Source organism: Columba livia, chromosome 2 (assembly GCF_036013475.1).
Source record: "Columba livia isolate bColLiv1 breed racing homer chromosome 2, bColLiv1.pat.W.v2, whole genome shotgun sequence".
NCBI classification, from domain to species: Eukaryota; Metazoa; Chordata; class Aves; order Columbiformes; family Columbidae; genus Columba; species Columba livia.
The window spans coordinates 13,814,036-13,886,124 of record NC_088603.1 but is presented as its reverse complement, the minus strand read 5'-3'; the positions used below and the strand labels follow the sequence as shown (position 1 = coordinate 13,886,124).

General features: G+C 36.2%; 1 long non-coding RNA gene across 1 annotated transcript; it reads left to right on the top strand.

The window, feature by feature from the left end:
* Positions 1-20,336: 20,336 nt before the first annotated feature.
* On the top strand, positions 20,337-47,833 carry LOC135578405 (uncharacterized). Its single transcript, XR_010469938.1, has 3 exons — positions 20,337-21,364; positions 24,533-24,622; positions 43,054-47,833. It is a non-coding gene; the product is annotated as an uncharacterized LOC135578405 (long non-coding RNA).
* The last annotated feature ends 24,256 nt before the right edge of the window (positions 47,834-72,089 follow it).

Genomic DNA, 72,089 nt, shown 5'->3' with positions numbered 1-72,089 from the left:
TTTTGTTAAATGTACATTAAAAATTGTACTTTACTAGATGGATATGATGATTGGATGGGCTCTGAAATTTATTGTCCTTGAGTGCTCATTCATATACTTCAGTAGGATGTATAGCTAATAGGCTTATAAAAAAGCCATATTAAAATAGTATTACTTGGATGACATGATTGCGTTTCAACAAGATCCAGCTCATTTGGTGCACAGATAATTTACTTTGAACCCTGGATATACTATATTAACCACTGCCCAGGCAACTTTATTTTTGCCCTGTGCATGCTTGTCCTCCCTCATGAGTGAAGCACAGGTCTGTTGAAACAAGATAGGTTTACAATGACATTTGCTGAAGCACATTTATTACAACTGTAAGCATCAAGCGGACTAAATCTGAGTGTAGTCTTTCCTACCTAACAACCGTAAAAGCTGGAAACAGTGACAGTCTCTGCTGGTCACATCAAAAGGCTGGAAGCTTATTCTGCTGTGGTCAAAAGGGATTTAGTTCAGTCTTGCCATCCAGGAAGGCCCCCAAAGAAAGCACGTATTACTTAGAAGGCAGAAGTTTCTTTAAAGTAGATTATTTGAGGTACTTAAGGATTGTGATTAGTGCAACTTGTTGGCTTTTTCTTTATATAAAACAAGTATCTTATAAAACAAAGATTTGCCCGTTAGGATGGATAGTGATTGGAGGAGGGAGAAAACGAGTGTTTTCTAAGTTCAAGCTGAGATAGATCAACATCCTGGAAAACTACATGCTCACTGAGAATGTAACACCTGATTTGACATAAAATATTATGATCTGTTGTCATGTGAGAGGTGAGAGGTTGGATTACCTGTCCAACATTTGGTAGGAATGCAGTTTTAATGAGCATCTGGGAGGGCAGAGAGAAGAGTGAAGAGAAGCTGGCTGGGTTGCTACATAATTCTACACATCTTCTGGTCTGCTTGTGCATTAGCATCAACTCTCAAAGACAGTGTTTTTTTGATCTGCCAGGTGGAAGTAAAATGCAGTGGTTGCCAGCAAGGGTACATCGGGAAATTAAAAACTTGGAGAGGTGAGGAAAGACTTAAACAAAAACAAAGGTAGAAAAATCTAAAATGAGAGAACTTCCTATGTTTTCATCTGAGCTTCAGTATGTGTATGTCTGCAGTATCTTCTTTCTGCAATGAGAATGAAAATATTTCATACAACCACGCGTCAAAGCACAGCTATTGCCAGAACATTTCTAATGCAGGACACAAAACACCATTCATGAAGTTTTAGCAGAATTTCTTCTTTGGGCAGAATGAAACTACTCATACCAGAAATCAGCCAAACCAGCTAGAATTATGATCCCTAATCTTCTGTAATAGACACCCATAGTATCATACCCAACCAGAGTTTGACTATTAATTTTCATGTGAAGAACGATTCCTCCAACAAAGTGTCCCCAAACATCTGAGAAAGGGACCACTGCTCAATTCAGGCTAACAGGGACAAGGATCACTAGTAAGTGCAAACACTGTTTTCTGTATACCCTGCATTTTCCTGGGTGGACTTCCAAAGAGTGGCCAAGTCCAACATTTCTAAAACAGTTAGAACTGGTGAAACAAAACATAAAGTAGTTAATTTACCAAGGAGTAATTAAGGACATTCTCTGTATGCATCTATGTGGATGATATATGCCTTAGAAAGTCATATCATAGTCCTGTGAAACATATAAGGAACTAACCTTCTGTGTGATATTTGTAAGGTATTATCTCTTGCATTTGGAAGATATTTCAAAAATAGTGCCTGGGAACTTTAGCATGTGTAATTTGGCTTGGAATCAATGAACTCAGTGGAGACATACTGAATTATGAGCTGAGGATGTGGGCTGAAACCGTGGCTCTGCTGCAGTCACTAGCAAATAGTCTACTCATTTTAATGGGGTAAGAATTTCATCACTGGATCTCACAATAAATCTAATAATAGGTACTACAATTTTCCCATGTGAAAATACAAATTACTATTTTGGTTATCATCCCATGCTTATATCTAAATTCATACAATATCATCCAAAGAACATATGACTAACCATGCTATTCTATTGCTTAAATGGAATCTTTGAAGTATGAAAGTAAAATAACTCTACATTTTAAAGACTGTACCTTCTTTTGGTGTATTCTATTATTGGATTATATTTCATTGTTTTTACTATTGCTATTACTACAGTTAGTTGTGTGATGACTGTTTTATTGAATACTCTTATTAGAATTTCTTAATTTCAATGATATTTTGACTGTCCCTGAATACCTGTATTCATTTCATCTTATTCTTAAAATAACTGTTAAATATTAGGAGAAAACAGAAAAGTTCTTTTTGAGAAAAAAGAAATGTTGCCCTGTTTTTCAGCAAGTTATATCAGCCTTCACATAAGCTAGAAGTTAAATTTGCATATGTAATATTAATTCTATTGTTAGGCAACTGCTGGAATATGTCTTATGTTGTAACATGAACATACAGGTTGACAGAATTGTCTTATGGAAATACTGAAGGTACTTCCTGAGCTAAATTCACATAATCAGACTCCATTGCACTGAAAAGGGAACTAGTATGAAATATATTTCACTATAATCTTTTCCCACAGAACTCTTTTGGACACCAGCTGAAATCCAGGACAAAATTCTGTTGACATCAGCAGTGGATGGGAGTGACTCCTTGGACTTCAGATGAGGTCTTCAAGTTCCAAATCATGCAGGGTAGTTCTTGGTATTAAAATGCACATTTCTGCAGATTATTTTCACTTCTTAAAATTAGGAGGTATCAATTTATGTTAGTGGAGCAGCTCACGAAAAAGTTTTTCTCATCAAAAAATAAGGAGAAAGTTTAAATATTTGAATAAAACATAAAGATGATAGTTTATTTTATGAGGTTTGTTGATGCCATCGGTTTTATTTTCTTTATAGTACAGAAGTTATACATCCTTTTGAACACAAAGTAAACTAAAGTTTTAATCAAGACAACTGGATTTTATGTTTTGGTATTGTATCACAGAACATTAAACAGCATTTTATAAAATAGTCTTTATAGAACAAATTAATGCTCTCACAGACTTCATTGAGATCCTTCTCACTTAAGAAACATATTTTCTTCAGAAAGAGAAAAAAATAGAGAAAAATGAAGATGAAATGGACATCTGTGGGAAAACTGATGGTTCACAATCATAGCATTAAGAGGTAAATCTGCATTTCTCCTCAAAGAACAAACTGAAGTAATGGAGAATATATTGTGCTGATGAAAATCACTCCTGCAATAATTTTTCATGACATAGTTCATTAGCTTATTGGCAAAATGATTTTAAATGTCTCATTAAAAGTATATTTAATTAAAAAATATTATTTTGATTATTCACAAAGTATTTTTAAGTTCTGGGTGAATTCACTGGTAAATCAATTAGAGGCAACACTACTCGGAGAAAATATCCACATAGGTGGTCATCATTCTATTTTTCTCAAGCAAGCAAACATTCTGGCATTGGAAGACTAAGATTCACCTATATCTCTGGCTAAAATAGTGTCAATTCACTTTTCCTTCATGGCAACAGGAAAACTTGTTCTTCCTGTGAGAGTTATTCCACTCTTTATAAAATATTTAAATTTTAATTAAGACAGGGAGTAAATAACTCACTAGAATGCTTAGGACACTCACTGGTGAAGGGGAACATGGCTGCAAATGTCCTTTTACTTCTACAGACAGGAAAACTGAACTGTGTGATCTTTCTTCTCAAGTGAATATTTGAATTATCACTGGTCACTTTTTGATGGGGGTCCCTCTCTTCCTTCTATTGGAACTTTTACAGTTGAAATATTTTTTCCAGTGGATAAAACAAGGGGTTAACTGTGTTGTAGGCTTTTGCATTAGAAAGACAATCTTGGGGGGCTCATGCAAATTGCTCGTGAAAAATGAACAACATGAAACAGACATACTCAGGCCAATACTTTATGCTGTCCTTGATTATTCTCTCTTTTAATAACCTGGACATATTTGCTACAAGTTAAGGGTTGTGTATGCACACACCTTTATCAGGAGGAAGAACTGAGCATTAAACCTTCCCTAAATGACTTCCTTACCTATAAAGCTTTTTCATAGAAGAATTGTTATTTCCCTTTGATGATACTTCTCTATATCAACACTTTTGTTTTCTTTGTGCCTTTCTTTATGACTTCTGAAATTAAAATATTCAACTGGTGTTTAAAAAATTTGTTTTCTAATTCTTACACCATAGGTAGTCTATTAAAGCCTTGACATAGGCTTTCACCCTCAACCCGTTGCATACAGAAAGAGGCATATAAGAAGCCATGAAAAAAATAAGTTGTATTTATAGCAATAGATTTATGAGTATGGTATAGGCAAGCGCGCAAACAGGCAAAGGAATTCACTTATATATGCACTACAATCAGTTTGTACCAGAGAAGTAAGTGTCATTGCCATCAATTATAAGAGATGTGATACAATGATGAAAGACATATATATGTATAGATATATATATATATATATGTATATATATATATATGTCTCGGCAAGACTAATGCATACACAATAGAGAAGGCAAAAAGCAAATATTGTAGTCCTTTCTTCTAAGTGGAGATTTTTCAGCAATTTTCATTAAGATTCAATTTTGCATTTTCTCAATAATTTCTACTGTTTTCACTGGTGCAGAAATAGCCCTTCTCATTTTTTTGTATAAAAGCATGTTGTAAAAGCCTGGTCTCTCACAGTTTCCTCTGCCTCCTTCTTGTCTCCTGTTGGTTACAGCCTGAAGTTCTGGAAGGGAAAAGAGATAGCATCTGCTCAAGGGTGTGAGATTACATGAAATCATAATCCTCTAAAAGAGAAAATGCCGAAAATGTACTTTACTCATCAAACTTTCACAGTTTCCATCCAGCTGAATTGTTTTGGTTTTGTGTTGGTTTTGTTGTTGTTTTTAAGTCACATGCTGTATCTCAACACGGAAAGACCCCCACAACCATTCAGTGCATAAGTAAGTCCATATGCAAATATTGCAATAATAAGAAATAAAACATAATAATAATAAAAAAAAAAAATTGTAAGGGGATATGCTACAGACAGATGCCTGTTTTATTTTGGGAAGCATCTAAATGCTGAGAGTTGAAGTAATTCCAGATTTAATTTCTGCTGGAAGTCCCTCTGAAAGACAGAAAAAAAAGCCCTACCAAAAAAATCCAATCCAGTTTTCAACAAGAACCAGAGATTCCAGCTGCTCTGTCTTTACACCACATTCATATGAGAATGATTGTCCACGAAATTTCGTTATGAGGTGGGTGCTACAAGAGGAATTTGTCAGCCTCCATTCCACAGAAGTAACTATTTTAATACTAAATGATGGGGCATCATTCAGTAGATAAAAAGAAATCGATTATTAATTTCATGCAAATGATTTTGCTTGCCTGCAAACTAAAATGTCATGTATTTCTCTGTCATGCAAAGTATTATTAAATGCATATACAGCTACAGCACATCATTATCTCTTATGGAACACAGTGTTTGGTTTCCTTCCATGTAGTAAACCAGTAAGCTCTGTAGAGGAACCTAGACAGGATAGTTTTTATACATAACATTAGCAACGCTGTTCAACTAACCTTTTCTGTGCTGATAATTATTAGGATGAAATATCCAGTCTACTGGTCAGGTTCATATATACAAAGAAAATTAACTGCATCCTGTTGATACCATTCTTCACGCTTCACCTGTATTTAATCAAAGGTGTGAGACAGGATCCTTTAGAGATCAACAGTCACATCCAGAAGAAAATACCAAAGAAAAGTGGGATTACACTCCATAAATATTGTATTTTGGTTCTCATTGAGAAAGGGTTTTTTCCAGCAATTCCAAAAACAGTCTTAACTCAAATATCTAATTTGTAAATAGATGTAATTGAATGAGATTATTTCTGTTTAAAATTACTAGTTAACAAATTCTAGTTACAAGAATCAAAAGTAGAACACTGTTTTATTTTTGATCTTTATATAATGGCTTTGGGAGGAGGATATGCATGAGCTCTTCAGTACGTACAGCTCAGATACCTGCTTCACATATAGGCACTTCTGTCTGGCCATTTTGTCCTGTGAACTAAATCCTACCTATGACATTAGGAAAAAAAAAAAAATCTCATTTTTACATGTGTTGGTTCTTAAAGAACACTCTTTAACAGGCTTATGCTGTCTCCAATATTCCTTTGGAGAACTGAGTTTAAGATGCTTTGGTCCCCTTCCAGATTTGACCTCTGCAATGGGCTGAAAAGTGCCTTATCACTGTGACGATGCATCAGCTTGTGTTTGGTCCCTCCTGCACTGAAAGACTGCAGCATTGCAGCTGAAGCAGCCTTCCAGGGCTAGCATGAGCAGGTCTCATTCCTGGGTTGCCAGTCTGCTGACCAGGGGAGGATTTTAGGAATTGTTGGGAAGGTTGAACAAGGGGGTGTCCATCTCACCCATATTTCCTTCTCTTACCTCCTGCTGGAAAACATGGGAAAACATGCAGAGAAAAATTGTCCTGCCACATACAAAAAAACCTAAGGGCATGCAACCAGTAAAACTCAGAGGGAAATGGATCCAGATGTACAAGATCTCTCCTTCCTGTACACCCTCATAGGAAGCAAAAGTCATAATCCTTATGGTTTGCAGAGAGCAAAGGATATATGACCACTCAGTCCCAATGAAATTGTACATGGTATAAGTTTACAAAAAAACACTGGTATGTCTCTATCAAATGATGAATAGTCCCCCCAGCAGCTCTCAGCCCTTCAGAGTGCTGTGTTGTGCTGCTTCCATAGCAACCAGCACTGCTCAGGATGCGGCCATGGCGCTGCAGAGGGGCTTGATGCTTGGCAAGCTGGAGATACAGCACTACAAGCTGACTGTCTCATTTCCAGACATGTAAATGTGGCAAACTGGTGGAACATGAATCCTGCCACAACAACTATGGAGCTATTTAGTTGCTTGTAAATCACTAAAGTGATGGGAGGAGGGGAACCCAAAACATCTATTGAGGAGTATTTGCTGTTGCTGTGAGCATGAGAAGAAGTTCTGGATCTGTATTTTGGAAAACTATGACCTTTCCCAAAGGATCACTTAAGTATTTGAAGCGACAGTCATCTCAAATATGCACTGATGTGTATTCTTATCAGAAATTACTGTAGAAATTATGCTTATGCTGCACTCAGTAAAGCACATGTTTACAGTTAATTTCATTTTCCTATTGAAAATGTATAAGCATATCAGTTTCACCTTGAAAAAACACTCACAATAAGGAAAAAAACCAGCATAGTTTATTTATAAAAGGTTTTTTTGTAAGAATATTTTTGTATATCTTTCAACTTTTTTTGGATAATATGACCTTAAAAAAGACAAACTGTCGGAAAAAGAATGGAAAGAAGAGATTTGTGAAATCTTTGATTCACTTTTGATTCTCAAAAACTCTTTCCCTTCTCCTATTTTCTGTATTTTACACAGAACTGGTATTCAAAAAATCTGGCTGATTTTATACCCTAAATGTGCTTAAAAGTACTAGATATCCTTAATAAGCCTTGAAGCATTATCTGTGCAATGTGCACTTTTCTTATTTATTTGAGTAAAAATCTGGTTTTGAGAGAGAGCAGCTTTTGTGTAAGGTCCACTTTATTACATTGCTTATCTACTCATCTTATTGTTCCTGGAACTTTAACTCAGAGGTTTTAGTGATCTTATCTACAGCATCCTCCTCTGCCAAAACTTTTTTTACATCACAGTTGAAGGGTCAGAAAACTGTTAATTGGAAGCAGAAAAGCACTGGCCAGAGCTAGGTCAGAGAAAGATGCAAGAATACCTTAATTTTTCATATAATGATATTACAGCCACAGAAACTAGCAAACACAGAATGTCCTTAGAAAACGTAAAATTAGATATTCAGACCTTAATTCCTGAAAGTATTTTAAATTTCGAAGAAGTTATAATCTAACTTTATTTCTCACCTAAGCATAGCACCCCATTAAATGTGCCTGTAAATAATGAATGAATGAAACACAAATTTTTTTTATTTTTTTTTTTTTTTAAATCTGTGTACAACAGGTTTGTAGTTGACTGACCTGCCATAACAGGCTTACTCAAAAGAATAATCCAGATCTCGTTTCAGCTAAGCATTTCAGCCTTAAATGAACTTTGAGGATGCACAGAAGATGGGTGTACACGTTCTGTGGCTAAGATGAACTGAGCCAGTTGGCAGATATTGGGTTTTACAAAAATAGATTCTTGCTTTGCCACTGCTGGATCGGAATGTGAATTTATGTTAAACACATAAATAATAATAATGATAATATGTAATTAAAAAACAAAACCAAACAACAACAACAACAAAAAACATACCAACATGTATTCTTCATTCTGGCATTGTCAATAAGGTAGCATTCCCTTGCACTCCCTGAGACTCACCTTTCCCACCCTTTCCAACTGAAATTCTCAAAAACCACTTTGGATCATTCAAAAAAAAAAGTATGTGTAGCTGCACACAGCTGTCAGTGAGAAGAAAAAGCTGAAAGGTGTGAAACTATAGAAGTGAGAAAGAACCAATTTCAATAGACATTTTTATCTGGCAGAAACTGTACCAGAATAAAGAAGGCAAGGAACAAGTAGTTGTAAAGTGCAATACACTAACAAGGATGGGTGTATTTGGAAGTACTTGGGGATACGCGTACATGTCTCTGCTTTTTTCCTCCCTTCAGGTCTGTGTGAATAATCCACAGACTAGTATGGCGGTACAGGCTCTGAGATACTTTGCAAAAGAGTAAGAAATCTAAACCACATCTAGGAAAATGCATATAGTGCTGGTTTTATGGTAATTGTCTAGCTCTTGCATTTGCATTTCAAAAAGTCAAGAAATCTGTAAACTGGTGTAGTGCTCAGGAAACAGGAGAAAAAATTGGGAAAAGGGAAAGAAAGAGTTTCATAGTTTTGCATTTTATTTTTCTCTCATTTATACTTATAAGAGTGACAAAGTCTTTCTATAGCCAGGCATATACTCAGGAAACAATATTTACATTGTGGTTTTGAATAAAATGTGGAATATATTCTGAATATAGCTAATCTCTTTCAATTCAACAGCAGCAAGAGACATATGGTCATCTTTACTCTTCAATTAATAACACAATCAGCACATAGTTTTTGTTTGTGATAACTGTCACTCTCTCTCAGTCAGTGCCCAGCCACATTCTGGTGTCCAGCAGATAGTTTGGATCCACTTTGCTATTTCTGGGGAAGAGCATTTGACTAGATGGTAATAAGCCATGCACTTGTTCTTCAGAGCTAGGGAAGGGTCTTGGTTATACCAGTTCACGACATGTCTCCCTCTCTCTCTCTGGCTTGACAAGAATAAGTGCTATCCTGAACCTAAGAAACATTTCCATGTGATAGTTTTCTCAAGTTCGATATGTTCATTCGGAAAGCTTACAGTTGGAAACTTTTTATTGCAGAAAATTTCTGATATATATCCTGAAGTCCTTCTCCTTCAAGGACAACGTTCTCTTCTGATTTACTCTTTGACATAAACACAGGTTGACCATTCCATCCTGGACTGATGTTCCACTTGGGTGGGGGTGTTCTGTTTTGTTTTGTTTTTCTGTTAAAACTGTCTAAGAAATGCTCTAGAAATAAGGCGTTTTAATGAAACTACAGGTTAATCAAAATTTTTATTTATGTTTTCTAAAATATTTATTTACATAACACAATTTCAAAATAAATTGATGAGACAATATGCTGTTGAGTCGGTATTCTCATTGTTCTAGGCTTATTCCAGCAACTGCTCTGGAAAAAGTTCAATTCTATAGGCTACTAAGCAACCTTGAGAAAATTAAGAAGATCCTAAGTTTCCCTTTTGAGTCAGAGAAAAGTTGTCAAAATAATTTAGTACACTGCAGAATTAAATACCGCCATGAATATGGTAATGATTCTGTGGTCTGACAAGTTTTCCCTGTACTTTAACAGTAGACTGCATTAGAGATCCACAGAATATTTATTCTTCTTACAAAAGGAATTTGGAAACCTTGCCGAATTTCAAAGGGTTTCCCCCTGCTGAACTGAGTTGCTCTGCAGGAGACATAAGTATGTACTGACCTAACAGCTAACTGTAATAATAGCACCAGTAAAACGTCACCGAGCATGTAACACATTATGGGCAAATCTAAATTGCCATGTAAGGCAATTTAAATGCACAGAAACTTACTTCCAAAGCCACAGAGAAATGTGAGTCCTACAAGGTATTGAGAATTCAACGTTATCAGCTCCAAATTTGCAAGCAATTCATAAACTTCAATGTTTTTTGGAAAGCTCTTTCATAATTGCTTAAAAAATGTTCTCAATGTCAGTAATAAATGACAGGCAAGGAACTTTGGCAGCAAATGTTTCAGCCGTCCTCACGAAATGGATGAATATTTCCCTCCTTACATTAATTCATGTTACAACACGTACAGAGGAGAATGATAATAGGGCTCTTCCCTCATGCTTGTCATGGATAAAATATTGTACCTCTTCATAACATTAAAAGGGTGAGTAAGGCCAGACATTGCTTAAAACGAAAAGGAAAACCTAAAGTTTGAAAGGTAACGTCTTCAGTGTGAAATGTAGTATTCATGAGCACTGTCAAATACCAGCCTCTTCTTGAGTGCTGCCTCCTGCTAATTCTTGCTGACAGCTGTTCTATGCTTACCTTGAGACATTTGGTTTTAAATGTCAGCCTGGTTGGATCTTACTTCTTCCCTAAACATTCACCAACAAGATGAGGAACATTTTTGCTAAAAAAAAAAAAAAAAAAAAAAAAGAAAAGAAAAAGAGTGAGAGAAAAATCATATAAAAATGTGAAATGTGTTAAATCTTCTAGAAGTACAATTCCCTTCATAGAAATTCGTCCAAAGTGAACAAATTATTTCTGTACCTCCTGAGACTGCAAAACAGAGTGTTTAATATATACAGTAGTATTTACTACATGTGTAAGAATAGTAGTCTGTTAATAAACCTGTTTTTACAGTGCTTGCACTGGCATACTCAACTACAAGGGTGCTTGAGATGAGAACACGTGGGAACGAAAAGACTGATCTCAACCTTTCAATTCTCTGCATGGTCAGTGGCTACTTCAAAGACCAACAACTGATCCAAAGCCTGTGAAAACTGACAAACATCTTCCTCTTAAATTGGATGATCTTTGAATTTTGCACATTTGTAATGGGGTGCAGTGTCTCATTTTGTGAAATGGTCAGATTTCTTATGCTTTGAAGATTTTTTTCATAAAGGGTTTTGCAAAAAATATCTCACATTCAATGCCACTCCTTACTGTCAGAAAAATTAAGAAAAATTAAGAAAAATTCATCATCAGTTTAAACTACAGATCTGATCCTTCCTCCTCCTTCACTCCCCCCTTTAAGTCCTTTAAACAGTGCTGTAAGAGAGCAGAAGTGAGCATAAGGGAAGTAATGGAGCTCATTTTCTTCATATTGAAACTGGTTGACTTCCCATGTAGTGTCTTTTCATAAGGCTCTCAAGGTTTAGATCCTTGTATGGGATGTATATGGAGGCTTTGTCAGCCAGTGTTATCACATTGTTCAAACTAAGTGATCTGAAATATATGAATGCAATAGAAGAGTATTTCTGCCTTTGTCTGCCTTGTCCATTTAAGCTTGTATTTTTGGCAAAGTTTACCCTCTTTGTATGCATCTTAGCAACACTTTATGGAATGAAATATTGTATTAGGGACAACAGGGTCACAATGGAGACACTTAAAAGCACCATTGGAATATTCTTTGATTTTCTAGTTTGAAAGATCTTGGGACTAATATTACCTTGTGTTTGGCCTCCAAGGAAAGTACACTTCAGTAGGCACTAGACTTTTTTTCTGAAAAGATGAGAGTAAAATAATCAGAAAGTCCATCAAGGCACTGTTTGGAAGCGTAACACAAGATGATGGCTGATTTGGGTAAATTCAGGAAACAGTGCTTCCTCCTGTTGAACTTGAAAGCTGGTAGCTGGCAGTTTATTTTTGCCTTTATCCTTCTTAGGTCCCCCTGTGCCTAAGTGACTGTATCTGACCATCTTTCCTCTGTCTGGAATGAAATATGAAAGTCTGGATTTCTGACTGGCATAATACTGGGCACTGACTTCAAAAAATGCTAATGTTAAGCCAGCTGAGGGTGTTCTCTGGGCTGTCACCCTGGAGGCTGCTAATGTCCGCTTTCCCCTGACAGGCGAACAGAGCCCTGAAGCTTGGTCTGTGACTGTGCCTCTGCTATCTATTTTGTCTGAGTCATACATTTTCTCTGTCAACACATTTCCGTCTCTTTTGATATGGAAGTTATCAAAACTCAGCCATGAATTTTCTTAGTACATATGGCAAAGCACAGTGGATTTCTCAGCTATCATTGGTGTAATCCCCTCCAGAAACATGCTGCCATGACCAGTAGACTTTTGGCCAACACCCACAGGCAATCAGAGAGCAGTGTCAGTGCATACCTCAAAATTAGGTGAACACTGCCTGGACAAAAAGCTTCAAAATAAAAGAATGCCTATGAGAGAATTAGCATACAATAGTCAGCCATCAAAGCACTGCAGGTACTTACAAACAACCAATCCTCAAATTATTCTGTGTGAAAATCTAGATGTTTCTTTGCACATTATGACACCTGTTGGGGGTTAATATTTTCCTTAACGGATACCAATCCAGTCTGGAGATGTGTGCAAAAATGCATCATATAGCTTTCTCAAGAGAGTTTGTAACCATCCTCTGACAGACTTGTAGGCATAGACACATTACACATTTTATGCTGCTACATCTTATATAGGCATGAAGGATCTACAGCTGTTGCTGGCTCTCGCACAGATTTGGCTATATGCATTTTCTCAGATACATCTGAGCTGCGCTTTCTCATTGCATTGTCACTGATCAAAATGCAAAGTGTTGTTCCACAGTAATATGCACCATTGAATTTATACTTAATTTGAGTTAAAACTGGAGTTCACTAATGTGACTGGTGTAAACAGGCTTCAATTTGTAGTCTGCGCAGTTTACCAAACTCTTAAATAGACTCCCTGATCTTTTATGAACATGTTACTGATGGGTCACTGTGCCACTGACTTCTGGAGATACACTAAATACAGCTTAGATATGAAGATTTACTTTCCCTTCCTTCAACACTGAATATCAGTTTCACATAGCAAACCCTTAGCTAAATCTTTTCCCCAGCTTTTATTTTACATGTTTTTCCCAACTTCTTTATTTAGCAGTAGTTTTAGTGGAAATGTTGCTTAAATCTAGATGGGAAGGATCTGTAATTAATGTCATAATCCAATTTATTTTCTTTGCTAACATTTATAGAACTAAATATGACCATTAGTTTATGGTCCGTGTACACAGAATCCATGTTATGCACTATTAAACATTTTAAATGGTATCGTAACACAGCCAGGACTAGATTAAATCCTGTTTCAGCTATGTGCCAAAACCTGATCCCCAGTTCATTAGGATTTTTTTGTCCTAAATCTTCTAGGAACCTAAACATCCTAAATCCCTAGCTGCTACTTCTGTTACTAAATATAGAGGTGTCAGCTATGGTCTTCAGCCCTGCAGCTTCTCCAAAAACTCTAGGAATATAAAGATGCCTTCATCAAGAGAGTCATATTCATGATGTTAGTACCTGGCGTTCTTTCTTTCTTTAGTGAAAGTCTTAATATTTTATGCAAACACAGGATATTTAAGAGGAAAAACATAAGTTAGACTACTTTCTAAGTGAGTGGAGAAAGTTGGGAGTTCAGGGCTTAAATTTCTGCTACTTTGCATGACAGAAGATATTTGAATATATGTATTATAGGTCTTAAATAACTGCACTAATTACTAGATTACTGAGGCCAGAGGGCAAGAGGAAGGCATGGTGGGGTCAAAAAACAGTAATTTCAAGGTCTCTCCTAGAAGAACATAGACTCCCTTCACATTTCTGTTCCAGGAATGAGACTAACCCTTTATACTGTGTTTGTTGTTCACTAGCTAATATTTTATATTATGTTGAACTATTCTTTGTTATCCAGTCAGGTTTTTCTTTTTTTACTGTATTAGATTGGTGGCACCTTCTATAAAGTATTTGCTCTTCGTACCTATTTAGTCTGAATTTTTGCAATGTGTCTTTTTCTTTTAAAATTTCTCAATAATTTGCTATAAAATCTAAATTATGGAAAGTTCAAATATTTCATAGTGTATTAATGTATGTTTCACAACTTCAAGATCTCATTTCCCACAATCCTCCCTTTCAGAGTAATTTTCATTAATAGGATGAGTTGAGTTTCTGCAACAAGCCTCGACATTTCTGTTCCCATAAATTAACAAATCACATGAAGAAGAAAACTACTAAATAAGTTGTTTCTCAAGAGGCTGGGTGAGGCTTACTCTTGGAAACGAAGACTGTAAGCCAAGGACAGTATGTATAAATGCACTTCATTGAGTACATTTTTCATTCCATGGAGACCCATCAGCCTTCCAGGCAGATTCCTCCCATGTTTTGTCAGCACACCCATAAATCTTGATATCTCTCCCATCTAAAAAAAAAGAAATAACAATAATAATTTTAAAAAAGCACCACCAAAAACAACAACAAACAAACAAAAACACAAACAAAAAAAACCAAACTAACAACAACAAATGATACTCCAAGGCAAGCACAGCAAATCAGCTGATACAGCCAGGCAGATCTGCTTTTATTAAAGACAGATGAATGTGTGGGTTGATCCTTGAGAAAACATCACAAGCCTCTTGCTGACAGTGATGAAGTCTTTTGACACTTGGGTTTTATTATTGGCAATGTCCAGCCTTTTCATGTTCAAAAAGAAAACACAAGCGTTCTGAAATCAGTGGAGCAAAGAGAAAAAGGATCCTTAAACGGACAGATCCTCAGTACCTACCACAGGCTGAGCAAACAAACCTTCCACAGGAAGTCTTAATTTCCAGAGTTTAAGAAGATCCCTGTAGCAAACAGTGCTGACAAAGTGTATCTACACCATCCATTCATTAATCTGTATTACTTCTTTTAGTGCTTTTGCTGTCAAAGCCAAGCTTGTGATTGCAGTGCATTTGCTCTGGAAGGATTTCTGCTGTATCATGCACTAGGGAGAAATAACTGTTGAGTACAATTTAACTCTCTAAGCTGAAGGGAAAAAAATGAATAGTAATTATTCCCGCTTGCTTGCCTTTCAGGAAATGTGCATTTTAAAGGCTCATGTAACTATAAAAGCAGTTGCATGCTGAGCAGTTTTGAAAGATTTTGAAACCGTTTGAAATTCATTATATTTACTGCCTCACAAGGACCACTGTCAACTAGGATGGGTTTGGATCTACTGTTTACTTTTCATAAATCAGGCATGATTGAAACGGGGAACAGAAGCCTGAATCTCATGTATCATCTGCTTACATGCAGTTTCTCTGTATCAGGATCATAAACATTTGCATTATTGGAAGCTTTCATGCATAAGAGAATTCTTTCATACACATAGCATTATCTGCTAGACAACAAGTCTAAGAGAGACCCAAAGGCAGAAAGTTCTTTCATCCAAATTGGAGTACTAATTATTTGTGGCCCTGAGTTTCATTCCTAGATTGGAGAAGCACATCATCATAGAAGACAAGTCCCTGCCAGCACCACCAGCCAAACAGCCAGATTTTTATCCAGATGATCCACAGCTCCTTTCTGACTGCTTCCGCTTATCCAGCAGGCTTGAGGAGAACACCAACAGTTTCGCTTTGTTCTTCTTTCTAGCCCAAAGGACCGTGTAGTGGCTCTTGATCTACTCAAGCTCTTCATCAGCAGTATCACTGATACTCATATGGAGAAGCAACGATCAGTAGTAGCCTGAGTCCTTGATGAACCATGGTGAAGTTTTCACAGTATTCCAGCACTGGGCCTCAGATGAGAAGCCAGTCTACCAAGAGAGCAAATCTGCTTGGCAGATGGCTTTCACCATCCTTTACAGAAATACCATCATTATCCTTACCCTTTGAGTCACTGGCTCCATCATCTGGGTCAGGCATGATCAGTCCAGGTGCCATCCCAGCAGTGCCCATTCCTCCTCTCCTGCTTCCAGACTCCATCTTTCCAACCAAACACTTCTAAGGGAAACACCCTTTTTTGTGCCAGAAACCACCACCTTCAAGCTCCCACTGTGGCTGGAGTCCCTGCCCTCCTTTTACGTTTGCACAGCCACTGGCTGTCTTTCATTCTGGGTAAAAAGGGGCTGTGATTCTTGCCCCTACAGGGTCTCTGCAAATAAACCATCAGCATCCCAGTCATCCTCCCTGCTGTGACACAACCTGTCCCCCTCCCTTAGCCCACTGACTAGGTTGCCCACTGATATGCAGATCACAGTTACTGTAGATGAGGTTACTGTTGCCCCTGTCCTGACCTCAACACTAAGGCCCACACAGCCCTGTCCTCATCCAGCATATTCACCTGGGTTAATTGCATTGTCTAATCCACCAACAATTTTTGCTTTGTTCTAAAAAAAAGAGTTTCAAAACTTTTTTGGTTATTTTCTTGAAAAGAATATATATACAGATGTATATATACATACACACATATGCACACACACATGCAAACTGATTAAAGACAAAAAATGAAGTCAGTTGTGAAATTACCACTTCCACAGTACTGAAGTAAATTGCCTTTTTCCTCTTTCAATCTTTGAACATTGGTTACAAAGATTGTAAAAATACACTGTGTGTATTTTTACACACAGTGTATTTTTACAATCACCTATTGAGGTTACAAATTTCTATGTGAGAAATAACTTCATGTTCTTTCACGAGGTGTCTCATGAATTCTTACCCTGAACCTATTTCCACATAAGTTTTGAACTTCCCACATTGCTTTTCTGGTAGTTTCTGAAGAACTCTTCTTTGGAACATGAAGCATCCAATCTAGAAAAAAAACTCTGTTCTCTAGTGAATGTTTAATGTCTGTTTAAATGCCCTGTCCTCTTTCAACTTTTCTGTTTCCTGTGTCAAAATTTACATCAAAAGCTGCTTTGCTTAAGTTCCTTCCCTTTCCAAAACTTGCATTCTTCATCAATGCACATTGAAGAGTTCATAAAAATACATCATGGACCCATTTAAAGTATGTGATTGACTGCTAATATGAGACATTAAATTGCAGTGCTTTGATAGAGATGATCATGTACAATTATATTTGATGATGATAATTCATAATAATATTTTTTGCCACCTTTTTAAAATTCAGTATGGCAACTGGTAGTTATTCAAAACTTATATACCAGCTTAAGAAATAAATACTTATGTAAGGCCAAATGTCCTTACATGACCACCATGACTGACTGATCATGTAACTCTCTTTGGTTCTGCCTGTCACAAGAGCACCTCTTGGATTGCTGAAGTATATTGTAGTATGATATATCTGTAATATGTAATAGTTACTCTTTATACAATATTCTGGACAACATTTTCTCAAGAAGCATTCGTGTGGAAATTGTTTTCATAACAAAAAAGATCAGTAGAGAAATATCTTCAGGCCACAGGGACTTTTTGCTCCTATCTTTTCATGTTGTAATTAGAAAAATAATTAACGTCATCAATTCAGTCACTGTGCTGGTTTTACTCAAAAAACACCAAGTTTGCCTAAACAAACTTTGTGTGTAAGGAAAGTCTAAAGCAGAGCTAATGTTCAGATGTAACTACAGAAACCATGTTGGATCTATGGGGGAAACTGGGAAAAATAGGAAAGTTTTGGACCACATTGTACAAATTTCTCTGAAACTTAATGTATGACTCATTATCTTTCTCCATTCTGAAAGAGATATATATAGACCAGAAAATGAGATACAGGCAAACAGGACTTTAATAGCCTTTAAATACTCTCCTTCAGATTTATCACTACATTTTATCTGTATATTACCTCAGGCAGAAATTTATCTCAAAAAAAATTCCCTTATTTAGGTGCAAGAAATACTTAGACCTTAAGATGGGAGAGTAGTACCTCAGGTTTCTTTGGGTTTTCCCAAAAAAAATTGTGTCTGCCTCTGTATCTTCTTGCCCATCACAAATATTTTGTTGCAATTTTTCAAATTCAAATGTTTCAAAATTAAAACTCCAGTGATGGTCCAAAGAGATTGTATTTACGATGGTTAGGATATTACATATTTTTAATTGTTTTAATATTTAGTAAGTAGTTGGGAAGTTTTGTAAAAAAGTCTTTTCTCTTCTTTGAAAAGTCCAGTTTCTTGGAAAAAAAAATATATATAGCATCTATTCTGATTAATTTCTTCAATCATAATGTAGGACAAAAGTTAACTATTTGTCAAAAAATATTCAAAAAAGTCTTTTTCCTGACTATTAATTTTAAAAAAAATGTATTTTATTATTTAGTGGTAAAAAAGTGGGAAATAAAACTATTAATCTCAGTTCAGAATGCTTTGTACTTTCAGGTGAGAAATACATGTTTTTACAGAGAGTATACTACTGGACCTAAATAGTGAACTGGCTTTTAAATGATGGAGAAATCCAGTAGATTTTTTTGTTTTGCTTTTTTAAAAGTCTTTTGTAGTTAGGAAAATAAACATTTTTCCAGAACTAGCTTTGAAAAATTTTTTTAATAAACACTGGAAAGTAAAAAAATGAATATACATATATAAACACATTTCTTGATGTATACTTAAATACCATTATTGAAGTCATTAAGTAAAACACAGAAATGAAAAGAAATAACCAAATTATTTTTAGTGTGCAATCATTATAACCTCCTTTCTGCATTATGGTACAGTATTTTTTTATATCTTCATTTCAGTAATGATCCCTGAACTTCTGTCTCATTCACTGCATATGGGGTCCGCAAAGGCAGATTGATATATCATTTCTGTCAGCCATTCGTGCTGCAGTGTTCTTTCCCTGTATAATTAATTAAAAACTTAAAGTGGAGGAAAAGAAAAACAGACATAAATTCTTAATAGTAATCAGCATGCTCATGAGTGAAGAGGAAGACTCTGGTTGAAATTTTTGCTCTGAATAAGATGGTCATGAGGTCACCATCTGACAACTACTCTTGCAGTCATCCCGCACTCTGCTGTCTTACTACTCTGCCAAGGTTGTGACGAGTTACAGAATCCCCTTTATTGTAGGTCTAAAAATTATATTTCTAAACAGATCCTTAGGTGGCAATTACTATGTAGAAGGTCTCTGAAAGACATATGGTTACTCTGCCTGCACTGATCAGTGATAGATAGACTTATCCAGAACATGGAGAGTGCAAAAGGAGCATCTCATGCATCCTCAGTTGCCAGAAGTGCTGCACATAATTCCCTCTATTGGCTTGCAAGAGGATGTGGCTTAGTTAGAAGCAATATTTCCACAAGGAAAACAAAGAGATAGGTTGACTGTGTTAGTCGTAGGACCAACTGATTTATCTTGTCCCTGCAACCTTCCTTTTTGTAGTGCAAATCAAGAGGCAGACACAATTAAACTCTTAACTGTAAAGTTAGAATTACTTTTTCAATTATTTTTGACAAATTGTTAGTCAATTTATGTGTATATCAGGTTCTTTACACACAGACTGTAGCTGCTGTTAGTTGTGAGAGTAGTAACATTGAGGTAGCTCCTATGGGGTAAAAATGTTAGCGTTCAGTTTTCCAATTATTAACACGATTAATTTTCTCTCTTGCTGTTTTTAGAATTCCAATCAAACTATTTAAAAATTTAGAAACTGTTCCATGGGAAAAAGAAATCTTAATTGGGCAGGATGTGGAGATTTTCTACGCATAATTAAGGGTTCAGGTTAACTACTCCTTGCCAACGCTATTGTGAAGTAGGGGAGTTGCTCCTTCTACTTCCCGTGTAATAGGGCGAGGGACCTGGGTTCAAGCACTCACAAATGTGAAGTGATTGTAATAATTATCCACAGAATCTGTGTGCACAGCAGCAGTATAAAAATGTTGCAAGTTAAATGTGTGATTGAAAACGGAACCATTCAGGACTTAAAGGTCACAAAGGTAGACAGTGTTATGAAAAAGGTCTAAAAGTCAGTTGAGCATATCAGTCATTTACTCATAGTTTGCTTAAATATAACAGGTTGCTGCTTTTTTTTTCTTTTTTTTTTCCTTTTATTTTTCTATGAGGACAGTGCCAAATATTTTAAAATAATAACAATAAAAAGAAAATAAAGAAAAGAAATAAAGAAAAGAAAAAAGAAAGAAGAAAAGAAAATAAAGGAAAAAAGAAAAGAAATAGAGAGGAAATAGAAAAGAAAATAAAGGAAAAAAGAAAAGAAATAGAGAGGAAATAGAGAGGAAATAGAAAAGAAAAGAAAAGAAAAGAAAAGAAAAGAAAAGAAAAGAAAAGAAAAGAAAAGAAAAGAAAAGAAAAGAAAAGAAAAGAAAAGAAAAGGAAAGGAAAGGAAAGGAAAGGAAAGAAAAGAAAAGAAAAGAAAAGAAAAGAAAAGAAAAGAAAAGAAAAGAAAAGAAAAGAAAAGAAAAGAAAAGAGAAAAGAAAAGAGAAAAGAAAAGAAAAGAAAAGAAAAGAAAAGAAAAGAAAAGAAAAGAAAAGAAAAGAAAAGAAAAGAAAAGAAAAGAAAAGAAAAGAAAAGAAAAAAGAAAAGAAGAGTAAGACAAGTCAAGGCAAAAAAATAAAAAGTAAATTAAAATAAACATAGGAAGTTTCCACATGAAACACCTCCTGGATTAGTCCATGAGTGATTATCTTTTTCTGTTCTTCCTTTTCCTCATACAAATCCCTGCCAGGTTCTTCTGCTTTGATGCTCACAGAAAATCATACAACCACTGACGAGAAGACAGAGTTACAACCAGGGAGCTAATTTTATCCATTAAACTGAAGTATGGTGATGGGGAATTTCTTAGAACCATGCACAATACAACCACAGCAATGCTAATGACAAACCCTCACACTGAAAAATTCACCCTCTGCATCCTCTGACAAGAGGGGAAACCCTGTCTCACACACACTTTGCCAGGGAAATTTTACCATTGCTTGCAACGGCAGGATTTCAGCCAGCAATTATGAGATTATTTCAACATCAGCAGCAGTAGGGCTTCATCCTGTATTCAGATCACACAGCGACAACTTTGTACTTGTCTTTATATGTGAAGGCTGTTCTGGGAAAAAAACTGATACTCACAGATGAGATGGGGGAAAATTGTAGCAGTATATTTCTCCTTATAGTAGAATTTCCACAGAGATTAAGTTAAAAGAACTGCTGCACAGGAAAAACTAAATTTGACTTGAAATATTTAAATTTTAATATGACGGCTGCAACCTGAGGAATGCAACAGGCATCTTAGCTCTACAAGCTGCCTTTTTCTGAAGACCATGTAGGTAAGTAGCTACTTAATTCACTTGTAAACTGAATACTTACAACATCTTGCTGAAAATCTGGTTGGATGGAATGAGTAAGCTTTATATCACAGTTGCCAAGATTTTCCATTCACGACTCCACTTCTATTTGCACTTGCAGGCTTGCTTCCAGATTTCCTAGTTTGGGAAATGTTGCTTTTAGATCTCAAATTAAAAGCATATGTTGAGACTTAGCCTGACCTTTAGAAATTGTAAAGCAGTTACAGGACATGATGAGGGGGCGATAGATGGAGGGGCAGGAAGAGCCAATAAGAAACTCTTTTCCTCACCCACAAAAAAATTTTCACTCTTCTAGCTTTTTTTTTCTACTGTGGTTTCTTTCTGAAATGAAGCTTCCAGCGTCTTGCTCTGTGTATGCATTCGTATGTTTCAATTTATAAATTTTCCCATTATACTTAATAACTTTGTACCTGTTAGTCAGTTTGTAACATAAGCAGAGCTCTCATTTCTCCAGATTTCATAAAAACAAAGGCCAACCAAAGGAAAAATGACTTTTTAGTGGTTCCTCCCTGCAGAGTGAGCTCACTCATCACTGGTCACTAGGGAACCCACCATTCTGAGATCTCTTTTGGAGATCCCACCTCCAGAACAGAACTGTTGACTTGTACCTTATTCTTCCTCTAGCACCAAGGAATCCACATGTATGACACAAATCCACAGGGAACTGCTCAGGAAATATGCATTATTAATCAATATTGGACTGGTATCTAGAGGTTAAATTTGACACAAACACCATAGTGCAGGATTGGATGCCAGAAGAGGGAAGTCAAAGGGTTCAGCAAGGTCAGGTAAATTAAGAGAACAGATATTACTGGTCCCATAGTGTTTGCTGGTGCCTGGATTCATGCACTGTGGAGGTTAATGCATGATAATCCCTTTTGGACCCACTATAAAGAAATCTGCCAGCTGAAGTGCCTCAGGCCACCAGGAGACAAACTGAACTGGTTCAGTGACTGCAAACTGAGGGGATCTGTAAAGGACCTCTGTTTGGGTCTCCATAAAACACTTAGTGAAAAACGTTTCAGAGTATGATTTGTGAACCCCTCCTCCAGTATCCTGGTTTCTACAGCAAGTTCCTGTAGAGCCAGATGCTCAGTCTAACGTATTTAGTCTTGTCCCTGAAAGTTTAATTAAACTTAACAGCATAAGGTGACTCTTTACTTTGCCAGAGACAATTAATGTACTCTGTATCAGTTTCATCTTTGAACTGTTTTTTTTCTATAAAGGCAAAATTCAAATAAAAAACTTAAAATCATAAGTTTAAAATTATGTTATGTTTGGCACTGAGATTGGAGCTACAGACATTGTAATTTAGCATCACGTGATCTCTAGAAAACCAATGTGAAATAAATGAACATTAATTTCTGCAGCTGTTTTGCTCAATAACCATAATAATATAGTTGTTACACATAAGCAGCACACATCAGCCCTGGCAGAGAAAAAAAAAGGATGCCAGGCTGAGTACCTGATAAGCTTTCCCATTCAAGTGTTTGCATGTAATGTCAGTATTTCTCCAATGCAAACGACAGTAGATGACAGCTGTCACTTAAGTGCCTATGGTGCTCTGAATAAGCAGGCGCTCCCAAGAGGTGGCTTTAAAAACAATTATTATTCCACTAGTGACCAAATTTTGACAGTTTTCTGGACTAGAGGGAGGGAATCCTTTGATGTCCACAAGTGAGAGGGAAACGTTATAGACATGATTAAAAAAAGGAGCAAAACAAAAGGTTAAGCCTGAGGTTTTCAGTAGGGCCTAAGGGAGCCAACTTAGTTCAAAAGGCCTCTGATTCCTTTAGGCTTTTTTGAAATTCCCAGCCTGAGCACCAGATTGTGACACTGATGACTGCAGTTACTCAACCAAGAAGTGACACTAAAGGAAGCTTAGTTAAGAGGAGCCCTCCGTGAGCCTGCATTTTAAATAGAATTATAGTTGCAACTGCCTCATGAGATCTAACTGCATTCCCTGCTTTTGACAGTGACCTTTGCATCATGCACACACACACACACGCCACCACCCCCTCCTCACCCCCCATTCAGCTTTTCCTCCTCAGCTCAGATCCTAATTGGAACATTGTTTTTTTCTCCTTAACTAAGATTTGCTCCAGATTGTGTCTGGCTGCTAAAGGAAGTTAATTACTGCAACACCCTTCAGAAGGATACATTAAAAAATGCTGCAATTAAATTTTTTGATAAATCTTGTCCTGATAATACCTTAATAAAAACCTCATGGCATACTGTGAAAACAGGAGTCCATGGGACCACTGAAGAAACCTTTATGAATGAAGTGAAAAAGTGTTTCTTACAGATTTAGATATGCAATGACATATTGTACCTTCTGTGTCCATGCTGAGCATGTGATCTGCAGAACTGCAGTCCTTCTGATATGTGCCAGGGACCTTGGACTTATTTCACACACACATAAACCATTTTGCCTAAAACATTCACAGGTCAGCTGCATCCAGAACATGTTGGACATAAAGTATCGTGTTATATAGTTAATTTATGCATATATTCGATGCATTAATCTATGCAATATAAGCCTAATGTACAAAAAAATAGTCAGTTTTACTGAGCTTTCACAGGGCATGCAGGTTAGGTTGGATGTGCAGCTGTCATGCTCGCTTACTCTAGATCTGATTTGCACGTGTATGGGGAAGAAAAGCCAGGATTTTTCTGGCAGCCTAAGTGGAAATACAGATCTTACAGAACTTATGACCATCTGGAAAGTCAGGGAAATGGATAAAACCCTCAAAAATTTCCTGCTAGAAAAAGTGAACATGTATTATGAAACATGTACAGTGAGCTGAGACTGGAGATCAAGGAAAGAATGCATCTCGTGGGATCCTGGTACTCTAAAACGCCAGGAAAATGACTGAGACGTATTACTGAGTTTTGCCTTTTTACACACAAGTATGCATTTTGTAAATGTCCACCTTCATTACAGATGTTAGACTCCTTACTTAGAACATCATTAGGAACATTTCATAACATCTTTAAACTGGTAGGGTTTTCCTCCCTACTAATTTTCCACTGTCTGGTTGAGACAATGAGCCAGTTAGAGACTTTCAACTTGCTTAATTTCTCTGCTGTCATTTTATTAATTTTCCACCATAATCTCCTGCTTTATAGGCACAAGGCATAACCCCTACAGCTGTCAGATTTTCTCCTGAAGAAGGAGCAGCCTGGGACTACTCCTCATGAAAAATCACAAGAGGGAAGGTATGCCGCGCCTGTCATTACCAAGTTTTTCATGGAACTATTAATTTCAAATGGGGATTTGCTTACTTAGCATGATCCCTGGCATCACACATAACTGTCTTCCTGGGTTGGTTATTTGAATGTTGTTATAAGGACATTGTGGAAAACCAGAGCACCTTCAGGTTGTCACTGTTCCCATTTTGTGTGCTTTTTGCTTTTCCCATAATATCTATCATTTAAAATATCAAAAGAAAGAGACTAACACTTAGACTATCATTCTGTAGGCTATTCATTATAGAGAAAAATTGCTTTAAAATCAGATATCCTGTATTTTCTATTTCTTTCAAGAGTCGCATATTTTTTTCCCCCAACTGTTTAAAAATAAGATTTTTTTTAAATTCTGACATGAAATAACAAGATTTGTTAAAAATATTCAAACTTCTGACATTTAATCTCATTCATGTAATTAAAAATAATAGGAATGTGTATTTGTTTTTTATCTTTGATACTTTATATTTTCTTCCTACAAAAATAATGGTCTTCAAAGTTCATGCATCAAAAAAAAATGTATCTTATTTCATTTATTCCATACATTCTTAAAATAGTGAGTACAGTAGAAGAAGCAATGTAATTGCATTATACCATGTGTGGTTGAAATAGAATGTTATCCAGTAAACATGTTCACAATCATAAATAATAGAATCAAATATGTATAAAGATTGAACAGGTACTGGCAAACACTCCTAGTGTTTGTGCTTGGGACAGATTGAAAGTCGATTCTCTTGCCTCATCATCTGGAAAGAAAATTTCCACACACTTACAAACACCAGAAGGATCAAAACAAATAATACAAATGACATTTTCACATCAGTAAATTTTAGCAATAGTTCAGTTCAGATCTGTGCCGTGGCTGGTGGGGGTGAGTTTCCCACTTCTGTTCTGATTGGAATAAGAATCATGCAGATTGGAATATATTAACATAACAGTACATACATGTGCTGATATGCACAACATGAAAACTGGGAGGGGTAAGCACTATGTTTAAAAAAAAAAACATCACCCCACCAGAATCCACAAAAAAAATTATTCAATAGGCTGGCTTTGGGAGTACTCAAATTTGAGGTATGCAGATCCTAGGCAGATCCAGTTTGAGATCCAAAACACTAAATATGAAATTTTGGGGAAGGGATGAGGTTGGATTCTGGTCCTTCAAAGCACTGAGGAGCTGAGAAAGAGAGAAATAACCCGGTTCATTGCACAGGCAAGTGCAGGGCAGGAGCCTCCCTGCAAAGAGTGTTGACATTTCTCAAGTGAGCAGCAATCTTTTCAGTTAACTCCACTACTCATACAGTTGATACTGCCACATAACCTATACTAAAGTTCCACATCAGACGTGGTTCCCATTTTTTTTTTTTTCCCATGGGTCCCATGGTGACCCAGGAAAACACTAATAACATCATTTTCTGAATTAATCTGTATTCTATATTATCCACTGCAGACTATGAAAGAAAAAAGTGTCATTTGGACCTGCCCACACACACCCTCCTATTGGTCTTATATTTTCTTGGGGAACTTCTGAATTGTGATAAAAACCCCAAGATAGCAATTGTAAACACAGGAGTAGGACACTAATCTAAAGAGAAGAAAAGAGAGAATTAAGTAAAAATAGCAACCTGAAAGAAGTAAATGTGTCATTTGTATCCCAGTGGTAAAACATGCATATCATAAATGTAACAGAGATTTGCTGTAAATATTTTTCCTCCATTATCATAAATGTTGGTCTCTGCAGCTTTTTGAGAGAGGTCAAAATATATGCAAAGGTAAAATTTGCATCTCCTCTCAGGAAATTTAGACCCTAGTATCAGCCCATACTAAAATCATATTTGTGTTTCCACGGTGCACTGCTTTACATGCCTTTGCGGATACTGAATGGTCAGCATTGCTTCTCATCATAGCTGCCTGTTAATGATTTCTTAGGATGGTCATTGTCTGATGTATAAACAAATTAACAGTAATCTAGTAGAGAATTTCTGTGATCACAGAAAATATGAAATACATCAAAGAGAAGGAGGGAAATGCATACTTGGAAAAAAAAAAAAATAAATCACATCCTAACTGGAGCGCATAACCAGGTATTAAAGTGTTTGCTTTTGACCAAACACTAGTGCCTGAGACAGATCTGGGAATGAGGTTATTGGCTGCCATATTCACAATGGTCGTTTTATAAATCATGTCTCTACAGTAAATATCTGCAGCTCCTTACAGAATCCTGTGTTTCCAAGGGATGTTATCATTTTAAAGGTGAAGATAGCATATGTTGAATATCAAAACCAAATCAGATTTTGGAGCTATCCAAACTGACCAAGCCTTTCACATTTGTTTTATATATCTATATACCTGTATCTCCACAACAGGTACAATTTCATATATTTAAAAAAAACATTAATACTTGAGCTAAATAAAAAAATTAAAGCTCATAATGTCACAGACACTTATTTTCTTCTGGAAACAGGTTTTTGTCTTCTAGAATGATTTTCAATATTATTGTTAATATTATTATATTTGATGACTTTTATAACTTTCTTTTTTAAATCTCTGTGTTGACTGAGAGTGCACCTTTGCACAATTTACGTTTTTACTTCAGCTGTCAGTGAATTTTACTCTTATGCAAGGGCCCGATAAGCACAAGGTGTATGTTATACCTCAAATGTTTAAGTTTATGGAGAATGATGCAGAGCTGTGTAAATAACATGAGGATTTGGGAGCTGGATCAAAAGTAAATATCAATAATATAAAAAAAAAATGACATTATCTAAATTATTTTTTTCTTCCCAAGCTAAGAAAAAAAACAAATAAATACTAAGTAAATTTCAGAATAAAATGGTTCATATCAGCTATTTGTTAAAAAAATGACATCAACGTGCAATTTATAAAACTGCCAGAGAAATCTCCTTTTTACATAGTGACATATTTACTCTTTCCCTATTGTTTCCTTACCAAAATAAGCCTCAGACCAATAGCTTTCATCCTTCAATGCTGAAATACCAGCCTAGAGAGTCATTCTTACGAGTCTTAATATTGCTGCATCTCTGGGTTCCCAGGTTTGCGCAGAATCAAGCAGAGCGATTTGGCACTTAAACAGTTTTTTTTTTGTTGAAGACCAAAACAATAAGGATAAATGAAGGATGAATGAAAAACAATAAGCTTGATATTCAGACCACATACCTCAGAGGATTTTTAATCTGTCCTCCAATAAGTGTTTAATTCTTTCTATACAGTGGAAAAATATCAATTGAAACAAATGAAACAACTTCTCAGAGCAGTGTGGAGCAATGGTTACGGCTCAGCCTAGGCTGCATTATGAGATGTTTAGGTTTGAACACTTGCAGGTAGATATGAACCTTGGCCTTGCATCTACTCAGTGATTTTTGACTCCTCCGTTGGTCAAGGAATTTGATATAGTGTTATTAACAACATTGAGATGAAATGCACACAGTCACGAGATACTACCCTTTGTCTGATAGAATTTGCATGATTTTTTTCCTTTTTTGTTCTTTGCTTTCAGTCACTGAAAAAATAACCATAGAGGATCTCTTTGTTTAAGTGCACTTATACTGGGAGTGAAACACTTGTTTTCACACAAAATGGAAATCAAAGATTGATCCGTTGATCCAGTTCAGTCTGTCTTTCTTTGAAAGCAATGTTCATCTGCTAATGACTTTTGTGGGAAGCAAGACTGGTCAATTCTCAGAATAAAATAAATGAAAACATCTATAAAATAAAATTTCTAGGCAAGGCAAGGAAACCCAGGGGTCTCAGTTTGAGGCAGAACAGTGTCAGAGTCTCAGTTGTGTATAATAAAAGGGCAACACAATGAAATATTTTTGAAATTCCTGCTGAGAAATTTACAGAATATCATTTATTTCTTTGGGGATTTTTACCAAATGTCGGCTAATTATTCCTGACATTTGTTCTGAGGTCCCATAGTGAAGAAGCACATGACCAACAAGATTTAAGAAACTAATATTAACCAATTTAAAATATTTACTGACTTGAACCTTGAAAGGTAGAGCCAGAGGGTTCCCCTGTACCTCAGAAAGTTGCAGCTGTGCTATTGTGTGCCTTGGAGACATCAAAGATAAAAACAGGCACTAGATGTTGTAAACCTCTAGTGAAAAGTCTTCTTAGTGTACATGTACTGCATGCCAGCTTTGAGGATACTGTGCTGGATTATTTTCAGTGTCTAAGCCTCAGTGCACTTAACATATTAGCTGTTTCTTATTTGTATACATACTGTGATGCTATGGTATTTATTTCAGTAGTTATTTAAGGGAATATTAGTGGACTGTAGTATTTCTTCAAATATAGATAACTTCTAACAGAAAAAAAATTATTGACTATAAAAGTGAAAAGTAAAATTATTTATAATATAGTAAATCTAATTTCAACAATGTTGATTTGTTTAACTTTCAGTAATGATATAAAATATTCAGATGTCAAATCAGAAAAAGGCCTCCAAATTAGGCATTAGATTTAGATAAAAGATCAAAGTCCATGAAATAAAGGGGCTTGCTACTGACATACCATTAAAACTGATCAAGGTATGAGCCATAAGGACTTCCCAGTAATGTACAGACCGAGGACAGTCAATGTCTTCTCTCTCTTGAGACAGTCATTTCATAAACATAAGCAAAATGAGACACATGAACAAAGGAACAAAGGGGATGAATAGCTGCCATGTGAGCAGCTACCATCTAAGCCCAGAGATGGCTCCCAGGCTCTTTGCTCTGACACGGCATCAGGCAAAGAGAGGACAGGCCTGGGGTGCCTCACACACATGCCTTCAGGATAAAGAATTTGTGTTTTCTGCACTATTCTTGAATTGATTTCTGATATGTGTGAAGAATCTGTCCTGTTCTGCACTTCCAGCAATTCATCAGTATCACTAGGTTGGAAACTGATGTCCAAACTGAAAAATTAAAAATGTTCCTGTCCTGAAATATTGAAGCATCACAGTTTTTGCAAACCAGAATTCAAAGAAAATATCAATTCAATTTACTCAAAATATTTTGCTTTGACAGCTTTGAAACATTTACTATGAAGTTGGGGCATTTCTTCCTTTACTATAATTAAAACAAGTGTGCTAATAAAATCATAGATGTTTATTATAAAACATACACCACAAATGCTGAAAAAAAAATAAAAGAGCTTTCTCACTTTGTGCATGGGGTGTTAAATCAATAAGTCAAATCAATCATTGTAATAAGTTTCAGGCTTGCCAGTTAGCAATTTGCCAGGAATTTTCTAACAATATTTACTAGTAATGGAAAATACTTTCCATGAACATCCTGATTTTCTTGAGTTTAAAATTTCCAAAAAATTCTAAAGCAATTTTCAAGACACAGCAAGTGCTATTACAGTTGAAACTAAGTTATATCATAAAAATATTTTCCTGTGTAGATTCAGTAGAAATTACTCAGTAAGCTACTGTTCACACATTTGGTTAGTAAAATTGCCTGATTTAATAAACAGATAAAAGATCTAACCATGTCACTACATTCATGTACTCTCCAGTGATTTCACTACAAATCCACGAAAGGTGGCATGTTCCCAAAATATGCAGAAATCAAGGAGGCCTTAGTGTTCAGGGACAAAACCAGTGACAGATATCTTAATCTGGAGTATCATCAGCCTCAAAGACAGATTTCTTTTTTTTAAAATCCTTTTCCTAATATTTTAAAAAACATGCCTCTCAGATTCAACTTGCATATAACGTTGCATTTAGAAATCAGAGCTGTAGAATTAGTGAAAGATAATTCCTACAACTGTAGGACATTTGTTATGCAGTTGGTAGGTTGACACTATTTTACACATACTTCTCAGCAATGCTTCTCTATACAGAAAATGAAGGGATACCCTCTGCATGTCTTACTCATCATATTTTATCTTTCAAATGACTCATATCAACATGAAACCTTCAATGCTGTCTCCCCTACTATTTCTTTTGTGTAGGAAATGATATCATTTTCCTTGGGAAGAGTAGCCCAAAATTGATAAGGTTTCACCCAGTATTTCACAAACTCATGGCTATTCTCTGAAACCTATGCTACTTTGGAAAACACAAAAGTAAACAAATAAATTTTTTTTTTTTTTTTTTTTGCATGTAGAGAGGTTCATATTTCATTTCCTAACAATCCACCCTTACACAAATATTTAGCCAAGCTTTAATCTTGTAAGTAGTCTCATGAATATCTCCTCCCCAGCAGAGCAGAAGGCCAGCACCAGTGTTCTCAAGCAACTGCTTTTAATCCAGTGTCTGACATGCTTAAAGTGTTTGCGCTTGTCAATACTGTAGAAAAAACTCCATTTGTCACAAAATTCCTCAAGCACAAAAAATGTATAAGCAAATGAGTCTTTTTGTTTTCTGGATACAATCTCACATATATGATGGAGATGTTAATTTCCCCGGAGCCATGAGTCTTTTTTGCACTGTACTCTGCACACTTTTCAGCTGCTATATTTTAAATTACGCTGATGTTCATACTACAGCTGAAAGCCCAACAATGCAAATATCACCAAGAAATATAAAGCTGAAAATCTATTCATTTGCCACTCCTTTTGCAGGTTCTAGATAAAACAAGGGCCCCTCAGTCAAAGCAGAGTCCTAAAAGACACAAACACTAAAGATAATTTGGCACTTGTTATGCACAGCAGCTTCCAACAAAATGCCTGAGCTGCCTACACAGACCATGGGTCTTTAGATGTTGCTTAACATGAAGGATCAGCAGAAGTCCAACTAGCTTTCTGATTAGCGATTTGGCTCTCCAGAAAAACAGTGTAGGTGTTGAAGGGAAACGCAGAGGCAGGTACTCCTGCCACTAAACTTCAGGTGCCTGAGGAATTGCTACACTGAGGGCTGAAACATCATCCTGTTGCTGACAGGCGTGCTCTGGAACCAGAACTGGTAGAGCTGCATCAGCGTAAATCCCTACATTGACTGATTAAGTTTGATTAAATTACATTGATTACTGCATTAAATATTGTGTCACAAGTAATTTTGTATTAAAAACAGAACGTGCTGCTAGTGACTGAAGAATACAGTGTCAGCCCTTAACATACATTATGGCATGCTTTAGAGCAACAGTAGAAAGGAACAACGAAGCATACTTGATATACCACCAGTAAGATAGAATCGCAGTGCACTTCGTAATGCTTGTGCATGCAGGATCTCCCCAGGCTTTATAATTCCACCTAGTCTCTCCAGATAGTTATGCAGCGTGCCATGTGGCTGTTGCAGATTTTGTCAATGCAAGCTCAGCACTTCCTTCACTCTCTTCTGAGTCACTTTGTCATGCCTAGTCTGCCCTTTCCCTTTCAGTAGTTCTCATTGTCTTCTTTTAAGGCTTGTAACATCCAGGATGAAAGAAGTCCCTGTTCCATGTTTTCTACTGACTAGAAAAGCATTATCTCACCTCTTCATTGAATTTTCTAAACATCATACATGAGGGAATTCTTAAATATTTCATTTTCAATATATAAAAATGGAATGGCATCCATTGGAATGGTAGAGCCAAATATCAGGTTGTCTGAAAGAGTGGGATTTTTCTGTTAAAATCTGCTCAAAGAGTTTGATTTCCCTTTTCCTAGCTGAATATGCTAAATGCTAAACCATAAAGAAACAAAGGAGGTTTTCCTCTGCTTTCAGTGTGCAACTCTTGGTGTAAGGAAAGCAAGCTGACATGATGAAAGCTTCCAGGGAAGACCAGCGAAGGAACAGAACTTGTGAAGTAGAAAGGAACTGAGATGTTCGGTATTGCCTAGAAGAGAATTCCACAAATAGACAAGCAAGTGCTCAGTAACTCCACTGGTGCAAGTTCATGTCAGAACCAAACTTTAATACCTGACTTTAAAAAAAACAAATGGGAATTAATTTCCTAAACATTTTCATATATATGGCTTCAAGATTTTTAGGTGATTGTAGAGGCAGGCAGAAGCTTAAGGACTAAGATTTTGGACTTACTTACCTAAAAGGACACAGGTTGTTAGACAAGCTAAGTTTTTGGCAGGGTGTAGCTTTGAATTATTTCAACTGGATTACTGAAATTTTCAGGCCCAGACTTTCAGTCTTGCAGAAAAATAAGATTGTTTTTGTTCAAGGACAAGATTTTTTAATCTCTCTTACTGTTTTCCTCAGTTGAAAAAGTGTTTTCATTTATAACTTAACACATATAAAACTTAAGTGTTTTGTTGATTGAGAAATTACTTATGAAATAATGTAATTATTTTCTTGGCTGCTTGTTTTCATTATTTTTGTCACTGGCATTACTAGAGGCCTTCCAGGAATTTGGAGCTTTAGAGAATATCATTTTGTTTATGAGGTAATTCATTCAGCATTTCAGTTCGTTGGTAAATCTTCTCTTTAAGTTTTGTATGCTTACTGTTAATCTCAAATGTACAGCACTGCAGAGAAGGTAGTTAAGCAGCTTACATGAAGGCTAACTGGCTGCATGCACAGTCTGGTGCTTCTCCTGTGACAGCCTGATGAACTTGCCTTCCTATTGAATATCCAGGATTGTGGCTCATTTCTTAGCAGTGCAGAAAGTCTTCCCTTTCACACTGTAAATAACATTTTTGTCTAAAACAACTCATTAAAAAAGATGAAAGACACTGGTCTTCAAGCCTATTCTTTTTTAAAACACGTTACCTGTCTGAAGCAACCTTTATCATGTGCCTGGCAATAAAATATAATCTCTTTTCAAGTATTTAATGCATTCACTTCATGCATTTTAAGCACTTAGACTATTCAAGTACACTGCCCTCTATGAGGAAGTGTGGAGTCAGGTGTATCATGCACATTCTCCTCTATAATGCTTTTGTGATAATCCAAAAACATAGTTCCTCCTTTTTGTCACAGCTGAACGTCCAAATTCCCACTCATGAACCTTTGTAGACATAGTTTCATTAAGAAGAGCAATGCAAAGAATTTAACATAGAAGTAAAGTATATAGGACCTGTGACATTCCTAAAAATGGGAAAGCTTCAGTGGTGAATACACATATACGAGAAAATATAGATGGCTGTTTCATCAGCAACAAAAATTGTGAAGCCTTGTTTTCACCTTTTCTTAACCCTCTCCACAGTGCTTGCAGACATTTCCCACATGCTCCTTGGTACCTTCACGCCTTCTGCATCTTCCTCGTATTTGGCTGGGTGAGTGGCAGCATATGCTGCAACAGATTTACAGCAGCAAGTGTGCTGACTGTCCAAACACACGTGTGCTGACCGGCCAGCTGGCTGTTCCCTCCTGAAACAAGGAAAGGACTGAATTTCAATGGCTTTGCCTTCAAGGGAATGCTAATTTGGGCTGTGGCTATAACCAGGAACTCATTAATATTAAATGAGTGGGAACTTTTAATCTTTGAGACTATACCTCTGTCAGACTTCGTTATGGCTGGATAACAAACTCCAGGGATGGCAACAACTGACAGACAGATGGACAGACGTATGATCACACAAACCTAATTTCTTTAGGAAGCACAACTAAAATAATTAACTTTTCTTTAAAATCTTGTAACAAGGGATATGAAAAGCTTTTATATCCTTACTGCATGCTGAGACACATATCTTTTCTATTTACCACTAACTTTTTATTTCCATCTTCTTTGCCAAAGATATTTGCAGATTTCTCACTGAAGCCAGTGACAATTTCCAGCATGGGAAGGGTAGCTGAGTGGAGAGATATTCAGAAACATAACTGGATCTGAAGTAGTCTATGGATTTTTCAATACAGTTATCTAGTAGATTGATGTCACTTCTTCTAAAAGAAGTGGAATAGCTCTCATCATACGAAAGGCAAATTCTGAAGGTAATTTTGCCCAGAAGGACCAGAGAGAAGATAACTTCCTGTTGGTCAAAACACAGCAGAGTATTAGAATTATTGCTCTAATTCAGACTGTATTGATCTTTGTGAGCTTAAATATAGTGACAGTGGAAGATTTGAGAAACATCAGTAACAACGATACTGTGCCTAATGATGTTTTTTTTTAAATGCTAATTTATTTAAAGTATTATTTTAATTCCCCTTATTTTACCCTGAATGTATATAACAAAAGTCAAAAAGCAAGGCTTTCTTAAGTTGCTGCACCCTTTTTCCCAGAGCACATGTAAGTTCTGAATTTGAAGTGTTTGCTCTGATGAAGAAGAAAGGGAGTTTTTATGGTCTGTTCTGATGGATAAAATGATGCCTTTCCTACCTTTAGACACCCGTCATGCAGACATTTACATCTAAGTTGGTTGCCATTAAAATCTTTACAGATAATGGGAAGAAAAAAGCATGTGTAGAGTTTGATTGAACTTTTCCAATTGTTTATTTTAAGTTGAAGTAAGATGAGCCCTAGAGTTGCCTATTTACCTCTATTGATTAATGAATACATTAAAAAATATTTCAGCTATAAATAATTTTGCTCCAGATACAAACAGTTTGCCAAATATCAATATTTCTATAAAGAAATATTAGCCAGATTATAATCAAATTTGGAAATACTTTTCATCAGTTGTTTTTTCCAGCCATTGCAATGATTTTGTTACACTCAAAATGGTTCCTGTGGATGCAATCAGCATTAGGTAGGCCATGGCTCTTCCTTAGCAATAAGGACACTTTTTTTTTTCTGGTGTTTTTTCCAGTATCCTTCCTAAACCATATATTTACATCAAGAACAAACAAACAAACAAACAAAAACAAACACACACACACACACAAAACAAACAAACAAAAAAAAACAAAAAAACAACAAAAAAACAACAAAACCAAACCAACCAAACAAACAAAACTAAATGGAAAAAAAAAAAAAAGAGGAAAGCTTAAACTCTACCTGGGTTTAGCCAAATTATCTATTCACCTTCTTGCCCCACACTTCTCATCTGTTACTTTCTGGACCTCTGTGTGGTCTCCTGCCAAAACAAATTATGTTTTGATTTTAGGATGCTTCAACAGAGAAATCTTTTGTATCATATCTGTTTTCATCAGCTCAGTTAGCTTTTCTGCCTTGAGCACTTTGAAAATGTCTGGTGATTTAGCTACCCAGTGGTACAGTTTCATGCTCCCTCATCAGTGTGGATCTTATTGGTGATTTCAGTGAGCTCACAAATTTAGAGGAACTTAAATCTCTGGAGAGCAATTGCTACAACTCTAATAAGAAGGTGTTGATAGACCTTTGGCAGTGCTATTAGAAGACTGGCTCAAGGTTATTCTCATTTTATTCCACCCTACTTACAGTACATTATTTGTGTTGCTGGATTTTTGCTATTGTACAGTTAACTATGATTTTTTTTATACTCTAAAGCAAAATGCCTAATGCTCTTCTGCATTTACGCCCATTTTATACTTTCATGTAATGTTTTTTTTCTGAGGGCAAGACGCATCTTGCTTATGCTATAAGATTCCCTATAAAGCTCTTCTTCTAAGAAGGAAATACGCTTCCATTCTTCATAAACCTAGTCTTATCTTGATTTTATTACTGTAAATTAATTATGGGAGAATGATGAGTCATCATGACATCGTGGCTATAGAAAATGACATTTATTCAAATTAATTTTACATGAGGTTAAGATTCTCTTACACCACAATTTTTCTATGTCCCTTGATGTTTTAACACTCCTTCCCACATTATTCCCTGCAGGTTAAAACATATTTCTTCTCGTCACACTTTAAGAAGTGTGTGCACACATAAAATACAAATCATATGTATGCATGCATAGATCAGCAAGCGTGTAAGTACAATAAATTATTTCTATACATGACTAATGGGAAAGATACTCCAATAGTTGGATATCTGTGAAGGGTGGTTGTTTTTTTTTCTTTCACAAGTGCCAACTGACAAAGCAGCTGCATTCTGTTTTGCTATATTTGTAACTGTCTGTCCACTTGTAACTATCAATCAGACTCTGAGACTTTTCATAAAACATCTTTGACTAACCAAAGACATTGCTTCTGTGTTCATTTGGAATTTGTAGAATGTAGCAGGTCATGTAGATGTCACCTTGTTAAATGTATATGAAATGAAATAATAGAAAATACAGTGATTCAACTGAAAACTTGTAGATTGTATCACAAGAGTGCCTTTTTTTTTAAGCTACTGTACCACCGCCTTAGGGGAAAAAATATACAGTATTATACACTTTAAGGGAATTTTACTGTAATGAGGGAATCTGATGGGGTGAAGGAAGAGAACTGTAGACTTTGAAAGAAGCATCTTTCTTGGAAACATATGATATCATAGAAGGCAGATGCTTTTGTTTGAAAAGCAGCATGTCATGCAGGGAACACTGGACTTTACTAAGTGTAATATCTGAAAGGAAAGAGCTGTCAAAAAATAATAGTCCAACCTCTAAGCCAGCTTTGTAATTCTAAAAATATTTGCATGTTGCCACTGCTGCCTCATATGGTGACATTAGAAGAGCGTAGAGTTTGAATTCATTTAAGATGTTCGCATCCCCACAAAGTACGGATTATTTCCCCTCGCACTGGTGAGCTCCCAGAATGCCAAGTTATTTGCACTGCATGAACAGATTGCATAATTATCTGTTGAGTTTCTTGAAAGGAGAGTTGGCAGTGCAGTGTGATTAGGTTTTCCAGAGTTGGCAATTGCACAGGTGAGGAGACAGACACATGAGCACCATATCAATGAAGTTTTTAATAACGAGCAGAAACTCTTGGACCCTTTTTTTAAAAAAAAATATAGTGATGAAACACCTCAAATGTGAGATATATGTTTGGTTTATTTGGCACACGATGTTAAACTGAGTGAATATGAGTGTGGGTTACAATTGCTATGTTGCTGAATAATGATGAAAAGGTAGCCTACTAGCAAAGTTTTTTGTTAACTCACTGTTAAATTATATTTTATACAAAGCTTTCAGTTTTCCCATAAAAAAAAGTAATTGAAATATTTTTAACTCAGGTTTTTTAACTGATAATATAGGGGTGGTTTTGTTTTTGTTTTTGTTTTTGTTTGTTTGGTTTGGTTTGGTTTGGTTTTTTTTTTAAAGTTGACTTATACTTTAAGTATTCTCATAACTCTGGAAAAGTTTTGAACTATCAATATTTCCAATAAGAAATGTTGAATGTGTCAGCATAAAGTTCGCACCATGAAAAAAGACCTGTATTGTTAAGTTTTGGGTTAAGTGACTCTCCCTTGTTTCTACCATAAGTTTGCAGTATCCTTCTTTTAATTCACTTAATGAGAGGCAGTAAAGTAAAACTGTTAAAAATGGTATCAGAAAATAATATACATTTAGATATTCAGTTTTGTCACTGCAAATATAGATTAAGTGGGAAAAAATGTTTGAAGTATAAGATTCAAAAATATCTTTAAATATGATATTTCCTTCTACCAAGACTACTAGTTAGTGAGCAAAAGACAGGCATTCTGCAGGTTAAAGACTACAGATTCTTAAAATTCTGGCAATGTGTTTCTATAGATTTATACAAAAATCTTTGATTTCTTTGAAACATTTTCACTTCTGATTGGAGATCAGGCATCACAAGATGTATATTAAAGTAAGTAGCTGACTCAGAAGGGAAATCAGAGGTTAAAACTGTGATTTTCTCCAAAGGAAACCTCCCATGTTTTGAATTTTTAGTAGCTGTCTGTGTATTATTAACAACTCTACTTAGATTTGACAGGCAAGTAATAATGTGGCTATTCATCTCAAAGACAGTGGACCAGAATACATTTCTGTCTCTATAAATGCATTTTAAAAGCTGAAAGACAAATTTCATTACAATAAAGAATGGGGATTTGGTAAATGTATTTTTTTTTTATTGGTAGATAAATCTTACTTTTTCTACAACTGCTAGGTTTTAGAAAGTTTAATAAATAGAGTAAGTATTCCCCTATTTATTAGTAACAGTGATATTTGAAAGCTGAGAGTGTGACATCAATTTCAGAATACATTGGGTCAATCCATTCAATGTGTAATGTCACTGAACCCAGTCCAGTTACACAGATCTGCATCTTGTTCAAAAAGTATGCTTTACCTTTCCTACAAAAATATCATCCTGTCAAAGTTAAAGATATGAAAACTTATGAAAGTCTGTGCCCAGTAAAACCTACTGGAATTTGTCCATAGGTTTACAGACCTGTCCAGCAAATTCCCCAGTGTGATTTTTCAGAACATCATACATACTTACAAGTGTATTGACTGTAGTGGTTTGCTCTCATAGAATATTTTGCAATGAGTATTTTCCTTACATCAAGTTGACCCCTAGTTTTCAATAGAAAATTACGGTTTTGGGTAATAAAAATGTAATTAAATAAAATATATATAAGAGGTATCTCAGTACATTTGGCTGTATTTCATAAAGTAACATTGTTACTCTTGTTATATGTACAAATGGCAACTAGAAACCAAGTATTAGTAGTTAGAAACTGCCAAAATATTATTGTAACATTTAAGCATTTCATTGTTTAAAAGTAAAAATGCAAAGGTAAAATATAAATCTTTTGATCCTTCTCAATCTCTTTAATTTCTCAAGCATTATATTCTCAGATTTATTTTTTTATATATACTCAACTGATATCTATATTTTTTTCACAAATTAGTTGAACTCTAATTGTTGTTCTTACTTTTCATTCAGAATACAGACTTTCAGCTAGGACTTAAACATCTGTTCAAAAAAAGTCCTGTTTCTTTCAAGGTGCTACATTCTAGAAATTATTCAGTGTATGAGTTAGGATAACAATAACTGAAATAATATTAGTTTCACCTGACATGATGGAAACTGTCCAGACATAAAGCAAGTGTGATATCTTCATGCAGCATGCTAAATAAAGGCAGTTGCTTAGGAATGAAATTTAATAATGATGAAAATGACAATGCAAAGTTGTGATCTAATGAAAGCTGTTTCCTGTACAGTTCTCAGCAAAATAATATTTCTTTTTTAAATCTGTCATTTTAAACTGTGTGTTCATAAAATATACACAGGAAAACAAATTACTTGGAATTTATTTTTCATTCTCTCCAGGGAGTGCTAAATTCTGGTTAGTTGTCATAGTCTGCATGTTATCCCTTCAGCTGAGAAACTGCATGATGAAGGTTTATCTTCTTTTTTGAAGTTCTGCCAGACTGAGCACATTGTTCACCCCAGTCTATGAAGGAACTGGAGTGGAAGCTGCTCTCCAGTTATAATAGGAATTGTGTGAAGTCCTAAAAGAGGTGAATGGCTTCTAGTTTTTTGGCCTTTTGTATTAAAAAACATTAGTACCATAATACATTTGTTGCCATAACACGTTGCTTCACTTTCCACATTGTTCAAGTATACTTAGGCTCCTCAATAGTGAGGGCAGAACAAATAGATATATGGGACCATTAATGCTAAATGGTAAAAGAAGCAAGAACAAAGTTGTTCCAGGCACCTGACTGTCAGGTGGGTACCAGACACAGCCAGAGCTATGGTCCAGCAGAGGGTTATTAAAGAGCTTCTTTTGTTCCTGTCCACCTCAAGCAGTGAAGTCCATCTGGAAATGTGACATAGTTGAAGCTGTGAGGTTTAGACCTTTGGATTGTCTTCTCTAATTCTACACTTGTTCCTTTCGTCTGATATTTTTAAGCGTTTCTCCATTTAGGGAAAAAAAAAAAAAAAAATCTGGGTCCCAGAAGCTCTGTGAAAGTCTTCATACAATTTTCAAAACACCATTTCACCTTGCCTTCTTAAGAACATTTCCGTAAACCATCTGAATTTTATCCCTTTTTAAACTCAATAGCAAATTGTAAACACACAAACAATGTTTAGCCTGGAGAAAAGGAGGCTGAGGGAAGACCTTGTTTCTCTCTATATCTGTCTGAAAGGAGGTTGTAGCATGGAGGGTGTTCGTTTCTTCTCCCAAGTAGCAAGTGATAGGACAAGAGGAAATGGTCTCAAGTTGCACCAGGGGAGGTTTAGATTTAATATCAAGAAAAAATTCTTCACGGAAAGGGTTGTTAGGCGTTGCAACAGGCTGCCCAGGGCAGTGGTGGAGTCACCATCCCTGGAGGTGTTTAAAAGACATATAGATGAGGTTCTTAGGGACATGGTTTAGAGCTAGAGGTAGGTTATGGTATAGACTTGATGGCCTTGATGGTCTCTTCCAACCAAAATGATTCTATGATTCCATGATTCTACTAACTTAAGTTGTTGCTTCGGATTTTTTCTGGATTGTGCAGTGATGACTTTTTTTTTTCCTGAGATAACTCTTTTTCTGGCAGATTTTTTGGACTCACTCCAGTTTTTAGTGGTCAAATATGTGCAAAAAACAACAATGATGCTATTAGGTTCTCTGCACTTGAAAATGTCAACAAGGAGGCCAGATAATTAGTGGAATGTACTATATTTTAATTTTAAGTTCTTCCTTCAATGTCAAGGCTGGAACATTTTGATAATGCTAGTCTGGGAAGTTTCCTTTACTATTGCCTATATTACAGTGGAATAGCTTGAATGGGAGGTTTGGTTTATAAATCACAGTGCTTTCCAGGGTGTGTCAACAAGTTTTATTTCAAAGAACCTCTCAAAACAGAAACACAGTTTTGAACAGGAAGACCTAGCAGCAACAGCATCTCATCCCTTCTCTGAGCAGTTGCTGGTTCATGAGCTCCCCAACCAGTAAAGGCATAAAACTGCATACAATTCTTCTGGCTTTGCCTCATGAGCACCAATGTTTGGGAACCAAAATATAGAAACTAGGAGAAACTACAGATACTAATCATTTTGGAAGGAAAACAGAACAATAAAAGATAATTTTCTGTGCTCTTTGGTTACCCCTTCCTCCTACACATTATAAATCTTTGACAGACACGTGGCCATGTCCAAACATCTATCAATCTTATAGTTAACTGGAGAATTTCAAATGGAAAGCTACCAATCTGCCATCTTTCACAAGTACTCAGCTCTCTCAGAAACTAAATTTGACACAATCTCTCTTGAATTCCTAAACCCAGTAATCTATAAGTAATACACACAGAAGGCACAAAACACAGTTTATACCCTTTTATCCACCTGCTATCAAGTCAATGCACGTCTGTTATCTAACCTAAATTGTTGGCAGCAAAGTCAGAATGAGCTTTCTCACAGTGATTAGATGTCACCGCTGCCTCTGACTATAATAGCATATGCTTCTAGAATATATCTGCTCCATAAATTGGAAGAGTTACTATATCAGCTATCATTTCATTGAACATCAAACCAATGGAGCTCTCTGTTCATGAGGTCAGAATTACAAAGTGAGGTATAAAAAGGATGTAAGGATTTCCAATATCCGCCTAGCAAGCAGCCAATCTCATTTTGTATTCTTCTTTAGAAGCTGATTGGCATCAGGTTGCTTAGAACAAGGTTTAATAAACCCCGTGAGGGCAATAACCATGGGATCTGCCCATAAACATTTGCATCCTAAAATGTAGCAATTATCTTGCATAGATTTATTCTACTTTTACATATACCTAGGCTAAAAGTGAGGGTTCTGCTTATATTTTAAAATTTTTTGATAGCAAGGGCATCTTGCAATTATTAGATTTACAAGCTAATTGGGTGTTATGTTCAGAATTACTTCTGCTGAGCAGTGCACAATATGCTACTTCAGATTTTTATTGATTATTCCCCCCTTCTTGTATTATGGGACAAATTATAGCAGAACATCTGCTTTACTGTCGACAGTTTATTCATTATTTCCTATAAGATTTTCATCTGTTACTTACCCTTACTGCAATTGGAACAATCCCCAAACTTTCGGTTTCCTTTAATGATTGTTTTTTTTTCTCCATAGCTTAAATGTGTTTCTTGTCTTTGATTCAGTTCTATTTCTGCTATATATTTTGAGGTCAGATGGCTGGAGCCATGCCCAGTCTGAAAATCTACAATTGTTTTATTTAGTGTCTTCTTAACACTTTTGTATTTGTTTCTACCATGTTACATTTTTAAGAACTAGTGACTGACAACTACTGCACATGCAAACATTTCATTGTCTGTCCTAGGATTTTCATTTCCAAGTTAAACAGTTGTATAGTTCAAGTTGTTTCTTCTACATGTAGTATAAAATATCACAGTAACAAAGTCCAAAACATATAACTTGAATTAGGTTTGCAGTCAAGTCTTTCAAGGTTCTTTCTATAGAAAAAAATTGTAGGTATCTTGGAGTCTGGTGGCAATTTTTGAAGCATTATAGGTAACTGTTGTTGGTGCCAGGCAAGTTCTTGACATAATTCCAAGTCACCCTGGGTACTAATGATTCTTTATCCCTGTCCTAGACCAAGAGAGGATGGCAATTCAGACATCAGAGAGGCTAAATAGCCCTCAGTTGATGCATGTCTGTTTTCATCTATGTTATGGGAATCCAAGATATACAAGTTCCTAGTTTAATCACTGCTGTTGAATGTGTAAAGTATGGTAGCATGAAACAATATAATTGTTTTTCTTTGCACAGGGTCATTACTGCAGCACATTTCAGTGAAGACCAAAGGAAGAAGATGGAGGGTGATATTAAAATGATTCATCTGGTGCCTGCAGATGTCTCTCCCAGAAGACGACAAAGGCAAAATAGAATAATAGCAAAATTCTGCTGTGCTATACTCAATCTAAAACTACCTATTACTGCCAATCTAAAACTACTATTACTACCATTTCTTGTCCATTTCTTTGTACCTAAAGAGAAACAAACAAACAAACAAACAAACAAACAAACAAAGAAAAACACAAAAGCACAAAATTATACGAACCTAATTTCAGAACTTATAGAATTTAAAGTACATCTATACTTAGATAAGTAGTCTTTCCAAAGAACCTAAAGATTTTATGTCTGAATCCTAGTGGTATTCACTCTAAAAATCTTCATCTGTGAAACTCACCATTGGACTCAGTCCAGCATATGACATCATAACATGGCTTTTATGCTTCAAGAACAACCAAGAGAAGAAACTTCCCTTCCCTTTTTATATAGTCATGTATTTATTAGACATTTTGTCTGGTGGTAGGGAATTCAGGATCAGTTTTTTCCAAGAGAACATGTTCCAAGAGAACATGCTACTCATAAGGCTATAGATTTTTCTCCAGTACGCCTTTTATTTGAGTGCCAAAAATTCCTGGACTGCTTCACAGAAACAATATAAACATATTTTATTGACCAAAATATTGTTTACAAATACTTTCAACTCTTCTGCCTTATAGAGACTGACACAAAGCTTTTTGAAATGCACTTATACCCTTCCATTGATTTAGATGACCTTTTGACCAGGTCCTTGGAGTAGCTTGAGGGGAGAATTAATCTGTGATCAAAACAGATAAAATCCTAAGGGTTTCTAAAGCTACATACTGCCATCTCAAATAGAAACTCATTCTTCTGCTTTCAGGGAAGAATGCAGTACAAAAATATGTGTTAGTGAACCAAGGCTGAGACCTGCAAGTGGTGCTAGTACAGCAGCTTTTGTTGTTACTTTATTTTACTTTATTTTCCTTTCTCTGGTTTTGAAGTATCCAAAAAGAGACAAATTAGAGCATTTGTTTTCAGCAAGGAGTATTTTTAACTGTTTACCAGCTCATGGTTACTTCATCTGTTCTTGCCTGTGTGACAAATAAGAAAGGATAACATTTTTCAGAATCACTTTGCAAATAATATGTCAGAACCATACCCACTCATCTGAGAATTGCAAATTTTTTAATCTGACTCTTCTCTTATTTGTGTTAAACTCACACTCATAAGGTGTCAATTCCTTCATTAAACTCATTTTCAGATTTGCCATGAACAAATAACACCTTCCTGTTCTCCTGCCCTCTGAAACCTTTGTTCTGCTTCCAGAATAAACAACACAAAAATCAATAGCTAATATATGTAATTACTGGGAAAAGCAGTTAGCAGCAGAACCATGACAAGGTCATTCTCTCAGTCTCAGGCTACCAAACATACAAAAACGCTTGCCAACACTGGGGACAAGAAATAGCCTTGGATTCTGCCAGTCAGCTGTCCTACTTGGCCACAGTGTATATGTCAACACACAAAGCACATTCTGGGGTATAAACGCACACACATGCATATGTGTGGATGTATCCCAACCTGAGTTTTGCCACTGCACTAATTTACTGCTCATTAGAGCTGTAGACCTTCCAGATGATAAAATGTAATGTTGAAAACTCTTATAAACTCTTATATTTGAACATAATAGTTCTTTTAAAATATATCTTAAGATGGAAAATGGAATTTTCTGAATATATCACAATTAAGATTTAGAGATATGTAGGTTCAGATCCTCAAAAAAACTCTTAGCCCGCATTTGTAACGGTCTACGTTGCTCAAAGTGGATATATGTAGAAATGTTGACATCTTGACAACACTGAGATGACTGACTTCTTTCTGTCCTGCAAGCCTTAGTGTGTAGCAGGTACATATACTTCCTCCATAAGCCTCAATTTGGGATCAGAGTCCATATAGTGAAACAAAGACAGGTTGGTTGTACTATATGGACTGGGTGTGTTTTTCTTTTCCTCTTTGTGTAGCAGATGAATAATCTATGGAAGACCCTAGTTAAGTCTTCTTTACAAATGAGGATCCACTGTCCTAATTCACAAAAAACCCCAGCAGTGTCCCATTTCCTGTAAGACTTCTGTAAGCAGTGGTCCATGTAGTTAATGTCTCCTGTCCTTCCCTTTGTAGTCCAGTTCATAATTAAGAAGCAATGAAAATGAGAGGAAGCAAATCTTAGATAGAAGTGGCTAGAACATTTCCATAACACAAAGATTCAAGCCATCTAGACATCCAGAAAGGCACTTGAAACCAACTCAAGTTTGAGTAGAACATGAGGTTCTTCTTGGCTGTGCCATGATAGACAGTCTTGGGTATGGTTGCTGTGCATTTTTTTTGCACATATATCCAAACCATGTCACTTGTGATGTGGAACTATCCAGATAAAATCTAGTTAATCTAGTTTCAATCTAGATGGTTTTTAACCATTTCAGTGTAAGAGCAAAAGCAAAACAACAATCCATTTCCTCAACTGGGCTTATAAATTTGCCATAATTTCATTAAAATTTAGTTATGCAACCCTAGATCAAAATGGTCTTACAGCTGAATGCTGAAAATTACAACCATGATGAAATGAGTCTACCTGCAAAAGATCATGAAGATGGAGCTCATGGATGGGTAATTACAAGAGGTATTTCACCTTTTAAAGAAAAATTTCAAGTTCCCTTCTTATATTTTGAACATCAGTGCTCTATCATCCAGTCTCCACAGCCAAACAAGCATGGAATGTTTCTTTAATCCCTGGGATAAAATGACAGCAGAATAGCTTCTTGATTAGAACGATGGAATGGAATCTGGGACCCTTTGCTTCACAAGAATCCTCCCCTGAACCCTTGGACAAACTCATTCCCACATTGGTTGCAATTTTTTCTTTTCTAAGAATAAAATAGTATTTACTTGGTTTACAGGAACATTTCTTGTACTTGTATTTAGAGACTGTACGGCTTTCAAAGAGCCCTGGGTGCATATTACATGCCATAGGTAAAAAGCAGGAGTTCTTCTCTGTGCCAGGAGCAAATACTTCCAGCAGAAGAAGATTTAGAACAACAGATGAACATCTCTGTGAGCATTTCCAAAATTGTATTTTTAATTAATGTCTTTCATCTCAGCTGACAAGATAATTCATCATCATTAAAAAGATAACCCAGGTTAGGGAGATTTGTTCTGTAATGTATCTGTGAAATAAATATTTAGATGGCCTCTATATATACAGCAAGGTTTTCGATGCTTATGAGAGAAATGCCTCCACTGAACACAAATAGTGACAATGACACACTCATGTTTTCTCTGGGTAAAAAAGAAATTTAACCAAATAAACTACAGGTCAGATACTCAGCTGTAGAATTTTGAGAATGCCAAGAGTAACTGACTGTCATGAATGGTCACGTAAGTATAAGTACTTCATGGAAGCGTGTGTATTTCTCTAGGAATTGTAGTAAATATTCGTGATACTGGCTAATAGGTATAAGTAGTTGATTATCAGAATAAGTTTATAGAAAAAATAAGTCTCTGTGCATAAGATTTACCTGCTACTGGCTTTGTAGCTAAGACAGTTATAAAAGCAACCTATTGACACAGTCTTTTTGGAGCTCCAGAACTGGAATGACAGCATCTACAGATGCTCTACCCATGCCAGGTTCACTTTATAACTAATGCAGAGAAATATGCATTTTTAAGGTGTAATTCATCTGTCTTGTTTAAAACAGACTCCTTAGTATGTAATGCATCATACCTTTGACGTCATTGGCAGTACTAAAAAAAATTCCTTAACTCTAAAGTATGTTCATGGTGACTGACTTAGACAAATTGAGCCCAAGAAGCCTAATATGGTGGAATCATTATGGTTTCCATTACAATTTTTTTGCAAATGCTTGCTGCATACATATAGGTAATTTTATTTTTTGAGAGTTAAGACCATTAAAATTAATTATCTTTCTAAGGGTCTGGGAACCTTGACTTCTCAATGAAGGACAGACAGGTTTTTGAGCATGACAATGATATTTTAAATAGGTGTGTTTTGATAATATTTGGTTTAATTTATCTGAGTATCAGATGCTCCATATGTAAAACGTGAATTACAATATTAATCTTGTTATTACCTGGGTTGTCTTTATTCATTCAGATTTATAAAATGTTTAATAAACTCAAAAGGATACAATGCCAAACATTATTACCTAGTTATTTCTCTTTATTACTGTCACCTATTCATAGGCATTTTCAGCTCTGTCTGAATTTTGACCCCTGTTCATCTCTCCTTTCTAACTAAATAGGATATTTAACTGTATGTCACTGTGTCTTGAACTCCCTGAATTTTTGCGTCAGTACATTTGTGATTCAGAGCATATCCCACAACACCCTTTTCCACATTGAATTGGATGTGCCTTCCTTATGCTATTAAAGATTCAGCATCACAAGCTATCATTATATTAATTTTAAGACACTTTTTTTATCAACAGATGAACAATCATGATGATTAAAAATGCTTCTCCTCTCAAGGGCTTGTACAGTATTTTGCATTCTCTGGCATGTTTATTAGTTATGTTGATTGAAAATGAGTGAAAAACAGAGACAACTTATTAGCCAGTTTAGTTAGCTGCTACTTACATTAATGAAAATGTCTGGATACATGCCCATTAAGAATACTTGGGAGATCAGAGGTTGAAAAGCTGTTCCTTTGCTTCTCACTGCTGACAATTTGGAAAGAAACGCATCCACAAATGTCTGTTGAAGTACACACAGCTGTCATGAGGAGACATTGCTGAGCTGGAGCCCAGTCCAAAACAGAGCACCCTGAGGAGCAGGGGAGCCATGCTTGGTGGGTGTTTGCATGGCACTCCCGAAGGCTGGCACCACAGGTTGGTTGGTGGCAGGAATATTTATCAGCAAAAGCAACCAGCAGCAGCTCCATTGCTACCACTACTAAGAATACATCTGTCTTTCCTTTCCAGAGAGACATTGATGGAAATAAGGGAGGGCACATAGCTGTTATTCTGAAGGATAGCTTTGATTTTTTTCTTCACAATTTATTTATTTATAGGGCCACGTCAAAATGCCTTCATGGCTGCAAAACAGATATTCTTAAATATGTATTTCATTTCAGCTGATGTAAGGGAGCTTCATGCTCAACACAAAACCTATTATCTCAGCTGTAGATGCACTGGTGGTCCATGGTGGAGGGAGAAGGCAAAAGAAATGTTGCTAAGATTCTGCTTCCACATTTGGAATTGCAAGGGTAAAAGCAGTAAAGTGATTTGCCCAAGGTGATGCAGTAAGTGCCAAGAAATGAATCCAGATCTCCTGAGTCACAGCCCAGTGCCTTAATCAGCTGACCATGTTTCCAAGCATTTGGCTTTAAAAAAAAACAGTTGGCCTGATTTACTGGCAAAGTCTTACGGCAGTGAATTTTCCCACTACAAATAGTCAATAACCTAAAAAAAAAAAAAAAAAAAAAAGAAAATTCTAAATAAAAAAGACTTTTCCTTTATTTTTTTTCTCCTGTTAACTGGAAACATATCACACCTGAGCAATATTGCAAAACAAATATTGAATAAAAAGGATGACAATAAAAACAGGCTTACTGGTAGTGCAGTACCCCTCCCAGCATCACTTCAAGACTTGGGTGACAATTATTTGTAGGAAGAAACTGTGCATTAGAATGAAAGACAGGGATCTTATCATCAACAAAACATCTGTGGCTTGTCAGCTGCCACTTAGACAATGAGAAAGGGCTAAGAAAGAGTTTGGAGAACTTTGCTTGTGATTCTTAGACTGCTGAATATTTACTTTGTTTTTCCAAATATTTAGTTCTGTCTGAATGAAGAAACCACATTCCACCCTGAACTTGCTCTAACTCTGTTGAGTGGACTCCAAGCAGAATGTGCACTTAGACCTGCCTGGCTAAGAGAACTAAGCCATTCATTACGTTAGTTAATATTCAGAATTGATGAGAAAATAATTTTAAAGCTATTTATAAGAATTTATTTAGTATTTTCAATCAGAATGTGCATTTTCCATGCTACTTCGTTGTTGTTGTTGTTTTATTCTGGTCATTCACATTTTTAATAATTTATGAAAATATATAGATAGACTAAAGAATATTAGTATTCTTCTCATGTGAACTTTGGATAATTGGTGCAATAATGTCAACTATTTCTGACACTTCAAAGTTAATGCATTTAAAGTGCTGGGTTACTGAAAAAGTCAGTGCATATATATGGGTTTAAGCACAGACCTGCTGAATTAGCACTGGAAAATTCAAATAGTTTTGCTTGTTTTCAAGGTTTTCCCAGGGTGAAATGGATATTTCATTTAACTGTGCAAAGCAAGATGAACTATGCTATTCAGTGCCTAAACTGATCACAGCTAGTTCTAAATTAATAGTAGGCAGTTTTCCTTTACAACCCAGATTCAAGGCCTGTTTTTATAACACATCAGACCAACAATTACACCAAAGATAGAGTGCTGGAAAAACACTTTATCAAAGCCTTCTGTTCCTTCTGGTCCACTCTTTTTATCCCTTATTAATGGTGGAGGAGACCTTCTGCCTGGAGAACAGTCTTGTACTGTACATATCACTGGGGTGCAGTACAGAGACATTGCAAATTTAATAATTTAACATAATCATTTCTTCAGCAGGTGAGAAATTTTCTGTTATGCCACCATCAGCCATCTTTTGGGATTCCTATATCTGCCATTCTTCAGTTTGAAGTTTGATTAATGAACAGGTCTTAGCACATATAAAAACCAAAAAAAGAACTTCTTTTATTGATGTTCTGTTGATAATTCATCAGTATATTAAAAGCAGCACATCTGATAGTCTTACACATCACTGTTTCATTGTCTCCTAGTTTTACTTGCTTGTTCTATTTGCTGCTACTAAAACACATACTATGGGAAGTGTTTCATTTTATAAGCATAGTGTCCATGTGCTTGGGCAAGGTCCTTCTTCTGAGATCCTGCTGAAATCTGCAGCCAGTGAGAGAAAACGCACACAACAGCAACCCAGTAAACAGTAATGGAGAGAGTAATTATCTTCTAAGCTGTGGCTAAGGCAGCTGTTAGATACAGCTCCTGGAGAAGATGGTAGCTGAGCATTAGCTAGAGAGAATATCAGCCCAGGTGATTAACAATAAATATGCCTGCTTTTTCAAAGAATCTTGCACATATTGAACCTTTTACATATATAGTTCCTTTAAATACTCATGGAAATATTTCATCTAGGGATTGGTGGTTAAAGAAAAACTCACAGGATTTGCAGGTTTTTTAAAAAACAGTGTGGTTTGAGAGCTTTGTGATTTAATGTATACACAAATGCTTAAACTGCTAGAAAGAGCTTTGGATAGTTTTGAACATGCCTAATATGAGAAGGTGGGGAGTGGGGGATGGAACTACAAGATGCTCTCTTTTAGTCACAGGAATGGTTTTTTTATTAGATTTTGAGTGATTAAAGTCCAGTAGAATAAAACATTATGAAATGAAGTGTAAAGCAATCTGGAAGTACTTTGAGTAAAAAGAGCTTCAGATCCATCTGTAACAGAAGAGAAGGGAGTAATAACTCCATGTCATCTGCCTACATCAAACCAAGATTTTCTGGGAGTTTAGAAAAAAAACACAAGGAAAAAAAAATTGGGAAGATGAGCGTATAAGAGAATACAAAGAAAATTGTGCCACAAGCCATGTTCATGTAATCCTGAGTTAGAAGACAGTAGATCAAATTTACACCTGAATAATATGCTTTTCTGATAACAGTAAAAAAGTGGATTGTGAATTAGCATGAATATTAAACATGGCAAGATAAAAACACATCTCATTTCTGAGCACAAAAATATCATTGTCTAATTTCCTCTGAAATGTGCCATAAACGTGCCTTTTATTCAGTATTTTGAAAGAAAAATGGATTATATTACACTTCTCAGTAGTGTAGTTATGCAATTCAATGGGGGATGAAATGTCATGATTTAATAAATAGGATAAAGATTAGTAAAATAATGTAATCACTGTTCTCTCCTATTTTCAGTCATCACTGAGGATGGAAAAGAGCAGGAGAGGAAGATTAATTTCAGGCTTTATGCAGATATGGGTCAGTAGCCCACAGCTTTCCTGTTTTTTGTAAGTGCTAACATGCTTCAGCACAGAGAAGATCACTGAGAGAGAGAGAGAGATTATAAATGTACCACACACTTCCCTGAGCAAGCTGCAGTGGGAGGGTGTTTCTCCTCACAGGTGGCACCCAGACATGATCAGGTCTGCTCTGCTCCCAAGAAAGTGTGCAGGACGCTTCTGTAGTGCCTGTGCACAAGCAGTCCTGAGTGGCTCTGCTTGGATTTAGCCATGTTTAGGGGTGGCTTTGAGATGACCTCCAGAGTCTCATGTTGCATGTACTCCTATGGGGCCTGACTGGACTGCCCTCACTGTCCCTTGTTGCTTTACAGCAGTCTCGTAACAGCCACAGTCGCATAGAGAAGCAGCCTGAACTGGGACTGGTTTCAAGCTCAAGCTCTCAGATATTTACTGGGTGTCTGGGTACACTCATTTATGTCCCGCTTTGGAGCTACAGAACTCCCGTTTTCTTAGATGTCCTTAAGCCAGTAAGTACAAGCGATGGTAAGTAGGGCTGTGCAAGGCTCTGTCTCACTGTATATTTTTTCAGAGGAACATGTTGTCTGAACGCCTACGCCACTGTTCCAGGCAGTAGGCATGTTGAATTAATTAGAGGCATTTGATGGTACCCAAATGAGTCAATGATTTCAGCAGCCACATACAATCCCTTCTGCTTTCACACAGTGGAGAGGCACAGCCTTAGCCTGAACCTGATCCCTCAGCAGTTTTGACCAGCCTGGTGCTATTAATACATCCAACTTCCACCAACGCATCCACGTGCAGAATCATGTATATAATCTGCCACAGTGCTCTCACGTGAACTGTTGTTAACAGATGGCATTTATCCTGTCTAAAATATGCGCCTGTAGCTCTTTCACACTTCTCCCCCGACACACACATTTTGAGGTTTCCATCAGTTATTTACTCTGCAGCCTCAGGTTGCCATCTAAAAGTCACTGCACAGTCCAGATGCTTGTGAATTTATCATGCTACCTGTTTAGCTTCTGGCCTAAAGATTAAAAGCTGCTTCTGGGCTCACTTCTGTCTTAACCATGTAACTATACAATGCATTAATGCTTTGTTTCTGTCACCGTGCCAGTGATGACAGGGAGTTACAAGGGCAGGGTGCTGAGTCATAAAAAGAATCTAACAGCACATCTAAGAACAAATCCAGTCCTTATGAGAAAAACTAGGCTGGACACAGAAAATCAATTCAAAGTTCAAAATTTGCGTAAAAAGTCTTTGTGATCATAAATTCCTTAAAGTTAGGGTAAAGGTGATTTTTTTAGAAAGTAATAGCTGTGTTTTATCTAGGGAGTCACTGGCAGAGCTCTATGGGTAAGATTTTGGTATGATATCAGAAGAGTTGCATTATTTATTGCTCGTACATGTTGTTATTCCTTAGTGTTCATCACAACAAGACCTAGGTGTATGTAAAGCAAACCACCTGTTTTTCCTGTCTAATCTGCCCTGCTTATAAATAATTTGCTAAATAAATATTTCTAGATGGCGCGATGGTGTTGTTTACTGTAACAGCATGACCTGTGCTGTACTGCCTGAGCAGAATCTGTGGGCCTGTGAGGTATGTGAACAAGAAAGGTGAATGTTGTCATAGAAAAGACAAAACCAACAAGCTATAAGGCAGTTTGGGGAAGGAGCAGGAAAAATGAGAGCTAAAAAGGCCATTGCCCTGCTGCCACCATTGCCTGCAGCAGAGGGCTGGAAACCCAGGGCATCCTCTGTCATCGGTGTGAAAAGAAGAAAAGTTTCTGCTAGAACAGGAGGGAAGATGAAGCAGCAGTATCTGACCACACCTGTCAGGCTTTCCTAACCCTGTCTTCCCCTTCCACATCAATTTTGCCTCTAACTCTCCATTCCAGCTCTTCTCCTTCTTCTTTCTCATCTCTTTTCCTTGACAATGAGCCAAGCAAAGCTCCAGCCCCTCATCTCCAAGGTGGCAAAATTCAGTTTACCCCACATTGCTTGAGAGCCTTCAGGCAGCTCTGACGTTCATTCATGTGATGTTTAAAAGCCCTAACAATCATCTGACATTGTCAGAGCATGTGCAGATGAGTTGACTCCCTGAGGCAACCCAAGAAAATGTTTGCTGAGTCTCAAAAGCTGTTTACCATGAAAACACACAACTGCTCCGTGGAAATCTGGTGCTGTGCCTTGCATCACATGAACACTATATCAATGTTGCTGCTTTTTTTTTCTGTTTCATCTGTTGTACTTATAAATTGTTTCCTAAATAAAGGTTTCTAGATAGAACAATGGCAATGTTTGCAATATCAGCAAAGACCTGTGCTGTACTGCCTGGGCAAAATCTGTGGTCCAGTGAGGTATGCAACCAAGGAGGGTGAATGCTGCCATAAAAAGTCAACAATATGTATTAATGATTTATCTGTCTTTTATATACTGGCCTTTAAAAGGCCTGAAAGTAATTTCTATAAACTTATAAAATCTGTGTGCTAGCCAGATATAATTAGTGGGAACATTTGAATCAGATGCTGGAAGAGTTGTGGACTTTGGTAAAATTATTCAATGATCTTGCTCCATATGAATTTTGGTATCAAAATCAAACTGTACAAGTTTTGCATTAAGCATTGTGTTGTTGCTGAGTCTTCCATGGTGAGGTTAGCAGAGAAGAAAGAAATGCAATCCTTAATTTCCCTCTCCACTCACAGATATTGCAAGTTCTATGTTTCATGGATTTTACTCCTCTCTCCTCACCAGTTTGTATACAGGAGCTACATCTGGTTTTTGTCCCACCCTGATACCTTGGGAAGGTAAAGAATGTTGCTTTTCCTCTGTGCTATGAAGGAATTTCGGGAGACATGATGTTTCCCACACCCCGCTCCTGCCAAGCAGTCCCTTCAAATGCTTTGTGTGCTGAGGCACAGGTGAGCCAAGATATGTCTCGTGTGTGCAACATCTAGTTAACAGCATCTGTGTAAGGGCACATTTCTCCAGGGTTCACTCAGGGGGTCTATTTCACCCAGGGAGTGTAGTTCTCGAGGACACTGTATTTCTGTGACAATTCACCTGGTTTCAAATACCAGGATTTTCACAGAAATCTCTAAGAATGCAAATGTTCTTTCCTAGATGACTCATCCAGGACGATTGTCCATGGTCCTAGCTGGGAATAGGCAGAGAGCATGTCACACCTCGGGGTCTGTTTGAGGGCCCCAGAGCCTCATGTCATGTGATACAGACCTTTTTGTTTCAGAAAGGGCTGAGCTAGAGGCCCTGCCCTTGGCTGAACAGTTGGATGAAAAGTTTAGAAAAGATGTTACTACTCTGAGACAAGGTCCTTTGCTTCCACGCACAGGCTGGGGAACCCTTTTAGTGATCCAGTCCTGCGGATTTCCCTTCTGCACAGATTGTTTTCCTTATGAGTCTCCAGCCTAAAACAATAGAGGAGTTTCCAACAATAAGGGGATTTTCAGCACTCTGAGCTTAGTCATTTCCTATTACTCAATGGAAGAAATTGTGAAAAAGTTCCAATTTAGAAAGTCTCTGGCTGGTGGTCCAGCCAATATTTATGTATCTATTTTCACAAAGTACTAAACTTCAGAACAGCAGGCTTGTTGCCTCTCTGTGAAAATAACATGATATTTTAGAACAATTGTTCAAACTAGTATAGTAAATAGCTTCCAACAAAACATAATTTGCAGTGGACATTGGTGTCCCCATGGCAACAGACAATGCTGTCCTGTTTTTATTTTGTTTTGGTGGATATTAAATGAAAACCCTCTTAACAGTTCTAGCGACACAGCTTACATTGTCACTATTGCTACAAATCAACCCAAATATATAAGAATCCTGTTCCAAAGGTTATATTGTCTGAAGCTTTGGGTATGTAAACACATGTTTAACAAATAATTTTTATTTGTACTATGGCTTATATTAAGTTCAATTTAGTTGTGTCTTAGGGCTGAAAACTTCAGTTAAATAATAAACTTTCTAAACTGAGAAATAGCACTGATATTGATCAGTTAAATGGGAGACATATACTAAATACATATATTTACATGTAGATCTTGCCGACACATGATTTGCCTAAATGTTTTTTTTGAAAAAGTGTTTCTTGCTAATAATTGAACTTGTGCATATGTGCAAAAATTCTTGTGGAAAATGCTTCAGCCTCTTTATCATGTCGGATTTTAAATGAGTGTTTTTTCTGTAATTTCAAAATGTAGCTTCATGATCAATTCTGTTCAATATTCACATTATTTTATCATATTACTTTGTGAAAAGTCAAGAGTAGTGTGATGGAGTGTTCAGTTCAAATCATTGTCTTCCTCTGATTTGCATATCACTTTTAAATAAAAATAAAATTGCTTTTGATGGTGTCATAGAATCATAGAACAATTTAGGTTGGAAAGAATCTCAAGAGGTTGTCGAGTCCAACCCTCTGCTCAAAGCAAGGCTAGTTTCAATGTTAGATAAGATTGCTTGTGGATGTTTTTAAATGAGTTTTGTATATCTTCAACAATGAATATCACATAGCAACCATGCCATAGCTTGGAGAATAATTGGTTCTCTTGCCTATTTGCCTTTCCTTATACTGACATCCATTGCAGCCATTCATTTCTGAAGACAATGGTGAGGTCAGTGAGAAATACTACACTTAAACAATCCCCACACTGCTGAAATTATCTCAGCTGCTGTTTTGAACACTATGATGCAGCTTTTGCATCATTCTGATCATTAATTCTTTCAGATAAAATTCTATGCCACTGTAAGCAATGGAAATTTTGCATCTAATTCCCTCTTTATCTTCTCCATCTGGAATATATGTAAGAAAATTGAAGTTATTATTTTTGTCAATATTTTCCTGTGAGCTCCTTGAACTTAATCCATATCTTAACTTATCTGGTTCTAGCTTGATTTTGTTGAGTTCACTTCTGTAAATCAGTATGTTTCTCCTTTCTACTGAAATGATAAAGCAAAATCAGGCACTTTCCAGTCAAGTGCAATAAATACCTTTTCCTCAGAAAAAAACTCTTGTTAGGTATCCTAATTATTAATTCATAATACTGGAAGGAAAAAAAAAATATTTAATTTTTCTACACTAATTTTAGAATCCATTTTTCTTAATGAAGCTCTGTAAACTTCAAGCAATAGAAAAAGATTAAAAACTTTCCTCCTGAGACTGCAAAAGAATTAGCAGCCATCACAACCACAGAAATCATGAGGTGAAGCAGGATTAGCATATTACAGCTTGCCTGATGGCTTTTTCCTATCGTATGCCAAAACAAGATTAGAACAGCTGATTCAAGGGTGCCCAAAAGAGAAACTTTTTCCATATCAGTGTCTTATCATATGATTCCTGCAAATCATATGTCTTAAAACAATAACAAACATTCTTTCACAGTTCTAAGCAGTCCTTCTTCTTTAATCAGATGATAGTTATTTGATCTAGACATACTGAAACAAAATATAATAGCTCATGTGTTTTCCTTTTTACAATTACAACATGTTCTATAAGGAGCTGTAAGTTACTGTAGATATGGAAAGTAACTAAGCACAACAAATTAACTGTATTGCCTAAGTAGATATACAGAGTTAATGCTTAAATTGCCTCTAGCATCTGATGTGAATGTAAGGAAAACCATTACAGCACAAATTATTGTAATATGCATTTTTATTATTTATGCATATTACCTATTTGGTATTGTTTTATCTTGTATCCAGAGCAGAAAATTATATATGGGTTAATATATAAACACATGCTTAAATACAATAATCACTACTGTAACCAAACTAGATGGTGCAGAACTGGAAAAGCCAAACATTAACAATGCGAAAACAAGGCAGCCCAAGGAAAGGCTTCTGCAACTCTTAATTTCTCAGGTTATGCAATATGATTTTGTTAATTATCACAAACAGGTAGATTTCCCAAATTCAAAGACAAAACAAAGTCAAATTTAACTTCTGGTCTAACTGAATTGATTACAAAAATGCTCAACACTAATGTAGAAACTATACGAATAAAAAAAGAAAAATACGTAAATAGAGAAAGAAATAGAAATCTATGTCCAAGAGGTTGAGCTTTTTCCAGAATGGGAATTGCCTGTGGCATATTTGGTTTTGCAATACTTGTAATAAGAACTGGTTCCTAATTTGATGTCAGATAGTATTACATTAGAAATAATAAATATTACTTAATACTTACAGTTCACATACAACATAGAGATACATATCCAAAGGAAGACAGAAATAGAAATATGGATAAAAACTCAATAAAAACTTGACTATTTCACCCTATTGGGGAGCATTCTCCAAACATTTGTTCACCTGAAATAGCTCGTGAAAATACACATAACCTGGGTGACTTAAATTTTCTTGTATATACCAGACTTAATCATGTAAGTAAACCACTGAAGACTATGAGCACTGATTTTATCCTGCATTTCAGAATTTTAAACAGGCCACAGACTAAAGTATTTCCCACTGAAGACAAAGGAGATTCTGAGCACGGCATTAATTTAATCTGATGCATCTAGTCAGAGCTGTTTTTCTAAGCACAGTGTATGACCAATAGAAACCATCATTTTCTGAGGGTCATCTGAATATGGATAACAAAGTCTGAGAGAATTATTCACCTTCTAGAAGTATCTTCCTTTTCCATATTGAGTGTAGAGAACAATGGGAGAATAGGCAAATGACTTAAGGAGATGAGAGTATCTAGGAGATGTTGGATCAGGTTTAATCTGTGATGGTGACATATTTGTTCTCATTTCTTATGAGTCTGTACTTCTAAGAAGACAGAAAAGTTGGCAAAAGACAAATAGCTAAAAAGTTAGTCATATAAACAAAATGTCATATAGCAAGACCAGCCTGGGTTTTACAGCTTATTGTTTATAAAACTAGAATAGCTTGGCCTTATGTAGTAGTCCTTCCAAAGTTATGACAATAAAACTTTACAATGCCATTCACTGTCACACGGTCACACAGATGCCTCCATGCAGCATAAAACAATGTTAAAACACCTTTCTCTTCCCACTCTGAAAACTTATATGAATCCTCCCCCACTCCGTGTTTGTTTAGAATACATTTTTATAGCAAAGTTGTAAGATCAGTCAACATGCAGTGATTTATCTTAGGAATACAGACTCAACAGTAACTGCAATGAAAGCAATATGGCAGGAAAAAAAAAAGTGATCTGGACCATCTGGGTGAAAATATGTGGTTTTGAAAAATGGTTAGAAGAAAGAAAATTGGCATATATCTGGAACTGAAAAACTTTAATTTAACTCAGAGTTTTGTCACTCCTTGACTTTATTCATGACATTGATGGTTGTTTTTTAAAGTCACATGGTGCCCACCTCTTCTTTTTAGACAAGAAACTAGGGAACTGAGCTCAAACTTTGTTTCCCCATCTGGGGGTGATGTGTAATCAACAACGATTTAATAACCAGGGAACAAGCACTAATGAGTTTTTTAGTTACCTTTGCCTCACAAGAAGTCATTAAGACAAATTGTTAAATTCACAAAACAGTCACAGTACCAAGTCCCTCTCTCAGCTATGCTATTTCTGATTATGACATAACATAATAAAAATAATAGCCCCTCACCTGAAACTGAGGAGCATTATTTGCATACAACATTCAGTTAGATATAAAGAATTTGAGCAATATTTAGATTCTTGCTCAGATGAATGTAAAGATGAATTACTAGTGTTTACAAATAAAGTTAGAGGCTTTCCAGTTCTGACACAGATGGCAGGCATTTATGTCTCATTGGAAAGGTAGAAGGGAACAGGCTTGTTGTTAAAACAGCAAAAGTTTATTCTTGCCCTTGTTCTGGTTTTTATGGCTTGTTATTGCACAGAAACTCATCTAGTATTTATCATGTGACAAAAAGGACAAACCAAACTCTTCCTTTACTGGACAACTGTGAAGCTTTGTTATTATAGTTGATACCAAATAGAGCTGCTAAGTGGGATAGTGTCCTGAATACAAGTGGAATCCAGAGTTTTCATAGCAAGCAAAAATGTTGGTTCAATATCATTCAAAATACTAAGATGATTCTGAAGTTCTAAGAAACTCACCTGAAAACCAGTGAAGTTGCAATATTCTCAATGCTTATGAATAAAAGTGATTGCCCAAAAGGTACCTGAGATGCTAACAGAGTACTGAAACATGACATTCCACCAGTGGCTGGAAACAGAGGTCTCTGCTTTTCAAAGCTGCGTCTTCATTTGCAAGTCAATAAGTTATCATGAGGTAAAACACTTCATGGCAGGAACTCATGAACTGGGAATGTCAATTCACACAGTTTACCCATTCAGCACTGCGCAGTTGGCATGCTTTCACTTCACCCCTGAACCAACTATGTCTATATTTATTCATATTTTCTTCCCACTGCATCCTCTCACACACTCTCAAAGTGACAATTTTTCAATGGTTAAGTTTTATTTACCAAGAGAAAAAGAGTCCCTCTGCAGTGAATTGCTTCAGTACCCTGGTGTGCCTGGTGTAAGCTTTCAGGCCTGTGAGACTGTCTGGGTTAAAATAAAGTTTCATTTTAAGAAACAAAACAAAATAAGACAATGTTATACTGGAAAATGTGAGATAACCAGTGTAGAAAGCTGATATGTTTAAAATCATACAATATACTCCAGGAAAGTTTATTTCTTTTGAAATATTAGATGATAACTCATTTAGGTCAAAAGAGTCTGCAAAATATCCAGGAACTGCTCACTTCACCAGATGTGACAGCAGAGGATGAAACTCCATGAAATCGGTTCCCCAGCCCACGGATGAGACAAACATGAGGAAAAGCCAGAGCCATTGCTTCCCAGTCCTGTCCTCCAAGACCAACCAGAACAGCTGACCTGTACAAGAGAAAAAATCCTCAGTTTGGGAGATATATGGTAAATGTATCTGAATCCATCCCAGATGCCTACAGTAAGTAAAAGAACAAACTGTCAACCTAGATTTCGAACAATTAAATCCCACCCTTACCTAAGGTGGATTTCAATATATTACTAAGCCCTACAAAACTTACCAAACCTCTCTGAAACTCTGTGCTCAGCAGAAAATCTGAGGTTCTGCTTTTAAAGTGAGGTAAACTGCAGTAACAGAAAGAAGAAACTCCTTTCAGAAGGCAGTCTAACAAAAGTCATGGGGCATTTTTAAAGTTTTGGTTACCCACAAAAGCTATGCAGAATTTTACAGTCCAAATAAAAAGTCATGAAATTAAAATCTTGCCCCAGGGAGTTCCCTGCTCCAAATATCAAAGTCTCTCTGAAAACAGTGTGAACCTATACTCAGGTTTTACAGAGAATAAGCTGCTGCAAACCACCACTTCCTCTCTCCTGCTTCTGTTCCACAGAGAAACAAAATCCAAAGTATTAACTAAATATATATAGATTCACACTGCTCTCAAAACAGCAAAACTGAAGGGGGCATCACGTGGAGCTGAGAATACAGCAAAGGTGTCAGAAACATGGACAAAGATGTAAAAGAGCAAAAAGAAACAAGAGGTTCTACTTCCCAGATTTTCTCTCCCCAGCCTGATCTGGGGACTCCTCCACTGCCATGAAGGCAGGGAAGAAATGAGAGTGAGAGCGGAGCAACACCCCTCCTGGGACCACTGATCCCTAATGCTGACACACAGCAACACCAGGACACACAGCAGTCCCCAGCAATGCAGCTGGGAGAACCAATGCCTCCCTCTGCCTCTGAGCACTCTATCCAACAAACCACACCTGGAAGACAAATATTACAAAGGTAAAACACTGTTCTTTGAGGAGAGGCCTATCAGCTCCCAGCTGAGCTTCTACATGCATAATGGCCCTCTAATTCCTAAAAAATACAGTCAGGCATGTCACTTCTGGAGGGGTTCACAGCCATGTCATATCATTTGATATGATGCATAATGTAAGTACTTATTATTTTTCTGCTGTATCTTCCATATTACTCAGTACATAAGCTGTGCTCAGGAAGAGAAAGCGTGCGAGTTGGTGGCCACCATTAGTCTAACACATTTTGCTAACTTCTCTAGTTGCAACTGCAAATGATTCAATAACATTTAAGGGAGATTTCTGCATGCTGTTTCTTTTCTATATTCTAATAGCACATAATGACCAGATAAACTTCTAATGTCTTTTAGTCTAAGAGAAACCTACCTTTGACCTAGTACTATTAAAAGCAGGACAGACAAAGAATGCTTATGAACTTATTCTGCTGAAGAAATCTGATTTAGTACAAACACGCTCCTTAAGCAGAACACCCAAAAGAACAACTTGTGATCTAACTTGTGAATCTACTTCTTTTCATATATACAGAACTCTTCTCAGTTATATGTAATACTACAAATTGAGACAGAATCCTTCCTTGCCCTACAGGAAAAATATGACAACTGATCATGGGAATTACCTATGCTACAACTCACTAAATACATCAAATTAATATTAGAGAACAAGAGACATGCCAAACTGAAAAACAGATACCTGGCTGTAAGCATTATAAATCACCTTACCCAATTTCATTAGCTATGGAGCAATACCCCTACGTGAGAGGAATTTTAAGAGCTCATTTGTGCCTTGAGAAATCATGGATGGGAGTTTACATTTCCTTGTATGGCCAATGACATCTCACGATCAGTATGCGAGGCCCTGTCTCACCCTAACCTTTCCCTGATATTCTGGGGAGATTATAGAGAAAACTTTTCCTCTCAGATATGCCAAATGGATCCTTCTTCCATGCATCTGAATGCATCAATTTGTATTCACAGATGTTGTACTATGCAGTCTCCACACAGAGATCCTGCGGAGGGCTTCATGTTCTCCTCAATCTCCAGCTTTGACAGCGGAGTATTTCTCTTAAAATATTGATGCATGGCTGCTCTGAAAACACAACATAAATACCTCTGGAGGTATTATTTGTCCATAATGAATATGAGAATCTACAGCTTTGCTTAGCCGTACTTATGTTGCTAGAAAAGCTAACATTTGTATGCTTCTATATTTGTTACTAAAATATTTCTGTGCTGATCCTTAGCAGTATCATCCTAGAGAAGAGAGGCAAGCAGCTCAGAAAACTCCTACAGAAGAACAACATTTTACAATCTGGAAGTAAAAAAGCTCTTACTTTTCACTAGAGAGGCAAAAACAGTCAGTGAAAAGAACCGAAACTATAAAAAGAGTCACAAAAAGGCAGAAACAAAGATCAATAGTGAAAAACACATCCCTTCAAGCACGGGAAATGAAAACGAAAAAACAAGAGGTAGTGCTTTCTGGCAATCAAATCCTACAGCTAAATCCACCAATCTTACCTTTCTTCATCAGTTACATTTCTCGTTAATTTACCTCATTAACCATTAAGAGAGATTCAGTAAGGTTCATGGTCTCTGTCAAATGGCCTCCAAAGCAGACTTGATTTAATTAGCAGACAAGCTTTATGATTTAGCTGTAATGGACTTCCTATTTGAGATAATATCCTCGCATTTTATCCCATTGCCAAAATAATGCACATACTATGTACACTGGTCTAAATTCCATGTAAAGGCCTGAATTTCTAGCACCTTGAAAACTGTGATGAGTATTCCCATTAAATTTAAGAGGCTTTTCACAACATTACGGGGATTCAAATACAACCTGAGGAAGAAAGTGCTGTTTTAGAAGGCTGGGATTTGCTGTTTGGCAGATAAATTCTTTTATTAATTCTTAGGGGAATGGCTGAACTATTTGCAAATGATCAACATGAACAAGATAACTGAGAAGAACTACTCCATGGCATAAAGAAGTAAATTTGCCAAAAGAAGTCTGACTGAGAAATTCCACTCCATGACTGGCTGCTGAGATGTTTCTAACATCTGTGGTACATACAGATTGCTCCCTCTTTATATGGCAGGTGATAGGAAAACTCTTCCTGGCAATGTAACGGAGAGAACGAAAGCTGAACTGTCTTCCAGATAAAGAAGACAATTCTATCAGCATAACTGGATTGATGCTTAGAGGTAAAGTGCAGAGGAAGCACCTTTGTCCAGATATTCACCTTTCAGTACATACCTTCACTATCCTCTTTTCTCTACACTGTCCACAGCAGTTTCCAGTCTCACTTTCTGATCTGTCTGCTTCTCTCCTCCATCCTCCACATCCAGATGAGATGTTCTTTACCCATATCCTCCCTTTTGTACTCCTATTTAAACCCATAATTTTCTTTCTAGAAAAGTCCCAGTAACAATCAAAATGTCTTTGTTAGGCATGCCACAAACACACACAAAAAATATACTGTGTGGTGAATAGGTCAGTGATCAAATATGAGAATCTAAATGCAGGAGGTGAATGAGAAGAGCAAGGCATGGGAAAGAAGGTTTTTCAACTAAATCAGTGAGTGAAAGGCAGGTATAGAGAAAACCAGGGCATGCCAAAAACTGCATCTTCCTGGTCTTGCAACTACATTCTTCTGCTCTGTTTCATTCACATTCCCACAAAAAGTTTAGGGAAATAGTACAGCTGTTGTGAAATGGGAAAGGCATTTAGAGATGTGTTTCCCAAAGTAATAGAAAGAAAATGAGGCCAACACAAACTAATATCAGTCAACATATCATGCTCTGAATGGGGATATGCCCAAGTTCTTAATCGTGTGGGACAGATAAAGAAATTCTATCAAAAAGTGTTGTCTGCACAGGGTGTAGGTAAGAGCGGCTGCATTCATCATAGCAAAGCTGCATTCACAGGTACAGCTGAGCTCTCAGGTGGTGAGTGACAGTGACCTTCAAAGCCCCTGCTGTCTCTCTCCATCTTGCCAACTTGAAAAAAAAAAAAAGGATTAAATTTGCTATACACTGCCAGATGTCTCTGATGCACAACTGCCCAAATATATGACTACTCTATTGAAAGGAAATTTCAGCACTTCCTAAATTTGTTTTCATTTGAAAACATAGTTATTTAATTTTTTTGTATATAATTAAAATTTGGAGAAGTTATATTTGCTGATTTTTTTTTTTCTTGAGAAATCATTCTTACTTTTAATTTAGAACATTAGTCATACTAAATGAGAAAGCAAAAATATAAATTAAAAACATAACCCAGCATACTGTTGAAATTTCAGAATTCTAAAACACAATTCCAACATCCCATCTTCCTCTGAAGATAAAATTTGGTTTTCATTATACAGATTTTAATCAAAATTGATGGATTGTTCTATACCTAATCCTAGCTAATTATTTATTGCTGACAAAAAACACACCTTACTGATAAATTTTATAACAAGTCTAATCCAAAATTGTTAGAAGAGACTTCTGCTGTACAGTATTGGCACTCCTGCCATTGATGCTGCTTTTCCTTATGAATTAGAATACAACAATTATTTACCAGGTCCAGAGCTGAGCTCTAAATATGTGTTACTACCTCAGAGAAAAACACAGAAAACAGAACAGCTGTTTAAAGCTCTTGCAATATTTTCTTCTCATTGATGACCTTTCTTTCACGGCTCTGAAGACATATCCGCTGGTTTGGACCTTTATGTCCAGAAGCTGTTTTCTAAAATTAGTAGTAAAAACACCATGTATTTACTCAAGGTACCTGGCAAGTTGCCAGCATACCCCTCTGTCCCATGAACACAGCACATCTCTGGTTCTCCAGCCCTCATTATACATATTTCTTTTTACCATCAGTAACACCATTGTATGGTTTGCACTCTTTGCGGTTTCAAAGAGAAAAGAATAGCTAAGCCTTTGTCAACAGCACTTCTTGTTCACACCTTGCAAGAAAAGACAATTTTGCAAATTCATGGAAGAAAATATGATCTCAGATGAGAACATTTCCTAAAAGTAATATCATTTGTTCTTGATCCTGTGATTATCTCTCATGTGAATGTCAGCTTTGAAGCCAACATTTAGACACAATAGGACTGTTTTGCATGAGATAGATTCGAAGATGTATGATCATATGACTATGTACACTACTAAGGCAGGATCTTCAAGAAACCCTGAAGCATTTATGCACCTAACACCAATCAAAATTCATAACTGTCATTCTTACATCTTTTGGATGGCTTTAAAATATTTTTTTAAAAAATTGTTACCCTTTAATTAGATCTCTCAATTATACCTAATAACAACTATTATAAACATTAAAGTCTACTGTAATACTTCTACTTATTTCCAGACTTTTATAGTCTCATATGGAAACCTTACCTATGCTGTAATTTATTTTTTTTTTCCTTTAAAAGATGTATTACAAATTAGCATGAGAAAAGCTGATAGTATCATCTAGCAAAATTGATTCAAGTAGCAGATAAAAATCATTTTAATATTCTTAATTTTTCATGCACACATATTCTTGGGTATGAAGTTCGTAGAATTTAACTGTATATTTTTTTTTCTTTTTGTCAGGCCAGAGATTTTATGTCAGTTCTCTGGCCATATCAGAATGAAATTCATCACATTTCAGAAGTCTGGAGGTTGGTTATCCAAGTCCAAGCTATTCTCTTTCCCCTAACAGTAAAGAGTCAGAGGCATCCCTGGAGGGCAGTTTATCTGATCTGTCTTAGACACCTATCTCAGAAAGAGATGAATTGGTGTCTGGAGATGGTATTTCTCTCCATTGACTATTAAAACAGCGTGTAGTAACTGTTGTAACTTAGTTACCATGTTAAATGCCTAAACTAGGGCAGATGGATCTCTTTTTAGGTGACACTTTTACTTTTATTGTATGTCAGGGTCAAAAGAGCATTACAGGCAAATCAATGTGTTGTCTCCAGTCTCACTTTCTGTATCTGTACATGTGTACATCTGTTTTGGAAGCTAATAAAAGTATTTCTTCAGTTTCTTTCCTCAAAGTTGTTTTTAGCAATTTCTCCACATATAGTAAATGCCAGATATCTCTTGAGATATTCTGTGCAAATGCATGCTTGCCAGTCCTTGAAAACCTGTTGTATCATGAGTTCCCAGTCTTCACATTAAAGCAACATAATGCCAAGGTGCATGTACATGCAAGCGAGGAATGTAATAAATTAACAAGTCAAAAAAAAAAGAAGGAAAAAATAAAAAGAAAAAAAAAGCACAATACTCAGGGGAAGAAAAGAAAAATATTTTTTATAAGAGAACACAGAGTGCTAGAGGCTGAAATCTTTCAAAAGCAAGTGCACTCCACTAAAAATGTTCAGACATGGAAAAATGAATAACACGAGGTTTTGACAGTTAAGCGACTGGAGCGAAACATCATGAATGGTGTTTGTGAAGTAACTCATTAACTTTTTCTGCCTGTTTTGAAAGGTTATATGGATTGTTGCACTACTGGCCTTTCACATCTGATGTTTAAGGTTTAAAACTCCCTTGTTCAGCTTTCATGACTCTAAAATCTTGATTACAGCGGTTATGGTACAATAGAGAAGAGAATAAAAAGTGCCTGCCTCAAACCAGCCATAGGGCTTTATAAGCATTAGTGAAAGTAACTTATGGAGAGAAGGGGGAGAAGAGATCTGAGGATTAAAGGGAGACTGTAGAAAGAAGAAATTCAGTCTTTGTCATGAGCTTTCACACATAAAATGTAGAGGTGTGCAACACTTGTTTTCTATTGTTCTCTTTTCTCAGTTTCATCTAGTTCTACCATGTCTGAACCAGAATTGAAAATACAAAATTACTACTGGCAGAGTCAAAAGGCTTCTACAACACTAGCAGTGTCATCTCCTCTGTAGCCACATATTGACTATGAAACACCGAAATAAATGTCAGAAGTTTGAGGAGGAATAAAATGTTTGACAGCTTAAAGTGTCAAAAATCAGAAAAAAGCTTACAGAAAAATTAGAAAAAAACAGCCCCTCAAATATATCTATAGATTCTCATGCCTAGAGCAGGCAAACAAAAGTAAGCAAAGGGAAGTACAGGTGATAAATATGCAGAGTTTATTCTGCCTTTATTTTGGACTTAAAGAAAACCACTGTAACAATGCTACAGGAGAGTTTTGTTTTGTTTCCAAAAAGCCAGGAGGCAGGAAAGAGGCATATTTAAAAAGGTTGGAAAGCATTGGTCTAATTAACCAGCCTGAGCTGGTGTAGAATGAGTTATATTTATACCGTTACATACAGATATTTGTCCAACCTGTTCTTGAAAACTTACAGAGATCATAATTCCACCATGGTAGTTTGTGCTGTTGTTGGTGTCTTGCAATATCTTACCGAAATCACCTCTGCAGCAATTGGACAATGGCCTCTTGCCATCCCAGAGGAAAAAGGAGCTGATAGAGCTCTACATGTTTCACATGCAACATTTTACATGCTGGGATGTAGTCACTGTGACCACTCTTCCCTCTGTATTTCCCCTCTGCCATCTGAGAACCCTATTTTTTAGATTAAAAAAAAAAAAAAAACATTATTACATTATTTTTTCAGGCTTTCCTTAAATGAAATTAATATATCTTTCATCTTTGCCAGCATTATTCTGTAGACTGCCTCTGGCTTGTCTATGTCTTTTCTGAGATTTGGTGCTCAAAACATCTCTTCTGAAACTTCCTCAGTTCCAAAAGGGGTGGAATAATTACTCCTTGTCTGATATAGGAGACTTCTATTAACACATCCTAAATGAAGTTCGTACTTTTTTGCAATAGTGACACTGCATGGACTCATGTTTGTCGGAAATGCACTATACCACTTAAATCTTTTTCTGCAGTACTCATGCCTCCATCTTCCCCAGTCTCTATTTGAGAAATTAATTTTTCCATATTTTTGCTCAGCAATACAGGTGCTAATCTTAACTGCCTTGAAATTCTAAAACCAATGCTTCTGTTGTGCCATTCTGAGTTTGTCTTGAATCTTTACTTATGAAATGCAGGGAAGACTCAATTTCTCTACCAGATTGCTGAATTTATGTCATTTGTTCCATAGATGTAGCCAATTCTCACCGTGCAATTATGGTGAGCTGTTGTGGGAAAGAAAATGCGCTACTATTATACATTCGCTGCAGTGTAGAATCTGTTTTTATTTAATTTCCAAAATATCAATTTTTGAGGAGTCTTTTGATTTCTGGGAAGTGCTCGGGAGTGTTCACAATTGCTCTCATGCTGGAATAAGTCTCCAGTTTTACAAGTGTACCGACTGCTCCATCAGAGTCATTAAGAAACTTGTTACTCTGAATAGTCTTCGGGACAGATCCCGGCAGAACCTGACTGGAAGTGCCCTTCCCATCTGGCAGACAACTTCTGTGGTTCACCAGCCTGTTACACACCTTCCTCGCAGTAACATATAGCCCTGGTTTTGTTATGTAATCTTCTAACACAAAAATAAAATAAAGCAATACATTCTGTCATGGCTCTTCCACAAATATATCAGTGTATTTCAAATTTTAGTTCTATATATGATAAAAAGATGAAAAAGATAAAAGGGGGTGCCTGACTTTCTTTTTACATGAAATACAAATAACGCAGTGAAATTTAAGTGAAGTAATGCTTCAAAAGTGAAGAAAAAAGAATCACATATAAAGTCCCAGTAGCATTTTAAAGAAGGAGTCAGTGAGGATTTCTAGTTAATTGTGAACACCTAAATTGTGGTACTACGTGGAGGAGAAGCTTAATGAAAAAGGTTTACACATAGAGTAATATGGTCTGATCTCCTTTCTTCTTATTTCCATAAACTCATTGCCTAGTATGGAAAGCTTCATTTGCACATGGTTGTTCTCACTGTATGCAAATTATTTTTTTTTGCAACACAATTTATCTCTACAGACTGATCTCTGTGATCTTTCCGCCACATTTGGAAGCAGCTGACAACGTAGTTTCTACTATCTATTATATTTAATGTCTGTGTTCCCAAACACATTTAATCCATTTTAATAGCACACTCTACAAGTTCTCTACTTTGTCCTTTATTCTCTTAGATTTTATGGGTTAATTGGGTTCATCTGAGCTCAGTGTTTTGATTGAAGAACTCCAAGAAAAGTTTTACAGGGAGAAATACTGAGGAATCAGTAGGATGACTTCTAATGGGCAGAGAGTCAATGTCATGTTTTTATATAGCGAGATGTGCTTTGTTATAAGATGATAAAGGTCCTGGTCATGTACTATCATTTAATAACTCATAATACCTTTGTGGAAATAGTAATACTCCCTCTAGTATCCTTGCCAAATTGTTGTACTGATAATTGCATGGTACTAACATACATTGTTCTGTAATATTCATATGAAAATTTTTTTTTTCAATTTCCATTCTAAATATTATGTCATGCATGTGTATTTTTCTCTTGGACAAAATGGTTAATAGGCATCTTTAACAAGCTATTAAGTTGCAGTTGTAGAATTCAGCCAGGTAGACTGACTTATTTTATAGCATGAGCTACCACATTTCACAAATTAACTCTCCTATTGGACCCAACAGACTGTATTTGACTAACTAATTAAGCATTAAATCACATTTAATTTCATTGGGTTAAGCTAAACAATAATTTGACTTCCATATGATAACTATTTTGTCCTCACCATTGCTGACCTTTATGTGGTTGACGTATTTTGTCAATGGCAAATTTATTTTTATTTCCAGTTCGTTGATGAAAATATTGAATGCCATATAGCATGAGCATTATGTGTATGCACATGAGGAGCATCCCATTTGATGATTAATCCCCATGGATGACTGATTTTTTTCACTGTGTTAGTTATTTCTTAATCTATTTAATATACATTGTATTAATATTATATAGCACTAATATCTTCAGCAGAATGTCAAGAGAGCTAACTATATTGTCAATTACAGTAATTCTTGCAGTAGCTGATCAGTTGGAACTTTCCTATTGACTTCAAAGGCTGAGATGAAGAAAGGGGGAAAGGAAAAAAAAGAAAAATTCCAATTTATATAAGTAACTGGAATTTATCTTTTTTTCACAAAAATATGATATGAGGACAGAGAAGTGTAAGAATCAATGGAGAAATAAACATGTATGTTAAAAAATAAAACAAAGTCAAATAAATAAACCAATGTTTTCTAATTACACAGGTGAAATTTGTGGCCTAATGCATGAAATTCTCAGGGAGTAGCTTCCCAAAAGTCATGCTGATTTCTCAAAATGAAACATAGTGCCAAGAACCTCAGGCTCGAAACCACCAACCTGGTAAGTCTACATTCCTTAATGCAGAGAATATGACAGTGCTGCATCACAATAAAAGTGTTACACTGCTGGTTTAATATACTTGCAGTATGTTCCCAAACATTTTCTGATTACAAGATTGACAGGAGCTGTGCCAGGCTAAGTAACACTATGTAAATTGACCCAAAGAACACAGTAAGCCTCATTTCACTTTAAAGTTCATAAGAGAGTGGAAGAAGGCACCAAATTAGAGCACATAAACTCAATTATAAGGTATTTATATACCAATCTCAATGGGATATGGATGATGAAGCAGTAAATTTCATGCACTGCTTTTGTTAAGAAAATGAAGTTATTTGTCTATGTAGAAAACACAGAACCATAGAATAATTTAGGTTGGAAGAGCCCTCTGTATGTCACCTTATTCAATCCCCCCTCTCAAAGCAGGACTAACTAGACCAGGGACCTTTCTCCTTTAGGACTTAGTGAGGGATTTGTCAGTGGCTTTCAAAACTCCAGTATGACCCAGTTCACTTCTGAAAAAAAGCTTCTACTGACTCCAAAGACAAAGAAAAATAACCACCCCTGAAATTTTACCTTCCTAAAAATTAGCGAGACAAATTCATTAGTGGATTACACTAATTATTATGCCAGGGAGTTACATCCATGAGTTCTTTAACCTTGTTGCATATTATCACATCTGCTGCCCTTTCAATGGTACACTTGAATTAATCTCTGAATAACAGGATCACATCTCCTTAATTAAAATATTAAATGACTAAATAAAAAAGATAAAAATCTTTATATTCTTTAATTAAAAGAAAAAGATTCACCAAGTGTCTAAAGAGACATGTAACTGTCGCTGGAAGAACTCCAAGATATCACATGTGAAGGGGAGGGGCAATAATTAACTTTATTTTGAAGGAAAAGTGAAGAAATTGGAAATGGCATTGGGCCAGGTTCTGTCACACCTACACATGCTGAATAATGATTTTAAAATAGCTCCACTGAACACAAGTATAAAGCCATTGCTTGAAGGTGATCCCAATCAAGACCTTATAAATTCAGGATTATCCAGTATAGAAACCGAGAATGTTATTTTCTTGTCTGAGGCAGGAAGATCATCCACATCAGCAAACATATCAGTTGAATCCTTGACCATTAACTTCCTTCGTTGTTGAAAAATAATTTTTCTGCAGCAGTTTAGAAACCTGTGCTTTCAAATATGTCGTCAATACCCTTAATTTTAATCTAATACATATCAGCAGTCTACCCACATGGCAGCTTTCAAACTGGTGGTTATTCAGGCTTTTCTATTTAAAACTTAATTCAAGTTCTTTAATAAGAATATCACTGATGGAACTATTGTATTATCAATATTCTAGTTTTGGTTTGCCTATAATTTTTTTTTGATCTAGTAGCTTCACATACCTGTATATCTTCATAATTGCCCCCTAAAGAATATAAACAAGAAAAATGATTTTGAAAACAGTAATAACATCTAGCATACAGAAAATGAATGTCTGTGTTCTGTCCTGAATTTGTGCAGAATGCTACATATTATATATGTGATGCTCATAGACAAGATTAGTTGACCTCAATTGACATAGTAATGATACTGTTATGGAGTATCATCTAATGGTTTTCTTGAGAGCATTGGTATGCTAACCATAGCACAAAACTTTAATAATGAAGATCTAAAAAAGCTTCCACTGACATTATATTACATCACCTCTCCTTTGGACAGATTGCAGGGGATGTGAAGTGAAGTGCTATGACGTAAATTATTGTGTGTACCTTCTGGGGAAATCTGG